Source organism: Phoenix dactylifera, unplaced genomic scaffold (assembly GCF_009389715.1).
Source record: "Phoenix dactylifera cultivar Barhee BC4 unplaced genomic scaffold, palm_55x_up_171113_PBpolish2nd_filt_p 000495F, whole genome shotgun sequence".
Lineage (NCBI taxonomy): Eukaryota > Viridiplantae > Streptophyta > Magnoliopsida > Arecales > Arecaceae > Phoenix > Phoenix dactylifera.
Window position 1 is genome coordinate 76,648 of NW_024067915.1, and position 72,089 is coordinate 148,736.

The window sequence follows — 72,089 nt, forward strand, 5'->3', positions numbered from 1 at the left end:
TGGCGCCACCAATAAGGGCCTTTGGATCATCATCTAGCCTTGATCAATGGTTGAGAATGCTCCCTATTTTTCATGCGTGAGAAGAAATGAAGAGAGGCATGAGTACGGTGGATTTCATGAAGAGATGCTTAGGGAATGGATAAGGATGAAGCGCCATATCATAAGCACTTCATCTTATCCTAACTACTTCTGATATGCCCTCTCATCAAATGACACACCCCTTGATCTCACGCCCCTCTTCATGCATGAATGGATGGCTACAATGCATCCGTACGCCATCTATAAATAGGGAATGCTCCCGGTGTTTTTCAATCATCGGAAATCAATCCAACTCTCTCTCTCTCATATCCCTTCTTTCCTACATTAGTTTCTTTCTTTCTAACATTGCTTCTAGTGTGTCCTAAGCCAAGACAAGGTGGTCTTCCTTAGGACAAAAGAATTAGAAGTGATTTTAGATGGCTAAAGAAAAATAGAAAGGGAGGAAAGCAAGCCATTAGAGTTCTTTAGAGGAATTCTGCATTAAGGATCAAAAGTCTTTGGAGCTAAAGTCTTGATCAAGTTTTCGTGTGGATCACCATTGGAGGACGGACACTTGGACACCTCGTGGAGATTGTACACTTTGGATTAGCGTTTGAGGTATTCTACTAATTTTGCATTTATTTTATATTATTTGATTGTAATCATTAAGGTGATCTAGGCTTAAAAGGGTTTCATGCATAGGGACTTTATTAAGAAAATTTTTAAAATCCCTAGCTTCCGCTGCCCATTATGACATGCTAGAATCCTACAGTGGTATCAGAGCTATCCTTAATTGGTTCAATCAAATAAAATGTCATGATATGAAATTTTTCATATGAAGATATGTTGAAGCATGTTAATTAGTTGCTTATGATTTATACATGCTATGAGATAGCTATGATGCATAATAGCTTATTTTAGATATGTTAAATATATGTTACAATTAAAGAATGTGCTAGAGACTAGTAAGCCCTCAATAAAAATTATATTAAGTCATAGTGTTAGAAAAACTTTGAGCTAACCCATTCTAGAACAATTAATCTAATTGGTGTCTAAGGAAAGCACTAAAGGTGGTTACTTAATTAGGACCTTACTCTTTGAGTAAGGGGAGCCTCCCACCTGCTTACCTGGCCAATTGTTTGATTGTCTATTATGGATAAGCTTAATATTGATATAATACTATTGATAGCCTTCCTTCATGCCTCGATATTATTATGTCAAGATCCATGCTAGTTTGTTGTGCTAACACAAAACTTGCAATGGGGACTGATGTTATACTGTCTTGGTGCATTAAGATGCTTATGGCATATTTTTAATATATTGCCTTGTTGTGCAACCACAAGGGCAATATTATTCGAATATGACTATATGGAAATGAAGGGTTTGACTTAACTAAAATATTATTGTTTGTTGTGCTAACACAAGGCAATAAGTATTTTAAGAGGACAAGATAAAGTTGAGAATTGCATGAGATGCAATTGGAAAGAGTTTCCTACCTTTGAACTCATAAGAGTTTGTTGTGTAAACACAAGGCTTTTTATGATGAATTAGGATCTCAACCCTACTAAGAAAAATTATATTTTCACGTTTATCATAGGAGAGGGCTATGATATTCGATAAAAATAGTAAGAGACAAATTAGATTAAAGTCCTTATCTAGTTGCAAACATGTCATCATGATTGGTCTGCTTATATTAGTTATGTTCTTGCATATGTAGAATTATTAAATGGCTTCTTCACTTTCACTAAGAGGCATCTTAGATGCCAACAAGTTGACCGGACCAAACTATGTGGACTGGTTGAGGAATTTAAAGATAGTACTCACTCAGGAGAAAATTTCCTATATACTTGAAACTCCTGATCTTGGAGATCTAGAGGATGATGCTACAGAAGAGGAGGTTGCCATACATAAGATGTGGAAAAATGACAGTTTGACTGTCAAATATATCATACTTGCCTCTATGAGCAATGAATTATAGAGGCAACATGAAGGCATGGACACTCAATCCATACTTCTCAATTTAAAAGAGTTGTATGGAGAACAAAGCAGGACTGCTAGGTATGAGATATCTAAGCAGTTGTTCCGTGCTAGAATGAATGAAGGAACTCCAGTGCAAAACCATGTTCTTATGGTTATAGACTTAATCACTAGATTAAGTCAATTAGGTTTTGCTATGGATAGTGAGCTCAGTCAGGATTTGATCCTGTAATCACTGCCTGATTCATTCTCTCAGTTTGTTGTGAACTTTCACATGAACAAGCTGAACACCTCCCTGCCCGAGCTGTTAAATATGCTCAAAACAGCTGAAGGCCATATTAAGAAGGATAAAGGTCCACTCCTTCTTATAAATAGCACTTCTAAAAGGAAATCGGGAAATAAGGGTTCTAAGAAACGATTGAACCCCAAGAGTAGCATCAAAAAGAAAAAAGGAAAGAAAAACTCCGGATCAAGTACCTGTTTTCATTGCGGCAAAGCTGGCCACTGGAAAAGGAATTGCAAGAGTTTTCTTGCAAGTATGAAGACCGATGCAAGAGTTGCATCAAAAGGTATGTTTATGTTACATGCCAACTTGTCATTAAGTTCTTCAAATTCAAATTCATGGGTATTGGATACCGGCTGTGGTTTTCACATTTGCAAATCTTTACATGGACTACAGAAAATTAAAATTTTGAAGAAATGTGACTTCGAGCTGTATGGCGCTGGAGGAGAGTCCATCCAGGCTGAAGCTGTTGGAACCTACAACTTGGAGTTACCTTCGGGAGAGCTCCTACAATTAGAAGATTGTTATTATATGCCCAAAATTATTAGAAATGTAATTTCCATTCCTTTGTTGTTAAAGAAAGAATTTGAAATTAATGGAAAGGGCAATGGTTGCTCTATTTATTTTTCTAATAAGCATCTTTGCAATGGCATTATGGAAAATGGTCTTCTTGTTTTATTACTTAATGACAACGTCTTTCATATTAATAAAAGCAATAAAAGAAAGAGAGAGGAAGTAAATAACACCCTTCTTTGGCATTGCCGACTTGGTCACATAAGTGAATCAAGAATCAACAAGTTATACAAAGAAGAGTTCTTTGATCCTTATGATTATGAATCATTAGGAACTTGTGAATCTTGTCTTATGGGTAAAATGACTAAGTCTCCATTCACTGGATATGGAGAAAGGGCAAGTGAGTTATTAGGACTTATACACACAGATGTATGTGGTCCTATGACAACTCCAGCTAGAGGTGGATACTCTTACTTCATCACATTCACTGATGATTTATCAAGGTTTGGATATGTGTATCTTATGAAACATAAATCCGAAGCTTTTGATAAGTTTAAAGAGTATCAAAGTATGGTTGAAAAACAAACCGGAAAGTGTATTAAAATCCTTCGATCTGATCGAGGAGGTGAATACCTTTCTAGTGAGTTTTTAAATCATCTTAAAGAAAAGGGCATTCTCTCTGAATGGACACCTCCGTATACGCCACAATTAAATGGTGTAGCTGAACGGAGGAATCGTACTCTATTAGATATGGTAAGGTCCATGATGTGCTTTACTGATCTTCCTATTTCCTTCTGGGATTTTGCCCTAGAGACTGCTGCACTAATATTAAACAGGGTACCTTCTAAGTCTGTACCTAGCACTCCATATGAGATATGGAGAGGAAAGAAGCCTAATCTTAAGTATCTTAAGATATGGGGTTGTCAAGCTTATGTCAAAAGAAATTTTGGACACAAGCTAAGTGCTAGATCAGATAAATGTATTTTTGTAGGTTATCCTAAAGATAGTATAGGATACATCTTCTATCATCCTACCGAACAAAAAGTTTTTGTAGTTAGGCATGCCATTTTCTTAGAAAAAGAGTTTATCTTAGAAAAGGGCAAGGATAGGAAAATTGAACTTGAAGAAGTTCAAGACCTATAAATAGAAACACAAGAAATTCTTCAACCAGATGTACCCATTGATGAGGTACAACCACAACACACATCTCCTCTCCGAAGGTCAGATAGAGTGCGAAGAGCACCTGAGAGGTATGGGTTCATCATTGAGAATGATGAAGCCCACATTGTTCAGATAATGATCCTCTGACCTATTCGGAAGCTGTCATGAGTAGTGACTCTGACAAATGGCTAGAAGCCATGAAATCCGAAATAGATTCTATGTATACCAACCAAGTATGGACTTTGGTTGATGCACCAGAGGGTGTAAATCCTATTGGTTGCAAATGGGTCTATAAGAAAAAGATTGGAGCAGATGGCCAAGTAGAAACCTACAAGGCTAGATTGGTGGCAAAAGGTTTTAGGCAAAAGCAAGGAATTGACTATGATGAAACTTTTTCACCAGTAGCTATGCTCAAATCTATTCGGATTTTGCTTGCAATAGCTGCATACTATGATTATGAAATCTGGCAGATGGATGTCAAAACCGCCTTCCTTAATGGTTATCTTGAGGAAGAGGCTTACATGACACAGCCAGAAGGATTTGTCTCAAGTAAGAGAGCAAATCAAGTATGCAAGCTTAAGAGATCTATTTATGGATTAAAGCAAGCATCGAGGAGTTGGAACATCCGTTTTGATACAACAGTCAAAGAGTTTGGTTTTATCAAAAATGTGGATGAACCATGTGTGTACAAGAAGACTAGTGGGAGTGCCATTGTCTTCTTAATATTGCATGTAGATGACATACTGATCATTGGAAATGATATTCCAATGTTACAATCGGTCAAAACTTGGCTGTCAAAAAGCTTTTCCATGAAAGACTTGGGAGAAGCATCCTATATACTTGGTATAAAGATCTATAGGGATAGATCTAAAAGGATGCTAGGCTTGTCCCAGTCTAGGTACATAGATAATGTGCTGAAAAGATTCAGCATGGAAGAAAGTAAAAGAGGTTATTTGCCTATGAGTCATGGCATACGTCTCTCTAAGAAGATGTCTCCTAAGACATCTGAAGAGAGGAATAGAATGAATTCTATTCCCTATGCTTCGGCAGTAGGATCGATTATGTATGCTGTGCTATGTACTAGGCCTGATGTTGCTTATGCCTTAGGCATAACAAGTAGATTCCAGGCTGATCCAGGAGAGGATCATTGGATAGCTGTGAAAAATATTCTTAAGTACTTGAGAAGGACTAAAGATATTTTTCTAGTTTATGGAGGATCTGAGTTGAAACTAGAAGAATTTTTTGATTCTAGTTTTCAATCAGACCCAGATGATAGCAAGTCCACTTCTGGGTATGTCTTTACCCTAAATGGTGGTGCAGTGAGCTGGAAGAGTTCCAAACAGCAAACTGTAGCTGACTCAACTACTGAGGCAAAATACATTGCTGTAAGTGAAGCCGCTAAGGAAGCTGTCTGGATGAAGAAGTTCATCTCTGAGTTAAGAGTAGTTCCCGAGATTGCTGGACCAGTCCCAGTTTATTGTGATAACACTGGAGCTGTTGCTCAAGCGAAGGAACCAAGGTCTCATCACAAATCCAAGCACATTCTAAGACGCTTCCATCTTGTTCGAGAGATTGTCGAGAGACAAGACATAGTCATTGAACGAGTAGACACCAAGAATAACCTAGCAGACCCGTTCACTAAAGCTCTACCACAACAGCAGTTCGATCGCCACCTCGATTGTATGGGGATAAAATATAAGAGCGATTGGCTTTAGTGCAAGTGGGAGATTGAAAGAGTAGATGCCCTACAAGCCAATCGCAATATGTATTGCGAAGGGTTTTTCTTTTGATTTGTCCAAATCATGTACATGATATTTAAATATGAATAAAGGCGTTATGTTTTATCATATGCTGTTGATTATATTTATGATAAACTCCTTAGATTAGGGCAATGGTTTTAAGACTATGATGAGATCATACTAGTGAGACTTAAAATCTTAAAATCCTAATCTTAAATATTCCCAGTCATTGGTACATTGAGTCGGGGATCAATGATTACCGGAAAGACTGGCATGTCTTATGTATGCTCGATGCAGAGGATGATTGATCTCACAATCATTTGTGTGGAGACACTACTACAAAGATATGGGTGCTCATTAGAAGAATGAGTTCACTGAATTGACCTACAAAGAGAAATCTTATGAAATTCTTACTTACATGTCAAAAGATGATTCTCTTAGTGGGAGTTGTGCAACTGATCCTTTGACCTGAGATCACCATGGTATCTTGTGCACATGAACCTATGTTTTGGTTTACACTCATTCATGACAATAAGTTATGTACGAGGTCTTCTGGATATGGTGGATTGTGTATGAAGATTATGAGTAGGTCAACAAGGAATTAATCACTTCTAGTAAGAGAAGATAGCATTCTATTTATTCTAATCATATGATAATTCAAGAAGCCTTTGATCAAAGCAGAATGAAAATTAGAAAGAGTTTCTAATATTTCATTATTTGAATTATCATTAAAAGATTGAGAAAAATATGAATATGAAATTGAGTTTGACATATATTCATACTCATATACATATTTGGGATGCAGTTTGATTAAAGGATTGAATTGCATGGTAACTTGCCACTGAAGGGTATTTTTGGTATTTCTACCAAATTCCATATTTTCCGGATAGACATGACACGTTGCTAGACGTCAATCTTATCTTATAGGTTTGATCGAATTAAAGAGTTTAATTCGATCACCAATTAGAAAGGATTCTAATTGTTAAGTTCGGGTTCGCGCAGTTTGGACTTAAATCGATTAGAAGAGTTCTAATCAAGTTGGGTCAACTCGCACTCACACCTATTGCTGGCTAAGTATGGAACCCAATGGGTCACACACAAGAAAACTTATCAAGGGTCTAATTGGATTAGATCATGTTTGCAAGATAAACATCCTAGCAGGTCTTGCAAACCTTAGCTCCTGATTCGAACTGGATTCGAATCTGATTCGAATTGGATTCGAATCTGATTCTTAATTGATCTAATTTGATTAGATCATATTCTAATATGGGTTAGCCAAGAGTTGGCACCTAATTGGCTTGATTTGAGTCTAATTGGATTAGATTTGATAAAACATTTAATTTTGACCGTTGGATCAACATTTGGATGAAGAGAAGGATCAAATGGATGGCGCCATGGATTAGAGCCATTGGATCTTCATCATGGGATGATGGGAGATCATGATCTCGTGATGGACTTGTTATATTGACTTAGTCAACATCAAATGGCGTGAGAAAGAAGGGAATACGGTGAATGTAGAATGGCGCCTCATGAAGAAGCGCCACTTGGATTGGATAAAGATGACACGTCATCTTATCCTAACTACTTTCCCTTCAACCGCATCATTCTCTCTCTCCTTCTTTCTTATGGTGCCACCAATAAGGGCCCTTGGATCATCATCTAGCCTTGATCAATGGTTGAGAATGCTCCCTATTTTTCATGCGTGAGAAGAAATGAAGAGAGGCATGAGTACGGTGGATTTCATGAAGAGATGCTTAGGGAATGGATAAGGATGAAGCGCCATATCATAAGCACTTCATCTTATCCTAACTACTTCTGATATGCCCTCTCATCAAATGACACACCCCTTGATCTCACGCCCCTCTTCATGCATGAATGGATGGCTACAATGCATCCGTACGCCATCTATAAATAGGGAATGCTCCCAGTGTTTTTCAATCATCGGAAATCAATCCAACTCTCTCTCTCTCTCATATCCCTTCTTTCTTACATTAGTTTCTTTCTTTCTAACATTGCTTCTAGTGTATCCTAAGCCAAGAAAAGGTGGTCTTCCTTAGGACAAAAGGATTAGAAGTGATTTTAGAAGGCTAAAGAAAAATAGAAAGGAAGGAAAGCAAGCCATTAGAGTTCTTTAGAAGAATTCTGCATTAAGGATCAAAAGTCTTTGGAGCTAAAGTCTTGATCAAGTTTTCGTGTGGATCACCATTGGAGGGCGGACACTTGGACGCCTCGTGGAGATTGTACACTTTGGATTAGCGTTTGAGGTATTCTACTAATTCTGCATTTATTTTATATTATTTGATTGTAATCATTAAGGTGATCTAGGCTTAAAAGGGTTTCATGCATAGGGACTTTATTAAGAAAATTTTTAAAATCCCTAGCTTCCGCTGCCCATTATGACATGCTAGAATCCTACATTGCGGTCCCACCGATTTATAGGCCACCTCACCTAACAGTTATTGGTGACACATAAATGGATGAGTGTACAACTCTTGTACAATGCTTCTCAAGCATGTTGCAGTGCTACTTGGTCTCTAAGCCATGAAGACCTCACCTAATAGTTATTGGTCCCATTTCTTAGTTAAGTCAGACCCACCGTATAACCGTAGAAATAAAGTCGTCATTGGGTCCTCACCTAACAGTTATTGGTGCCTAACCCCACCTTTACCCTACAACATCTCATGTCTATAGAGAGGTCCAGCCCCCCGATGCAACTTGCCCACTGTATCCAGCCGAGACAAATCAACATCAGAAAGACCTTAGCAGCTCTACTACGGTGGAAGACCTATTGACTTAATATTGGTTATTCATATCTTAGTGTTTGCAACCTTGAGCTCTTCATAAGAGGTAATCAAACAATTGGCCAGGTAAGCAGGTGGGAGGCTTCTCTTACTCAGAGAGTAAGATCCTAATTAAGTAACCACCTTTCATGCTTTCCTAGGCACCAATTAGATCAATTAATCTAATATGACTCGCTCATGTTGGTTCACTCTCGACTTGATTGAGGAGGTTTTAGTTTAGGTCTCATTGGATTTGCTACATCACATGTAAACCTATCTACCCCGCTCTCATTCACATCACATGCAAACGGCACATCGTAGGCAGTTATAATCGCAGCAATGAATAAAGCTAAACTTTAAATAGGTGATGATCATGGATTCTAATTAGGTCATATTACAAGCACATGCACGTCAATCGATCAACTGGTCTTCAACTCTTGAATTGGTTCCAAGCCTCCTTGATTCGATCCTTGACCAACTCTTGATCCAATCGCCATCAACTGCTCAGATCGCCGTTCATCTCATGCACTATCTTCGACTTGATCGTTGACGTACATCACATCACAGAAATACAACCAGATATAAAATAAAAATAATAATAAATTACATCTCCTTTTAGTAGGCACGTAGGCCTCTCAAAACATCAAATAAGATGCATGCAAGCATCTGAAAAATTACATGACATTACAGATCACATCGCAGGTCATTACATTTGATACCAAAAGGGTTTGAATCCTATGATCATCACCACATGCAGCAATTATACTTTTCAGATCTGAAACTTAATTGATTATGTTATGACATAGGTTGCTGATCATGCTAATCATGATTCTAAACTTTATAATCCTATTAACAATGCAATTAGAATCATCAATTTATCACATAAAAATCAGCATGCAAAAATCAGCAACCCTGAAAAATTCTGCATGCAGAAAATTTCAGCATACATATTCTTTTAAATTTCAGATCTATCAAGCCTGTTTATAATTAATTCTAACCTTAATCTACGAAGCCTAAGCTCTGATACCACTGTTGGGGGTCTGCCCATGCCGCAGAAAATTAAAAAAAAAAAATTTCAGATGCAGCGGAAGAGGCATAAGCGGGATCAATCGTTCATCCTATGAACGTTATTCAATAACCGTTCGTAGATAGATTAGAATTAAAGACTTTTAAACTAATTATGAAAATCAGATCTTCACCTTGTACGGGTAGATGATCACCGCAAACTGAAGTTCATAGTTTAGGATGAAGGTTCGCTTGAAGCCGTTCACGCGTCCGGCCTCTACGGGTATCCACACGAAGTAGAGATCCGATCAAAGCTTCCTTGTCTCCCCGGGGTGCTAGCTCCCTTGCAGAGACTTCTTTTAATGGCTGATGTCCTCCCTTTGAATCAACCCTTGATTGTGCTTGGGAGGAGGAAGAAGAAGGATGAAGTTTGAAGAAGAATCAAAGCCCCTGCAGCCTACTTCCTTTTCCCTGCGTTGGAACCAAGGAGGAGGGAAGAAGATGGCCGCCAAGCTTTCTTTTCTTCTCACCTTGCTTGTGGCTGAAAACCAAGGGGAGAAAGGGTGGCCACGAATTGGAGAGGGAGAGGGCTTCAATGATGCCCTAGGTGCCGCCCCCTTCTTCCCCTTTTAAAGCATGTAGGGCTCCTACAAGTTAGGAGCCCTTTGATTTATTTCCAAGAGGGGCGTCGGCCCCTCTTGTTGTGCCGCACCATGCAAGGAGGAGGAGGAGGGGCGTGAGCCCCTCTTCATGTGTTGCCCTAGTCCTCCTCTAAGGAGGATTGGGAGGCCCCTATTTGGTTTAGTCATAATCACATTAGGCTTTAACCAAATCATGAACCATTTGGGTTTAGTCTAGGTAAGTCCTAATTTAATTAGAACTCAAATCAATTATGACTCAATTGAACTCTTCAATCCTAATCCAATTAGGAGTCTTGTTGATTCATTAGATTAATAATTAATTAGGACTTAAGAAATTCTAATCCAATTAGGATTTATTCAATTTTAGTCCTAATCCAATTAAGACTCTAATTTGAATCCGAAGTCCTAACCCAATTAGGACTTCTAGGAATCCTATTCTAAGTAGGAATCCAAATTCAAAATCCTAATTCAATTAGGATTGTAGGAATCCTACTTCAAGTAGGAATCCCAGTCCTACTCCAAGTAGGAATCCCAGTCCTACTCCAAGTAGGACTCCCAGTCCTAATCCAATTAGGACTGCAGGAATCCTACTTCAAGTAGGATTTGTATTTAAGTCCAATTAATTAGTTTCCTTTATTTCTTCTTCTAGTTATTATCAATCGAATTGATTACTCGTGATTCATAATCACTTTTCAACCATCGGATCGGTCAATACCTCTAGTGTGTGTGACCCCATAGGTTCTATTCTGACTGGTAGTGAGATATATTGCAATCTCTATCACAATATCATTGAAAACTCCTTTCAATAGGTTGGAACGGTTCCAACTCAACTCATTAGGGTTTATCGATCATCGAGATATTTCCTGTGAGTCTCACCATCCACCAGTGACACCTAGCAGCATGTAGTGGCCACCCAGCAGAATGGAATGATGAACCTCTAGGTGCAGTTATCGTATGATACAGTCCTACTATCGTGGATCCCTACAGGACGGAGGTCATGGACAACTCGTCAAACTCCTTCGTCTGTCATATGTCAAGATTTATTCGACTTAAGTTCGAGAGTGGAAAACTCTTTCTGCACTGTACAATCTGCCCCGGCCGAGGTCTTACGAACTCAGTCTTATAAATCATATAGGATCTCTCCTTATCTATCAAGATCGATAGATTCCTTATAGGTGCATACCCTACTCCTACAGTGAACCTACTGCAGCCAATCTACACTGCATGGACCCATATGGCTAGAGACCATGTATACGTGCAGTCAAACTACAATAACCTCACTGTGAGTAGCCGAAGCACCGTAGGTCAACGGACTAGTCACACTACTATAACATCAAGCAAGTCACTGACGAGTGGATAGACATCCAAGTGACTTCTTGTCTTGGTCACGCTCAGTACCCTTGTTCTCTAACAAGCACTTGCACAATTGCTCCAGTGTCCCTACACTGTGGACTCAAGACTCGTCCATCAAAGAAAGCAATATGTGCACTAATCTCAATGGATCAATCATTATCCTCGTGATGATCCATCGATCAGGAGCAATTCAGGAATTAATCACCAAAGACAAATGCCTCAAATTCTCAACTCTTGAGAATATGTGTCATCATCTTATTAATTTCTTGGACGATTCATGGACACATAAGAACATGAATGAAAAGAATGCCCAACTTAATTAGGTCAAGTACAAATTTATGTTCCAGAATAAAATAATGCGTCAGCCAAATTGGCTTCTAGGGCATACTTCTAACAACCTCCAAATTGGGGAAAGTCGATCTTAGGCCTCCTTAGCCCTCTTTCATGTAGCCGAGGACTTCTCCCATACTTATCTTCTTGGACTTCCTCCCATTGGCTTCTCCTATGCTCTCCTCTTTTTTCTTCTTCTCTCCACCAACTCTCTTTCTTTTCTTCTCTTCTCTTTTCTTCTCTTTTCTTTTCTTCTTGATCCCTCACTTGGCCCCGCCAAGAGGCGTGCGACCAATGCTCATCTCCATCAACCCTTCTATACACGCTCCTTGTTTTACTCTCCCCTAATCTCCTTTCCAACTTCTCTAGATGGGCATTTACACCGGCTAAGGTAGAGGATACATTTTCAAGGACTCGGTTTTGACTTTCAACGGTTTGGTTTAGGTGTTGAGATTTTCCCTCTAAGGCTTCAAGCCGTGCATTTTCATCCCACATCCTCACTCCAAACCTTCTTTGGCCGTCACCCAAGGGATGATCCGGCCCTCCTCTTTTATATGAAAATGGGTTGTACATTACAATCAAAAGTTTACAACATGAAATTCCTCACAACCCAAGAGAAACGTGTTGTTACTCTACTTGCTCTCTACCCGGTGTAGTTAGAAGGGCACGAGGTACTACCAGTAGCCTCCCTCTTGTGTCGTCCCTCATATACCCTAACACCGAATAGTTGGGTCAAATAGTGCCGGGTACTACCAGTAGCCTCCCCGTTGGCACCATCCCTATGATGAGCAAAAATGAAAACAATCCGTCCTCCTTACAACAAAAATGCTCTCACCTCTTTTTCATGTAAGAAAGATAAATGCAAAAATTTGAGCACTACTTGCATGCAAAATAACTTCTAATATACCCTCCTCTCACAAGCTCAACAATTAAAATGAAGGTAGAAAGAAGTAAACTTCACTTCTAGGCATGCAATGAAAAGTAAAGCACCTAAACACAACCCGATATGTAATCTGAATTTTTTCTTGGGGTTGTAAGCGTTACCTCTTAGGATAGAGATCTTCGATGGAGCTTCTCTAGGAACTTCTTCCGACGAAATATTTCAATGAAAGCACCATTGATGGAGGGCGGCTCTCGGCCCTAAGTCGCCACACCAAATCCTTCGCCTCGTGCTCCTTTCGGATGCCTCAAGATGTACGGATGCGGGCCGAACGGGTAATGCCGGTTGTGTGCCGAGCACTTAGTAACCAAGAAAATCAAGGCAAGGGGCGGGTCTACTGGCTGCAGCTTGGCCCGACCCTTGGCTTGAAGAGAAACAATCATTCATAAGAAGATATGTAGAAGAAAGCTTAAAGGATTGATTCTATTCCCAAATGAAGCTACAAGCAAAATATCCAGAGAAAACTATGATTGGTCTCCCCTAGCCCAAGTCCAAGAGCAAGCACAAGGACCGAATACAATAGGGCAAAGCCCTCCCAAGCCTAAGGCCGAAATACAAAGCAAACTACAATGTTCAATGATGTAAGATCCCTCAAAAGACCCTCATTCCCTCCTATTTATAGTGCTCTCCAAGTGGCCCAAGAGTGGCCAAGGCATAGGGGTCTTCATGGCACATATAGGGCCAAAGGCATGGCCAAGCCTTAGGCATAGGCTGGCAGTTGGGCTGGCCCTTGGCCGGCCCGGCTGTGGCCTTTGCAGGGGGTAGGCAGGCGGCTGGCAGGGCCAGGGCGCGGCTGGGGCGGCTGGCAGGGCGCTTGCTGGTCGGTAGGGGCCAGGCTGGGAGCTGGCTGGGCATCTGGCACGGCAGGACGGCAGGGTGCCTAGGCGCGCGGCAGAGGCACTAGCAGGGCGCAGCACGGGTGCCGAGGCGCGGTAGGGCGGCTGGGCATGCGGCAGGCCGTCTGGGCGTGCGGCAGGGGGCGCTGGCAGGGCGCAGCACGGGCGCCGAGGCGCGGTAGGGCGGCTGGGCATGCGGCAGGCCATCTGGGCGTGCGGCAGGGGGCGCTGCGGCATGGCAGGGGCGATGGCAGGGCGCGGCATGGGCGCCGAGGTGCGGCAGGGCGCAGGCGGCGTGCGCAGGCTGGCGCGGCCTTCGGCGAGGTTCTTTGACCCGAACCTCGCCCGGTGCGCTAGCAGGGGCCTGGCGCGCGTGGCCAGCGGTGGCAGGCCGCAGTCGAGCACGGCAGGCACGGCAGGGTACGGCAGGCGCGGCACGCAGGCGGGCACACGGGCAGAACCTCACCCGGGGCGCTGGGCACGGGCGCGCACGGTCGGGCGGGCATGCACGGGCTGGTTGGTGCGTGGCACTGTAGCAGGCGAGGTTGGTCACGCCGAACCTCGCCTGGTGCACTGTAGCTGGCGAGGTTCTTTGGTTTGAACCTCGCCAGGCCTGTCTCTTCTCCTGGGCGCGCCTGGCACTGTAGCTGGCGAGGTTCTTCACCCAGAACCTCACCCAATGCACTGTAGCTTGCGAGGTTGGCCTGCCCAAGCCAGGCCCTACGGTGGCCGTGGGCGCGTGCTATCTTGGTGTGCGGTCGTCGTGGGTGCCCGGCACAGATGTCAAGCATGTGGGCCCATGGTCTTGCTGATGATGAACCCTCTCTAGGCCAACCTTGGGTATGCGTGCGGTGGGCTCGGCCGAGGTTGGGCATGCTCGGCCAAGGCTTGTCATGTATAGGCACGGTGCACGCGGGCGATGTCGGGCACGCGGCGGGCGTGGACGGCCGCGGATGCATGCGGGCAAGCGCGGGCGTCGTCGTGCGCGCGGCGGGCCGAATGTGGAGGTGCTTGGCCAAGGTTCGGTCAAGTGTGAAGATGCTTGGCCGAGGCTTGGCCAAGACTCGGCCATCCCTCCAAGCAAATAATTGGCTTGATCCTTGATCTTGGTCTTGGTAGGACCCTCCTTCAGTAGCTTCCAAGCCCAGACCTCTACTTGGTGGTGGGATCCAACAGTGGTGTATGAGGGGGGTCCGCAACAGTCCGCTACCGTCGCTCCCGTCGCCATCTATGGCCAGCCGCGGAGAAGAGAAGATGAGCGCTCCAATCCGAGCACCCTCTTGTTGCCAAGGCAATCTCTGTTCTATGAAGGTGATCTCTATTCTACTTCTCTATCATGGATTCTTCTACATCAGAACCCTCATAGAAAAATGTCAACAATCGACGAAACACCCAAAATGGCATCATTGATGAATCAAACAATTTATATTTTCTGTACCACGGAGAAAGTCCAGGTCTTACTCTTGTTTCCTAACTTCTTACTTCTCACAATTATCACTCCTGGAGCAGAGCAATGTATGTTGCACTTTCAGCCAAAAATAAATTGGGTTTCATAGATGGCACAATTGCAAAACCTGCGGTCAATGACCCTTTGTATTATCCTTGGCAAAGATGCAACCATATGATCTTATCCTGAATTTCAAACAGCATTTCTACAGTGATTGCAGGATCTATTTTGTTCTTTGATTCAGCATATCAAGTTTGGAATGAACTTAAAAAAAGATTTGCTAGATCAAGCAATACAAGGGTATATATCTGTGAGCAGCAACTTTCATCTACTAGACGGGATCAAGCACCATTAAGTGTTTATTTTTCAAGGCTCAAAATCCTATGGGATTAGATACAGATGTTTGATACACACTACACGCTCAGCACCAAATTGTGGAGTATTCCATGGGATCAATTAGAAACACTAGAAGAGATGCGTTCTACAATTTCTAATGGGACTAGATGAATGTTATTCAAATATTAGAATCCAAGTGCTGCTGAGGGATCCTTTGCCTTCTCTGGATAATGTGTTCAATTTGATTTTACAAGAAGAATCCCATAAGGAGCTCACAACCAGCATGCACAACTCTGTTAAGTCAGTAGCCATTGTGACAAAATCTAATAGATACAGCACGTCAGTACAGCAGAATGCACAGAACCCAAATAACAAACAAGTCTCATGCAAAAAGAAACGAGGAGGGTGTACCAAATGTGGTTTCCAAAATCACACTGTGAAGACCCGCTGTCAGGTACATGGATATCCCCTAGGGACAGGTTGCACAAACCTAAGCAGCGGTAGAACAAAACTGCTCATCAAGCATCTATGATTGGAGAAATCAACTTAGTTCCTAGTTTGCCTTTCACTTAGGAGCAATGCTAGCAGCTACTAGCATTCCTTCAGTCTCAAAACCACAAATCTCCTACAGCTAATGATAAACTAGCTACAGTCACACACATAGGGACACTGCAATTTAATTCCACCATCATTCTTCAAAATGTTCTTTGTGTGCCCAGTTTTATATTTAATCTAATATCTGCTAGTTAACTGATACATGATTTGAACTGTTGTTTGATAATCTTTACTGAGTTTTATTTCATCCAGGACCTTCAAACATGGAAGACGATTGGGATAGCTAAGGAATTGCAAGGCTTGTTTCATTTCACCCCCGATAATTCCACTCCATTAGTCAGCAAAATCACCCTCAAATTCATTCAGCTTTCAATAAAAATTCTGCATTATGGCATATTAGATTAGGTCATCTTTCAGCTATTAGACAAAATTTGCTACATACATTGAATGATGATACTTCAGTTTATAATGAAGGTACAGTTTGTGAAATTTGTCCTCTTGCAAAACAATCAAGATTACCCTTTACTTCCACTCACAATCTATCTGCCGCATGCTTTGATTTAATACATATAGACCTTTGGGGTCCTTTTTCTATAGCTTCTTTAAATGGATCACATTACTTTGTAACTATTATGGATGATTGTAGTAGATGTAACATGGGTTTACTTAATGAAGTTCAAATCAAAAACCAAAGGCATTATACAATCATTTTGCTATCTTGTTGAAACCTAATTTGACAGAAAAATTAAAATCATCAGAACTGACCAAGGATCAGAATTTGATATAAATTTCTATTTTAAATCCAAAGGAATCATCCACCAAAAGAGTTGTATATACACACCTCAGCAAAATTCTGTAGTTGAAAGGAAACATTTGCACCTCTCAAATGTGGCAAGGGCCTTAAGATTTCAAGCAAATCTTCCATTATTTTGTTAGGGAGATTGCATCCTTACAACAGCATACTTAATCAATAGGATACCAACTCCCCACCTCAAGAATAAAAGCCCTTTTGAAATTCTCTATTCAAAGACCCCATCCTATTATCATTTGAGAACATTTGGGTGCTTGTGTTCTGCAACTACACATCCCCACAATAGATCGAAGTTTGATCACAGAGCACAGAAATATATATTCCTGTTTCAGAACCTTCATCATCTTTTAATCATAATTTTTAGCAATCTCAAGCTAATAATGAGCCTCCAAGAGAATCTTCTGCTGAACCACTCTTAAGGAGATTTACTAGACTCAAAAAAGAATCAAGTTAAACTTGTAAATTCTTTAGCTAATCCTTTCTGTCCTTCATCCAAAGGTAAAGAGATTTCACAAACTCAGCGTAATTTATCTTTAGTTCTTTCTTACAATCACTTATCAGATGCACATCAAAAAAAAATTTTGGCTATCACCTGTGATTTTGAGCCACAAACATTTCAACAAGCCATCAAACACCCACAGTGGAAGGATGCAATGGCTGCTAAATTTGCAGCATTAGAAGAAAATAAGACTTAGACTTTGACATATCTACCTTCAGGAAAAAGACCAATCAGATGCAAATGGATTTACAAAGTTAAGCATAACTCAGATGGTTCTATGGAAAGGTATAAAGCCAGGTTAGTGGCTAAGGGTTCACCCAACAAGAAGGGCATGACTACTTTGAAACTTTTTCTCCTGTAGTCAAAATTAGTATTGTCCGATGTTTATTAGCTTGATCGGCAATCAACCAGTGGCATTTGTTTTAACTGGATATGAATAATACTTTCTTATATGGAGAGCTGCAAGAGAAAGTCTATAGGAAGCTACCTCCTAGATTTGCAACTCAGGGGGAGAACCACTTGTGTAAACTCAAGAAATTACTGTATGGACTCAAGCAAGCCTCAAGACAGTGGAATTCCAAGCTAGCTTGAATTATTAGACAATAGGGTTACATCCAATCTAAATCAGATTATTCTTTATTTGTTAAAAGGTCTGCTGGTTCAATAACTATTATGTTAGTTTACGTTGATGATATTGTCATAGCACGAAATAATCTCACTGAAATAGATGCTTTGAAGTCTCACTTGAAGAGCAAATTTAAGAAGTTAGTTAGCACCCGTTAGTTAGCATTCATCCTTATCCTGAACAGCTAAAGTTAGTTAGCTTGTTTTGCAATTCTGTATTTATCCTTATCCTGCAATTGATGTGTATATATAGTAGCCTTGTAATCATATATCTTATGATATGTTGGGAATCTCCTATGATAATCATCCACGCCTTAGCTTCGGCGCACGATTCGGAAAACAGCCTCAAATTGAGGTGCAATACAGAAGAAAACATTTTTCTTCCTTAAATATTTTGCTTCTTTGATAAATAGTCCTCTCCAATATACCTCCTGGAATTTTCAAGCCCAAAGCAATTTGTGCTAGTTCTTTTGCTGCTTGATTTTCTAATCTAGAAACAAATTTTAGCTGACACTTCTGCAAATTCTTGTATCAACTTTATTGCTTTTATGTAATACTTTATTAATGCTTCGGTGTGGCCCTTGTATTCACCACTTAATTGTTTCAAAATAATTTGGAAATCCCCAATTGTTTTTATCTAGTTCGTTTGCACTTGTACTCACATAATCGGTCTCTGTTTGTATAAAGATATCATTTTCAATTCGGATACAAAGATGATCAGTAAAACTAGTGGCTAATACTTATTCTTTGGCCAATTTCTGAGGCATGTATTGTAGTGTATATCCGAACAATGCAAACATCCATTTGCCAATCCTACCATGCACGATCAGCCTAGTCAACATTAATTATATCAGTTGAGTAGAACACATACTCAAAAATGGGTAAAATATAATAACTTAATTTAGTACAAGGGTAATACAAGACCAAACACAACTTTTTAATCGGCGTATAATGCCCTTGGGCCTCCATTAGAGGCCAACTTAAATGGTACATGGCCTATTCAGATCCTCTCTCACTATTTTGTGCTAAGAGACTACCGTTAGAGTCTTCTGCAATGGACAGATACAACTTTAATGGTGCACGAGGTCTTGGTGGGACCAACACAAGAAAGTCTAGCTAAGTCTTGCTTTATTTCTTTAAAAGTTTGCTGATGCTTTTTGGTCCATATAAACTTATCCTATGCTTTGAGCTTCAACAACGGCGAAAAAGATCGAATATTCTCTGCACAGTAAGCAATAAATCTTTTGAGGAAATTTACCTGCCTGAGAAATTTTTGAAGCCGTTGTTTGTTCTGAGGAGGCTTCATAATGATGATTGCTTGGGCTTTATTTCTGTTGACTTTAATGCCCTTCTAATGAACTAAAAATCCTAAATTGACACTCCAAAAGCGTCCTTCTATAGATTCATATGCAGTTTATGCACTCCTATCCATTGGAATGCTTTTCTTAAACATTCAAGGTGATCAGTAATACTCTAGATCTTCACCACTACATTATCTCTGTAAACCTCCATAAACTGGCCAATCATATCAATATTGCATTCATGGCCTATTAATTTTAATGAGTACAAAATGTTTGAGTATAATACTAATAATTTTGTGTTGTTAGTTAAATTTGTTTTATAGGATCTCAACAAAATTGAAAGATTAGAGAAGTATGGAGAAGCCTAAAAGAATAAATCTCAAGTTGAAAAAGTATTTGAAATATTTTGGGAGCTTGTGTAGTGGATGAGTCAACCCTAGAGAATTATGAGTCAACTCTTACCAAGCACGAGTCGACCTCAGCACAAGTCGAGTTAAACCCAAAATGGCCATAGATAGAAGATAGAAGGCACTGAAAACCAACTCTTTCATAAGTCAACCCCAGACAAACTCAAGTCGACCCTACAGTGACCACAGGAGAAAGATAGAACATAGCAAAATAAGTGCTTTCTTGAGTCGACACCTGAAAAAAAGAGTTGACCCGGAAAGAATACGAGTTGACCCCTGAAGAAGTCGAGTCGACATGTCCGTGTTTGATAACAGTAACGACTAGTTTTTCTGCGAAAATAGAATGACCATATTCACTCTTAACGGTTATTTCAGCCACACCAACAGCTAGAAACAGATCTCCAACAATTTTTCAAGCTATAAAAGCTTCTAAATTGAATTGGAGAATAAGAGAATTAAGAAGATTGAGTCGATAAGGTAAAAGAGAAGGAATATAGGTCAACCACCACTTTTAGAGCTTCATATTAAGTATCAATTTGAGAAATGACTATTCAAAGCCTCCACCCACTTCAAAGAGAGCTTCTAAATATTTAGAGAGAGTTTTAACTTCCAATCATTGAGTTCTACCACCCATCAAGAGCAAACAAGAAAAGAAAAGAAAATGGATGAATTCTATCCACCAAGATCTTAACTGTTAGAGCAGTTAAACTCGATCTATAATGACATATATCCAACCTTTTCAGAGGTTATTTTATATTCTATTTTCTATCTTTATTTTATGGATGAGCTTTGGGAATCTCGTGTGGGGGTTTTTGTGTGGCTAATACTGTGAAAAATTAGCTACTTTTTAAGGTTTAGTTATACTCGAGAAATAGCTAGTTTGAGATCAGTTGCCCTAAAAAATCGACTAAGTTTAGTTGAACTTAAATATCAGCAAGGAGTTCTTAAGTATTAGAACTTAGGGTTGGTCTAGTTGTACTAGCAAAACAGCTTGGTTTTGATTGAGTGTTAGAAAAATTAACTAAATTTAATCATGAGCCTAGAGAACAACTGTGTTGTAATCTTGTTCATTGATTATAGTAAAATTTTTAAGAAGGAGGCCTTGGAAAGTAGACATAGGAGCTAAGTTTGCTTCCGAACCACTATAATTTTTTTTTGTGTATGAGTTGTTTATGCATTTTCTTTTCTTATGCATTTATTTATTACTTATTTCAAGGTGGATACTATCATGTTTTAAGCTCACCATCCAGGTCGGCCACGTGATATGACCGCACACTTTCTAGAGTAGAGCCCTAGAGAATATGCTGGGCCTAAATTTTTCACAACATCAAAAATCTATAAACAAAATTGTTCTCATTTCAAAATAAGAGCAAACTTGTACAAAATTTCAAAATTCATTTAACCTATCGAAAACAAAGATGCTCTATATATTTATCCCTTCTACCGATGATGTCATCCATAGCCAAATACCACGCAACCTGCAACTCTAAAAAAAAAATACAAAAAAAGATTTGAGTTTTTCTAACCCAGTAAGAATCAGGTAAAATAATACCATATCAATACTTGAAAAAAAGCTCATTCAATTAACATGCACATAAAAACTTATTATCATCTTATCAAAAAAACATACACACACGTACACAGATATATGTATGATTTGACCAATTGTTCGACAATAATTTTTATATCATATCATCCATTTTTTTATTAATTTGATTTCGGGGTTTCATATCAATACTTTTCCGAATTTGGACTAACTAAGATCATGACCCAGTCTAAGACAGACAAAATCCTATGCATAAGCCTGCAGAGGCTATCCCATGCATAAGCCCATAGACACCATCCCACATGTAAGCCCGTGGAGGCTATCTCATGATGGGATTAGTCCAAACTGCATCTTATTCTTTTGATTTATAAGTTATAATTGTTAATCAATTTTCATTTACATAATGTATTTCTCTTAATTTTAAAGTTTCTTAGTTACATATCATGTTTTCACTATCTGATATATATACTACCATGCTAGTATATTCGTACTGAAAATTATATAAAATATATCATCATATTCAAATCAAATTTATCAATATAAATCGCATGACGTAAATCCAACTGTGTAAATTAATAACATGTATATATATATATATATATATATATATATTTTCTCCGTCAAAAGAATAAAAACCAAGCACTTCCAGGCCACCAAGAATACCGAAGTCTCTAAACTTGCAAGGCATCCTTTACTGACAGCTTCCTCATCTTCTGGTGTAATCGGGGCAAGGGCGCTACAGGGGAGCCGCCATGGCAGCCGCCAGCTATGCGTGCTGCTTCGCTAAGATGGAACGCCTCCGGCAGGTGCACACCATCGGGCGGCCTATCTTTCCCAAGGCCATTGGCGAGCTCCACGACCACTCTGGCATCGCCCGCCGCCTCCTCTTTGTTGGAAAACCATGCATACTGCAGAAAATTAAAATCACAGCGGAAGATGCATCCGTTCATCGTATGAACGTATTTTAAAACCATTCGTAGATAGATTAAGATTAAATACTTTAGAGGAAAAGATCTGATCTTTACCTTGTGCTGGTAGATGTTCACCGCAATTTGATAATCGTGGTAATATTGAAAGGCTCGCTTGAAGCCGCATACGTTTCTGGCCTCTATAGATATCCACACGAGATGAAGAACCAATCCAAGCATCTGAATCTCTCCGGAGTGCTAGCTCTCTTACAGAGATTGCTTTTGATGGCTGAAACTCTCTTTTTAATAATCAACTCTTTGATTGCTCTCAAAGGAAGAGGAAGAAGAGAGTTAGAGGAAGAGGCCACACCCTTCTTCTATTCTTTCTTGCTTGTGGTGGAAGGAGGAAAGGGAAGAATGCTGCCCACGCCAAGAGGAGAGGGGAGATAGGCCGCACGCCACTAAAAGAAAAAGATTAGAAGGGGGCCGACCCCTTATTCCCTTTTATTTGAACGCCCTAGGCATGGAGCTCCTAAAAATTAGGAGCTCACGCCTAGCTTGCCCCTCCTTTCTTTTGGGCCCACGCATTTCCCAAACCAATTTAAGTTGGAGCGTGCAGCTGATTTAATTTGGATGCATTAAATACTCTTTCAAAGAGGATTAGATGGTCTTAAAAAGTCCTCATCTAATAAGAACTCTTAATTCTTATCCATAAGATCAAATCACTTTTGGGCTGCTTGGAGTAGGTGGAGTCTCCACCTACTCCAAGCAGCCTAAAAGTGAGCTCGCCTCAGGCCCCAGCAGCCCCTGCGTCGACCCCTCCCACGGCACCGGCGTCGCCGACGCCGGGCTCATCTACTTCCACGACCGCCTCCTCGCCATGTCGAAGGACGACCTCCCCTACCACGTCCGCGTCACCCCCTCCGGAGACCTCGAGACCGTCGGACGCTACGACTTCGACGGCCAGGTCCGCTCCGCCATGACCTTCCACCCCAAGCTCGACCCCGTGTCCCGCGAGCTCTTCGCTCTCAGCTATGACGTCATCCAGAAGCCATACCTCAAGTACTTCCGCTTCTCCCCCGCCGGCGACCAGTCACCCGACGTCGATCACCCTCGACCAGCCGACCATGATGCATGACTTCGCCATCACCGAGAATTTCGTCGTGATCCCCGACCAGCAGGTGGTGTTCAAGCTTCAGGAGATGATCCGTGGAGGCTCGCCGGTCGTCTACGACCAGAGCAAGACTTCCCGTTTCGAAATTCTCCCCAAGCACGCCGCCGACGCGTCGGAGATGAAGTGGATCGGCGTCCCAGACTTCTTCCACTTCCACCTCTGGAACGCATGGGAGGAGCCCGGCACCAGCGAGGTCGTCGTCATCGGCTCCTGCATGACGCCGGCCGTCGATGGTGAGACTGTCCTGGAGGACGCGGTCGAGGATTGAAGGATCGGCAGAGACGACGAAGACGAAACCCCAGGGACGGCCCGTCATCTTGTTCCTCATGATCACCGTCTGTAGCACCTCCCCGTACTTGGAGAGTACTCCTTCATCTTCTCCTCCATCGTCTCCCACGATATCCCCCCGATGAACAGCTTCCCCGGATCCGGATCCATCGCTCCCTCTTCTCCGCTCCCTTCTCCTTCTTCGGCCGCGGCCGCCTCACGGACCTACTGCACCCACGAAGGCCCAACGGAGATCGGCACGATGGGCAGTTGGATCGACCTTAGCCAATGCTAATGGCCCTGCCTCTTCAAGCTGGCCCATTAGCCCACAAAATAGCAGGCTATTATACACACTTAAGTTTAAATTAGTTTCACTTAAAGTATTATTGAACTCAATTCACCCTCCCTCGTTGTTATCTTAGGCAATAGTAAGCTAGCACATATCAGTACAAAAAGCTTCACCAGCATAAATATAGATATTATTTATATATAAAATATTTCCTTTGCATCGAGTGAGTTTTCTAATAACAACTTGAATCACCTGAGTCGAAGAATGGATAAGGGAGATATATCCAAATCAGTGAAATATTAGACAAAGTTCCAGATATTTGAAAAATACCGTTCAACAGATCATTATTATTAAAGATGATTCTTTTTCTTTATTTTTCCTTAAGTTTAATATTTCTTTCTTCCAGAAACTTCTGGTAGCAGATAGAAAGGTCTCATGAACATTGGTTTAGAAAACATCCACCAAAATAATCTTAGTAAAATCATCTCATCATGCTGTTATTAGAAAACATCTCAGTGTGGAATCTGATTTATGCCTCAAGATTGTCGAGAGACCACACATCTCATGCACGGACAATGATGTGAGCAAAAAAAACTAGCCATGATGGAGAGAATATTGGCCATCTTGACCTCGGGATGTCCTGAAGTTTTTAATCTCAAATTTGTCTAAGGTGAACAACCTCGATATTCGCCGTGATGTTATTCTGGTCGAATCAACCATGGAGTAATGCCAAGGATCACTAAAGAAGCTGCAATTAGGATCTTGGTAACGATTACGCCAGCTCAACTGTAAATGCACGATTGGCACAATTATTGTCGCGTGCATATCGTGAGGAGTCATTACTATTAAGTTAACGCACGATATCGATTGTTATCGTGCGGTTATTGCATTTTCTAATGATTAAGATAACAGACTCTAACACCATCCAGTATATAGGGGTGACTGGGAGACTCTCAAGTAAGCATACTTGAACTCTCTACTACTTTTATTCTCTCTTTCTCCGACTATTGTTCTAAAATTTCACTGACCTAAGCTTTGGAGGGTCCCCCGCCAAAAACATTCTGGCAAATAGACTTCTTTTTAGGTTGAGCTTGCATCATGTAGAATTGTTTTAACATCTTAAAGTCTTTCCTTGGTTCTAGGCCGACCTGCTTTCCACCTCGGTATCGGCCGACCTCAACCAACTTCTTGCAATGACCGACCTTAGCTCAAATTCTAGCTGCAACAAACCTGTACATAATTTTATGGATTGATTGAGTCCAAGATTTTCTAATAAAAACTAGGGCTAATATTTCAAATATGATATCTATTGACTTCAAAGCTGATGATCCTGGGAGCAAATATATAGATTCATTTGATATATAAGTATTGCATGAAAAACAGCGAATTCATTTTATCTAAACTAACAACAAATGTAAAAGGAAGTCATAAAGGAAAATAACAAGGAGAGGATAGACACAAACACATTTGATTTAATTAGCCTGAATAGAAATAAAAAAGAACTAGGAAAACAAAAATCACACAACATGAGCAACAAAAACTGTTTGAACTGAGTGCGCCCCATCAGACCATGTCACAGATCCAAACCCATATCCCTTGGTTGCATCCGTAACATGAAAAGTGACCTCATAGGAAGCCTTCATCAATCTCCTTGTGAAAACCAACTTCTCAGGTGAGACCTTGACCATGAATCCGCTTGGTGTATCAACAGTGGCAAAGTATGTGGAATTTGCTGGTCCAACATTGGTTACAGTCCTACTGACTGTCCTCCCTGCTTGTTTGCTGTTGAGGCTGGCAATGGATATGGAAGGGTAGTTGAGGTTGGAGATGAGGTCTGGTGAGGGTTTACCCGGGCAGCTGAAATTGGTGCCGGAGAGAGACCTTATGACTTGATCTTTATAGCCATAATGACAGAGGAAATATAAGTAGTCTTCTGTGGTGGTCTCAAAGACTAGGCCTGGGCTCAGGGCTCTTAGTGGGCTTATTTCTCCTGCCCCCATATCAAGAGAACTTGCGTGGGCTCCTGAGTAGTCTGTCAGAGGCTCTCCAAGATTGTTGGTTGTAGTGGCTGCATAGAGTGAGAACAAACGTCTTTTGAGTAAAAGTTTTAGATAGGGGAAAATTCAAAAATTGAGGAAAGTACCTTAATTGTGCCAAGAGTTCGGAAAGAATATGGCAATACTAGGACATGGCTAAAGTATACATGTACACATTTGCCATTAGTAGTAAGAAAAATTAATTTACTTGATTAATTAAGTATACTTGGAGTGTTTCTTGTATAAGATAACAGCTATTTATGAAAAGTTCATGGCGTTCAGAGATTCTTAAATTGGCGGATAATAATTTGTTTATTTGGAAATAGTTATGAAAGCCATTAGCCCAAGCAAAACATCATTTGAAAAAAAAAGTGAGAGAATTGAATAAATATGAATTTTTACAAAAACTATTGTACCAACTTTCATTTGATTTCTTTTGAATTGGATAGACGACGGAAGTGAACACTAAACAACTACCATGATCAATGATTTCAGTCATCAAAATGGTCAAGTGAGCTGCAATTCATTGATTTCGTTGCAATACTAGAAGTTCCTAGCGTAAGAGTCTTACCTGTTGTCATAAGTGCTGATCTTATCATGGAAGGAGACCATCGTGGATGGGCTGACTTTACGAAAGCAGCAGCGCCTGCAACATGAGGGCAAGCCATGGAGGTTCCCGACTTGATGCCAAAGTTTGATGGCTTCTTTCCTGCAGGAATGTCTTCATTGTCGACTGTAGGCATTGATGCTGCAACGATGCCGACTCCAGGAGCCATCAGATCAGGCTGCCAAGCAGAATTCTGGATATTTTAGACAATGCGTGCATGCTTTCATGTCTTTTGGATAGATGGGTAGTTGAGAGTGTGGACCTTGAGAATGGCTTCTGTGAGCCCTCCAGGACCTCTGGCTGAGAAGTATGCGACGACTGGTGCTGGTTTAAACCCCTCAACATCCTCTGCTGGGAGAATGACAGCCGCTGGCTTCCTGCTTTCACCAAATTACGTTGAACACTTTGAGTCATTGGGATCGGGTCTAATTGATGCATCCACTATTTGTTTATAAATTTTGTTAAACAACTATTTGATCATTCCTTCAGCTTACTTGGTAGAGTTTATGTACTTAAGTATCTGAGCTCCGGCATCATTCCCAACTTCTGAGAAAGGGTAACTACCAGAATCAAATGGCACCCCTTTCTCAGCTTCATCAATTAGGATCAGACCCTTAGCTCGAGCCCCTTCAGCCACCAACTTCTTGACTCGTCTCGTCACAGTCGGATCACTGTCGACGCATAGGATTATCTTTCCAGCAGCCTTTTCAGTGTCCAATGATCCGGGATAGCAATTGCTGTCACTCAAAGAGCAGAGGATGAGAATGGACTCACTAGATACATCGCACTGGAGGTTTTAATGCATGATATGCTGGAAAAGATTACACCACCATAACAAAAACTGTTCCACAGTTCAGATTTAAGGATATAAACTGCGATCGAAAATACATCAGTCTTGAGATTACCTTGCTTCTGATACTGGAGTGGACTCTGCCGCTACATCAGCACCGAAGACGAGTGGAAATGATTCAGACCGACTGAGGTTGGAAAAGTTTATGGCAGATCCCTGAGAAGATTGTTGCATGATTAGTAAGATCCTATAGAATACATGTACTGTTTCTTTTATCACTGCAGACTAATTAGATATATTGCTAACAAATTTGCGAGCATATATATGTGTGTGTGTGTGTGTGTGTGTGTGTGGTAGGAAAAATGACCGAAGTAAATGATAAACATTGAGACAAATTCAACAGTTAGTGATTCAGAACTGATAACAAGATCAGGTCAGATAGGATTCTTTCATTTTTTTGTTTTATAGGTGCATGAACAACATATGAATGCTCAAGTGACCAGTGAAAATAAAATGCAGGATTTCTTCAAAACAAATTTACCTTCAGAACAATTCCATTGCCAAGAACAATGTTGGACTGGAAACTTCTGTCGATGCTAGAAGCTGCGACAGTGAGGATCCATGGAGCTGAATTGACCACAGTAAAAGGATCTGGTCCATCATTCCCACCCGAACAAGCAACCAAAATTCCCCACTTATTAGCATGGAAGGCACCAATGGCTATGGGATCACTCAGGAAGTCCGACTGGAATACAGAGCTCATTCCTATTGATATTGAGATTATATCGACTCCATCGTAAATGGCATCATCGATGGCTTTTAGCACAGCAGAGCTGGCACATCCACCCAGCGAGCATGCCTTGTACATCGCAAGCCTACTAGAGGGAGAACCACCCTTGGCTACTCCCTGTGCAAGGCCATAGTAGCTTGCATTCATTACTGTTGAGCCCGCAGCAGTGGATGATGTATGTGTCCCATGGCCTACAGAATCCCTTGGAGATCCAAAGGAAGTTATGCCATGGATGTTGGAGCTGTTGGATGGAGATCGTACTGAATCGGGTGCGTTGTTATAGAATCTTGCACCTATTAGCTTCCTGCCATGGTGGCGAAGTTGAATAAAAGTGAGGATACGAGGATAATACAAAAAGCTACTAATAGATGCTCCTTTCTTAACCTTGATCTTGTTAACTTACCACTAGACCACCAGAAGTTTAGGCTGTTATGAAAGGGGCAAAACTGGCTCTATAATAGAATCTAAGACCACTAAGTTATGTTTTCTTTTCACTGTTTGCAGTTTTTACATTCAAAAGTTCCACCTAGGCATCCAATAGGACTAAGCTGAGTGGAAATGAATGTATAGAGAAGATATCTGTGTTCCTATTTTTTTTTTCTACATTTTGATTTTGTTGTTTTAAACCTTTTAATATTTTTATCTTTAGATGGAAATTCAAAGGAAATAATATTTATCATAGACATATAATAATACTTTTAAGCGTATCCTAATTCAGTTGACTATGACTATGTTTTATTATCTTTCACTAAATATATATCCTAGAATCTTAACAAGTAGTTCATGAGTTTACCTGTTACAGTTGGATTTTTTAAAATCAGATCCTTCCATACAGATTCCCTTCCACCTGGAAGGGATTTTCCCCATTCCTGCATCACTGAAACTAGGTGATTCTGGCCAAATCCCTGAAATGACAATTATAAAGTAAGGTATTAAAAAGAAATATGATAATATGCTACACAATGTGGAGTTGTTTCATTATCTAGTTTGTTAAATTAAACTTATAAATCCATGTTCAAAATTACATCTTAGGAATGCGAGCTCGTCTAGTATCTCGAACTGTCCACTATGAATCAACATTGTTTCAGTTCTTGCATAAGCTAATTGGCAATGGACTTTTGTTAATGCAATTTCCACATGCAAGAACCCTTTTTTGTGAATTAGCCAAAAAATAAAACCATGTGATCCTTGCAAAAATAAATATGATGGCGATGATGATGGATAAGATAACAATGATGATTATAATAATTCTGTTGATGAGGAATAACAATAATACCATGTTTTATCTCTCAGATTTATAAATGGAAGCTAAGGACCAACCATCCTTAGTTCAGCTGGTTGGTATCTCTCTCCACATAGGAGAGGTCTACATTTTCAACCCTAGCCACTGTATTAACTTTTTGTTTTCCATAAAATAAAGAAACAAAGAAAGAAAAGAAAAGGAAAGCTAAAGATAAATAAAAGAGATACCTGTGTCGACAATGCCGATTATAATATCACTTGAAGCTCGCCGTCGCAGTCGCTCGGATCGTAGACCGGATTCCTTTTCTAAGAAATCCCAAGAACGGGTAGTATGGAGTTGAAGAATTCGATCACGAAACACTGATACCACTCCATCATGACCTGCTTTCAAGCACTAAAAGGTCATGCAGAGAAAATGGAGAGGTAGGATGTTGAAATGCTGCAGTTGTCAATATGTCCCAAGATATAGGCAGTTTTAAACCACTGTAATTGAGAGGTAAGTGTGTGCATCTAAAGCATGCAGGGAAGTTAGGAGTTCAAAACATTTATTTCAGTTGAAAGAAGGGAACACCAACCAGATAATAGAGCAGCTTCTTTTTCAGTTAGCATGGCTGTGAATCCCTTGAGTGCATGATGATAACTTTGTATTAGAGATACTCTTTCTTTCTCCTCACTGTTTTGAACAATATAATGAAGAACACCTAAGTCAATTACTTATAGCGGTATCTTGTCCAACATGATTATGGAACATTGCAAATAGAAATAAATAGTAATGTTCATAAGAAAGGTTTTGCTGCCTTGGAATGATGGACGATAGCATTTGCAAGTGAGCTGCTTGTAAGGCTTCTGGATTTGTTTCTTTCAAAATGCTCCCCATGTACACCACATAAGACTGATGGATGAATTCAAAAAGAAAAAAAAGGCGTATATTTAGAACCTTTAAGAACCAACTTACAATAGCCCTAGAATTGACAAAAGCAAACAAAAACTCGGAATTCATTCCTCAGAAAAGATTACCAATGTGAAACAGTCCAAATGTCAAGCATTTTTTTACCGCTGGATAAAAGCATTTTAACCTTAACAAATCACCATAGATTATCCATCACCTCTGCTCAGAGGGGAAAATACTTATATATATTTATTAGCAGGGATGTTTGAAAGATTTCAGATAACTAAAAGAATGAATCTGCCATCCATATTTTATGACTTTAGCCATCGACAAGGGTCTTGTCTCTGGGGAAGCAACCAAATTTTAAGCACAATTGCAACACGATCATATCACATTATGTTTCTCCAACTAACTAAATCAGCAAGAGAGACAAGTGGCAACTTTCAAGATCATGCAGAACAAATTACATTAGCCAATTAACAAAAGTAATTACAAAGCAAGTGTTTAATTAACTCTTTGTACCTCTGGAGCTGGGTTTGATTTAACACGGAGAACAAATGAGGCCAAAACGAAGAAGACGAACTGCCAGTAGATTGCCATAGAAGACAATGAAATCTTAGCTCTAGTCGGTGTTGCAGATTAACATGCCAATGGAAGGACCTGGCGATCTTGGACACATTTGTAGGCAATTTCCTTGGCATACATTTTGTATCTAGGGAATTTGGCTCATGTGCAGCAGCAACAACTTTTTGTAGTTTATGCTCAATATGCTCAGGTACTTGCCTCTCTTTTTCTTTTCATTACATTTCTTTTTTCTAAACTCACATTTTATATGAGTTGGTCTATCATGAGCATCAATAAAAGGTAGAGGGAAGATGTGAGAGAATCAAACAATAGTTGTAGAACAGCCAGATTTGCTGATTAATTTTCTTCCCAAAGATGAATACAGAATTTTCTCTTTTGTAATAGTAACTACCTCAGGTGCATTTTTTAACACTTTGATAAATTCATTATTTAGTGAAATAGTTTATATTGTAGTCTTAAGCTCTCTAAAAGTCTCCAAAAAATCTTTAACAGCCCTCTTTTATTTTAATTAGCACGATCTTGAATCTGGTCAACTAGGATCTTACTATTGGAAACAATATTATGACCAGAATATCTTGATCTGGTGATTGGTCAAGCAATTTGAATGCCTCTAATAAAACTCCTAGCCATTGGTTACGAAAGTCAATGGTCAATGGGGCTTATAGACTGAGAATTTCTTATCATGCTGCTCGATTCACGTAATCTACAACTCCCTCTTGATAAGACCAGGAAAGATCGGTGAATTTTTAATTGATTGTAGGCTGTTGGAAGTGATAATATTAGTAGTATTTACCGTCACTGCTGACAAACAAATATAGTACACCAAAAGAGTGATAATATTATTTAGTGATCTCCATTAACTATGGTTTTCTTCCTATTACAATTGGAATCAACTAATATCAATCATTGTATAAAACCGTAAAAGGTTCATTACATGTGGGCTCCAAGCAACCAACACAGAGATGACAGCTTTTTACTTTACATTCTTGCTTGCTATATGACATATTCTTCAGAGACTTGGTTTACAAGTAGTTCCTTTGGGCAGCAGGGCACTTGCTTCTCAGATGTGCATTGTTGCAACCCAATTATCTCTTTATTTTAATTATTCATGCTTCTGCTTCTTCTTTGGTAGCATGTCCTTTACCTTTCGGTTTCTCCTCTGGGATCAGTGCATAGAACTCACTTTGAAAAAGACAAACTCAGGGACTCACTTGGATCCAGGTTGTGATCAAAGTGAGGGAAGATGAGTAGATGACAAGGTGTCAAGAACACTTATCAATACACACATGATCAAAGGAGGAAAAGTTCCATTCTCTCATCCCTTCCGTGCCTTTGAGAGTTTCATCTCTTTTTCCACTTGGATCTCAAATCCTGTATTCCATCACATGCCATGAAGCTACTGCCTATCATCCCATCCTCATAATTCTAGCAATCATTAGGTCATGCTGAGAAGGTCCACAGCTGACTTAAAACTCAACTAGAAGTTTCTTTTCTTTTGTTACTTGTGTGGCATAGCTTTTGATCCATATGAAGATGAAGAGCAGTCATATTGTTACTAATCATGTTGCATTCGGAAAAAAAAAAAGATTATTATTTTGTGATTTTGAGGCTGGATGTTGATCTTTCTAGGGTATGAATTAATCAGGCTTAAAAACTTTTAAGCACATAGAATTCATTAGAGAATGATCAATCATAGAGGCCTGGTTGAGGCCATGAAGACAATGAAGGATTAGTCTAGTGTTATTTCTCGAAAAAGTCTAGGTTTAGTGGCACAATGAGGAAGTAGGTATGTTTTATTCCTTTCGTAGTGGCCAAGAAGACAAAATAATCTCATGGTGAGCTTTTAAGTGGCCAATTGGCCTGTCCAGTTGTTGCATGTGAGCTTTGAAATCGATCACCAGAAGCAAGGAATTGTTGCATTATGATGACCAGTAAACTTTTCTTATCTAGATATGCATATACCCATTTAAATTTCTAATTAGTAAAACAGGATGATGTCCAAGTGGTAACAAAAGCACAAGTCAATTAGAGAATCATTTGACCAGGGACAAGCTGACCGAGCTCTAAGAACAGCCTAACCTCAATAATAGAGTGGTCGAAGGTCAAGCTTGAGTATAAAGTACAAACAAGAAGAAAAACTAAAAATTCAACTAATTGATTTTGGACCTTGATTAATTGATCAATTCCATGTGCAGCCATCATCAAATAATTGTTAAAATTATTTGATCAAATGATCAAACAGAGATAATAGTGATCATGATCAAACAAGTATATGTTTCAATTTCTACAGGCAAGAAGGTATCAATTAAGCATTGATCAGTAACATGAAATACAATCCTAATTATTTGTACAAGATAATGGTGGGTTAGCGCATTTATCCATGTATAATTGTGATCAAGCTACGAGAAGTGGAAGTCAAAAATGAGAGACAAATTAACGAGCAGACATTCAAAGCAACTGCACAGGTTATAGCAGTAGTTGAAGTATGAACACTAAACAAGTTGATTTGATTGATGCTTGTAATGGCGGCGGTCTGACATCAGTTCCATTTTTTCCTATTTTCTCGATGAAATTTGATGCACTGGATTGACATTATATTTCTTTTTCTTGTTTCTTTTTCCCTTCTCCAATAAAAGGATGGCGGTCAGAAGTTTGTTCATTCTGGTTAGTCAATTGGCCAATGTCAGGCATTTGGGATGTTGAACAATTCCTTCTTCCATGGAAAGTAAGAGGGCTGAAGTTGTTCATTTTTCAATCATTGATAGTTTTTCAAGGCTTGCATCCAACTTGGATATCACCTAGTTTGAGATAAAACTGGATCCAAAAGTCTAGAGCAATGGATCAAATTTAGGTTTTATACCTGGACTCACGCTCTCCAATATCTATGAGATGGCAATGGAGCTGACAGAACTTGAACAGAAGCTTATAGCGAAAAAAAGAAAAAGATGAAATGAAAAGCTGTAGAGAAGAAACTAAAACTCCAGCCTGTTGGAGGCTGTAATGGTTTTAGTCTATGATTAAACAGATATAGCGCTGCACAAGCCAATTCTTTAGTTGCTATAACTTGATGAATTCATCCCCGAAAAGCAATTCACTGTGCTCGTAAACATCATTGCTACTGTCTTAGCTAGGAGTTTTACAGATTGGACCTGAAACTAATCAATATTGGTGGCTGTGGTATAGATATATACGTGTTGCAATGAAAACTTTGTTTCCAAGAAAAGAATAAACACAGAACTCAAAATACCTTGAGATCTGTGGTTCCCGTGATGTTCGATGACAATCGGTGCATTTTCTTTTGTGCCCCCTCACTTTGATCACAAGATGTCAAGATCAAATTAAATATTTTATTATTGCTTGCATTAGCAAGCCATTGAAATCCCATAAAAGAGTGCCCAAAAAAAAAAACCACTTCGAGGTTTTGGGATCCACTTCGAAGTTTTGTTTTTATGGTATTCATGTTCAAGTTTAAATCCCAGCCCTCCAACTCAACAAGGGAAAAAGTTTCATTTGCTATGTTGACCGACTAAACAGAGTTAAAAATTTTAAAGCCGCTGGTTAGTAGTTTCCACTCCCAGCCTCTATCCAAATTATCATTGTTTTATAAATTAGTAATTTCCACTCCCAGCTCATTCTCTCTCTTTTATAAATAAAATGGCGAGTGAAAGAATTATTCGTGAAGGGTATGGATTTTACATGTCATAATATTAGAACCAAAACTCCTAACCAGTATCTTCGTTAACATCCAAGATACCAACCTGATGAGATTTTTAATCTCAACCCCCTATCGCGCCCTGACCCGGGGGCTTGAGTCGGGCATACGAGAGATGGCTGCACATCCATAGAGTTTAACCTCACTGGACATTCAAGGCCTACCTTTTCATTCATACATATTTACGTCATTCGAAACTTAGATAGTGGTGCAAATAATTAATATAATGCAATAGTCCACAATCTCTAATAATAATGAATAAAAATATCCAATAATTTTTTTTTCAAGTAAAGCTAGTCAAATGTCTTCTAGATCCTAAGCTCCTCATTGCTCCTCTTGAGCTCTATCTATTCTATAGTATCTGGAAAAAAAAGAGAGAGAAAAAATGAGCTTTACACGCCCAATAAGTTATCAAAACCTCATGCAGGATCAAGCATGAAATATAATTTTTCCAAATATAAACAATTTAAGAATTTTAAGATGCATTTATCAACATAATTTTTTTAAAAAATATATAATACGTAACAATAAATCATAAACTCTCTTTTAGCCTTCCGTACCTATAGCCATGATCAACTTCATGACGAGGACTGAAAGAGATTAGTCCCTAAATACATAATATGCGATCCATTAGCGTGTGCCAGTGATCCACTTCAATAGCTAAACCTAAAAGAAAATTTACTCTGAGTCACGCAGCTATGATTCACCCCGTGACAAGGCAAAGTGACTAGTCTTGGGCATAAAATACATGAACCATCAGTGTGTACCAGCGATTAGGTCTAACTGGCTAGGCCTGAAAGGACTAGCTCTGCCAGCGATCAGCCTCGATTAGTTAAGCCCGAAAGAAATTAGTTTTTGATATGTAGCCAATGATCAGTCCTATTAGATAGACCCAAATCATAGTCAAATTAGAGAGTTTTCACAATATCCATTACAACCAAATTCTCAAACATAATATAAACATACTTGTTTTCAACAACATAAGCAGCATCAACCAAAATTTCACATCTTATTTCTAGAAATAGAAAATTAATTTCCTTTCAAAAATTTATACAAAATTAAAATCAGAGTAATCATTTCTTTTTCAAAAGCTACAATTATGCAAATACATCATTTTTTTCATAATCATGCTAGGACAAGAATCTATTCTTGAACCATAATTTTTGAATTACTCTTTTTTATGCAAGCATGCATAACATTTATAAATATGCATAATTTTCTAAAATTTCTAATTTTCAAAATTTTAAATATTTTCTTCTCAATTATTGGTTCAAAACTAAGCGATATAAATTCTAGTTTTAACACATAATCCAATCCAAAAATCCTTTCGCTAAGATAATCATAGCTTTCGATATGTGGTGTGATCCCTAAACTTGATAGTCCTCTAGAGTTGAAAGCTCTAATAAAAAAACCAACACCATTAGCCTTCAATCAAAAGAGAGAGAGAGAGAGATTAAAACGACGAGAGTGAAGCTTAGTTTGGGTCTTATCAAGGACCGATCTAGTTGGTCCAGGTCAATCATCAAGGAAAGGACTTGATCTAAACAAATTTTGGATCCAATCTAAAAAGGTAAGATCACATCAAGGGTGTCTTCCTCATTTCCCTTTTACTTTTTATTTTGGCAAAATATGTATGGAAAAATAGAGCTCTTTATATCATCTCCTAGTGAAGATGATTGGAAGGGAAAAGAGAGGTGGCGGTCTGGTGGTGGCATGGCGCAACAACCTATGACGGCAGCAGTCTGAGAATAGGGCCGATTAAAGAGAAACCAAGGTCTAGAGTTGGATTAAAATCGGTGAATAGGGGCTCGGCTTACGGAAGAATGGAAGAGGAGGAGTGAAGGGAGCTCACTAGCGAGTGGCAGAAGTAATGGATCACGGCCAATGGTAGTGGATTTTGATGGGAGAAGAAAGATAGATCTTGGAATAGGGAAAATTGAGAAAAGGAGGGTTTTGAGAGAGAAAAATGGGGTTTTGGGTGGTGGAACTTGGTTAAGGTGGCACGGTGGCCACCAATGATGAGGAAGAAGGGAGAGAGAAGGGGTTTCTAGAGCTCGATGATGGATCATCTGAAGGCAGTGAGAGGTTTAAATCGAGTGGGTTAAGAGAGGAGATATGGTTGGTAGTTCCGAGAATTAGCTTGGCTATTCAATGATTGGGAGTAGCCCCAACAGCCGATGTTTGCTCTATATCAGCCTCGAGGAGTCCAAGCCTGTCACGCCTCCCAGGCCTCATCCCAACAGTACAAATTAGGGCAGAGGATTGTGATTCCCCCATTTTGATATCTATCTATATATATTTTTAAAAAAATTTAGACAGAGTCAGTTGGACCTGCCAACTTTAGTCCAAAATATGCCTAATTTGGGCTAGTTCTCAAACCCTGCAATCAAAATAACGAACAGTTGAAAAAGCAACATGGTACTGAAGCAATACTCAAATCAATAACAATAATTAACAATATATTCAGTTAACTTTTGATTATTATATGGGGAGAGCAAGATAATAACACACTGAGTCATCCAAACAACTTGCCCACAATGTTTGTTCCCTTGCCACCTCTCATGGTTTGGCCATCGCCCCTTTGACGTACTTAGTTCGATGCTGAGGTGGCAGAAGAGGGTGGACTCCAGCATTCTCCTCAGCCTGTATCAAATTATGGGGATGGTGGTAGGAGAAAGCTCAGAGCCAAAGCACATTATTCTGTCAAAATTACTGCATCAAAACTTGTGTCCACAAGGAAGAAGAAGAGCATGATTTTCAATTGTGACTCTCAAGTTGGAGAAGGAGCGGGGAAAATCAAGAACTTCTTAAATACAGTCAGACGCTCGGTTCATTGTGGTTTCTCTTAACTTTATGTTTGCCTTGTGGCGGATGTTATGGCTCTTATGTTCTTCATTCATATCATTCAGTTTGCTAAATTCTCTTTTGCTACTCCCTCTGCTAAGTTATGTTATGTTTCAATTCAATGTTGTGGTATTTTCTATGTTTGGGCTACGCTTTGATTACCAGTGGATGTGCTTCCTCCTCGGATTTATTACCTGTGCTTGGCTTCTAGTTGGTCTTTGTTCTATGGCCCTTATGTCATTGATTTTCTAGAATATCATAGGACTTGGAGATCCAATAAAGAGGAGAATGGTGAAAGACCAACTAGAATCTAAGTTAGACAAACCTTATCTATGTATTCTTGGATCTCTTTCTGGGGGTAAAATAAATGCATGGATCTCTGCATGTATTCTTGGACAACAGAGAAGCCCTAATTTTGGCTAAACTAGACAGGTTCTTGACTTCAACTGAGTCGGATGATTTATGCCTATACTCATACCAGTCAATTCTGATCGCATAAGGTCAAAAGTCTGTTCAGGTTTGATGGAAGTTGGTTGTTGCATGAAGAAATTTCTTGTTAGGACTGTAGGCGCTGCCATCTCACTAAAACCCACAAGTGATAGTGAAGGCTTAACCATGGACTTTAAACTGACCATCCCAAATGCCCCCCCGGCATTCGATTGCGACTTGGTTGCTGATTTGGCCCATACCGGCCTCCGCCGCGGGCGAGCCTTGCTGACTTGGCCCACACCGGCCTCTGCCAACAATCTCCTCCAGCAAGTAAGCCCTGCTGACTTGGCCCACACCGGCCTCCACTAACAATCCCCCCCCCCCCCCCCTGCAAGGGAGCTTTTTTTTTTAATTGCTTATCCTGGGAATCGAACCCGTGCGCTCTTAGGATGGTTGGTTTAAAGACTATGGTTAAGCCTTCACTATCACCTGTGTAGGTTTTAGTGAGATGACAACGCCTATGATCCTAACATTTTTGATGTTGTATCAAGAGCTTGGAACTCACTAAAAAGCTAGTCGACAAGAATCAAATTGACAGCAAGAAGAGATGAAGAAAGGCTATTCACCTACATACGGTGTTTAGATCAGAAGGAAGAATGTGGCCACCTCTCCCCTATTGAAAGAGCTCAGGAAATCTTGCAAACAGGAGATTTATCAAATCTTTAAGGTAGCAAAAATTTATTGGAAGCAAAGGTCTAAAATCAAATGGTTAATAGAGAGAGACAGTAACACCACTTTCTTCTACAAAGCAGCCAATTTTCAGTTTGATTCGATCTCGTGTAGAATAAAACGGAGCTGAAATTATAGAAAGGAGTGACATTAAAAAAGCTTTCTTAGAGTATTTCATGAATATTTTTGATTCACCCTCATCACCACCAATTGACTTTTAGTGGACTTCATCTACTCATCTTCCTCTAGAAGAAATTAAGGATGAAGTCTTTAACTTTAAAAGAGATAAAAATCCAGGCCCAGATGGATTTGCAATGTGCTTCTATCAACATTTCTAGGAGCTTGTTAAAAGGGATCTCTTCTTATTGTTCCAGCAGCTCTATGATGGTGACTTGAATCTTGCAAGAATTAATTATGCTACTCTCTCTCTCATGCCCAAGAAGGAGGCGGCCAAAGCTCCATCAAACTATAGACCTATTAGCCTCATTCATAGTCGTATCAAGATCATTACAAAAGTTCTTGCAAATCGGCTTCAGTCACTCATGAATGACCTTATAGAATTGGTACATATAGTTTATATTAAAGGAAGATTTATCATGGATAATATTTTTTGCACTAATAAAATCTTTCACCATTCAAGAAGGTGATTAAGATGCAGGAGCAAGACTCCGAGTCATCCTAGATGTGCGTCGTATTTAGATCATCGCTTGGGTGTGCCCGAATTACAGTGGGGCTAGTATTTTCAGCACCTAGTTACATTAGATTCTTAATTTGGATTTATAATTTGCTGATTTGTGTTTGATGATTGATCTATGTAATTGAATGTCAAGTGGCAATTAGATGGCATTAAGATCAAAGCATGATGTGGAGACTTTGACTTGGTCAAAATCGGGTTGTCCTAGGAATCCTAAATTCTCTCTATTGTCAAGTAATTAGGAGTTGTCTATTTGATCCATGTGACATTTGGGGAAGAGTCCTAGTTGATTTGGACTCTCTTTCATGCGTCATAAGGAGTTCTAGATTATTTGAAGTTTTATTTATTGAGTCCATGTGCCACTTGAAAGAGGCCTAGCTGATTTGGACTCGTAGTCCATGTGTCTTAAAGAGTCTTTATTATTTGGGAGTCTTAGTTGGTTTAGTAGATTTCGTCAGTTGAGTTCGTTTGTAGATTTTGTCAGTTGATTTTGTTAGTAGATTTCATCAGTTAATTTTGTCAAATGATTGATTTGATTTAAAAAAAGTTCATATTTAGTTGGAGTCCTAAAATTCTGGTTGTAGAAGTCCTTATTTTTCCAACCTCTTACTCTATATAAGAGGAGGTTGAAGAATAACATTCAGAATTAATTTTGGTTTTCAATTGCTCTTGAGATTGAGAGGCGTGATGCTTCTTTTTTCTCCTTTGGTGAGACTCCAAAGGTTTCTTTCTTCCTCGATGAGACGCCAGAAAATCATTAGGTTTAGGATAGAGGTGAGTCTCTTCTATTCAGCCTATAGTTATCATATACTATGCAAACTGCAACACCTTCCATTGATCCTTCTTCCATCCGCCAACCTTCATCATGCAATAGCCCTAATCCTTTGACGTCCTAAACACCACAAAGTTTGTTGCCCAGTAGATACAACCCAAGAGGGGGGGGTGAATTGGGTCTTTTAAGTCTTTTAACCTACTTCTTTAAGTTTTTGATTAATTATGCTAAGTTGTATAGATGCACAGTGAAAGTTAAACTTAGCAACAGTTTGATGTATAGAATGTGACTTGATTGAATATGCTTGCAACTAAAGGATGTGCGGATAAGAATTAAGCAAGCAATTTATCTAAGTAAGTGTGTTAGTTAGACAATGACAAGAGGCATTACAAACACAACAAACATATAGTGGTTCGGTGCACCCCAGCACCTACATCCACTCCCCAAGACCTCTTGGGAATTTTACTATAATCCTACAGATTACAGCCGGTTGTTTTACAAGCTCACAACCCAACTTGTTGTTTTACGAGCGCACAACGAACTCGGTCGGTTTTTCCAGGCTCACCGACTAGAACCACCCCGATTGTTTTCCCGGGATCACAATCGAACCCTTACACACGTTGGTTTTAACTTGGCTCACCAACCAACCTCACACCGTTAGTTTTCCCTTTGGCTCACCAACAAACCTTAACCCCTTGATTCAATCCCTTGATTGAATCAAGTTACAAGATATTAAAACAAGGTTTAAAACAAATCAAAGCTTCTTAAACAAGCAAATATAACAATATAAACAAAATAGTGTAAAGAGAAGCCCTCAACCGAGTTTTGAAGATGAAGGAGCTCGGCTTCTTCTTTACTTGACCCTCTTCTGATTTGGCACGAAGTAGAGGATCACCGAGGCAGCACACGGATGAAGAGAAAGCTTTGTGATTTACTTGGATGCTCTTCTTCTCTCTATTTTGCTTTGAATGGCCCTTTTGTGCTTATGGGAGATTTTCCTTGTAATCTCTTTGAAATCTCTTTCCTAAATGTTCTCTCCCACTTCCATAACTTCTCCCCTGGCTCTCCTCTTGTTTTTATAGCTTTTGATGGCGTGGAAACAAGAATATAGCCGTTAGAGATAAAAATAGAGCCGTTGGACACAGTCTGCACTTCCTGACAATATTACCGTTGGGATCGGAGTCGACTCGCGCGATCAGGAGTCGACTCGTCTGTTGCAGGAGTCGACTCGTGCTTTACTGGAGACGACTCGGCCACTGTTCCAAATTTGAATTATTGTGCATCCTCGACTGGGAGTCGACTCGACTTAACTCGGAGTCGACTCGCCAACATCTGGAGCTGACTTGGCATTTTCGGAGTCGGCTCATCCCATGAATTCAGAGGACATACTTTCTAATTTTCTTCCTCGAGTCGACTCGGATTCTCTTGGAGTCGACTCGGCTCTCAGAGCCCGAAAACTGATCCTCTGCATTTTTGGCTTGTCTGGTCTTGGAGTCGACTCAAACTGTTCCGGAGTCGACTCGGCTCTCAGTTTCCGAAACACAGCCTTCTGCCATTTTGGTGTAGCGCTGCCTTGGAGTCGACTCGGATCTCAGAGTCCGAAAACTGCTCTCTGACTTTTTCCTTGTGTTCCACTGAGAGTCGACTCTCGCTTTCTTTGGAGTCGACCTGCCAACCATTGGAGTCGACTCGCGTTCCACAGGAGTCGACTCGAATCTCAGGGTCGAAAATCGCTCTCTGACTTTTGCCTTGTTTTCCTAGGAGTCGACTCATACTACCCTGGAGTCGACTCGGTGAACATCGGAGTCGACTCGCGCTCTTCAGGAGTCGACTCGTTGACAGGTTCTGAGATGAATCTTTCTGTCCGGCTGTCTGTTGCTCCTTGGAGTCGACTCGGAACTGTAGGAGTCGACTCGAGTGCCTTTCCTTTGAATTTTTCTTAAAACTTGCTCTTCTAAATTGAATCCTTTGAACTTGAATCTTGGGCCAATGAGGTGTGGCTTTCTTCTAACTTTTCTTGAGAGCTTTGGAGGCCTTCTTGAATTCTTCCAACTTGCTATGTTTCTTGCAAAATAAATAATCTTTCTTCTTGCAACACAAATATTAGTATTTATACTTCAAGATTTTGTGATCATCAAAATCAATCTTTAAATCAATCTTTGGGTCATCAGTCTCCCCCTTTTTGATGATGACAAAACTTGGAGTATATGCAATATAAAATATATTGTGTTCTAGAAGTAATGCATAGCTAAGTTGCATGAAGTAAAAACATATATATTTAAGAACATACTTCATGATAATGCTTTAGATTTAATCAGCTTAACACAATCAACATATTTCAATTTAAGCTGATTTGTATTCAATTCAAAACAGAAAGCATTGAGCATATACTTAGATATTTCTCCCCCTTTTTGACAACATCAAAAAAGATAGTGAAACATTAAGCACAAAGATAAGAATACTCAAATATTTCTTTTCCTTATTGTACTCTGATTAATGAGCATAGATCAGAGCCAATTAAGATAATTTCAAAGCAGAACACATCGAATGTGATTTCAAGAAGTTTTCTAATTTGATACTACAGATAGTTTTCTAATCAAGTATAGGTGGAATCTTCCTTAGGTTAATACAAGAAGTACCACAAATGATATTCAAGAAAACACATGAGTGGAGATCTAACCTTTCTTTAATAAGTATGAAAGCTTGTTCATTTAAGACCTTTTGCCCAATCTATTAAGTATTTTATCAACATGAGAGCAATTTAATTGATTTTCAGAGTAAAAGATCAAAACTTATATATTTGAAAGACATATCATCATGTTGGATCATTAATTTTTAATGACTTCAAGGTTCTTTTATGATAATAAGAGCATTGGGGCACAAATACCAAAATATGAATTCATGCAATTTATGATTCATCTCAGAGCTCTTTTAAAGACTTTCTTTTGTTCTTTTAGAAAATAAGCACAATTTGATACATAAAAAATATGAATTGGCACACAATTTAAGTTCTAAAGAGCAAGCCAATTTGGACTCATTAGTGAATTTCAAAATAGATTTTCTAAGAGATACTCAAGAAAATTCAACACGTTATTCTCCCCCTTTTTCATTAAATTAGAGGCTCTTAAGATCAACTATTTGAATTGCAATTTGGTTCATGATTGATGCATAAGACATACTAACCAAGTAACATGTCTCAAGGTGTATCATAAAGATATTCAGATTTAAATTTCAGATGATACATATTGGAGAGTATTAGGATCACTTTTCATTATGCTTTCTTTCTCCTTTAGTTATAGATTTATGCGATTAAATTCTATAAGACCTCTTCTTCTGAAATTTTCTTTCTCTCCCCTCAATTGATCATTCCATTTAAGAATTTAGAATTTGAAGATAATGTTCAATAAAATTATCAATCTCAAAAATATATTTTCTATAAGTTTCAACTTATTTTCATATGACTCATGGTATGAGATAAGACAACCTTTATAGAACTCTTCTCAAGGCATAAACTTATAATTAAAGCAAGTATTGCATTATAAGGAGGTTCATCAAAATCAATCCATAAAAATCAAGGTATGCTTCAAATTGAAGTAACTTTAGGATAAGATATCTAAAGCTCCCCCTCGAAAGATGCATACTTCTTTAATCATTCTTTTCTTTTGTTGAATTTCAGATTTTAATGTTAAACGTGAATAAAGCTGAAATTCTATGATATCGAGAATGTAGAGTAATCTATCATTACTCAAAATTTGTAGCAATTACTCTTTCTAATCCTTCAAGAACAAGTTATGCTTTCTCTTAATCTTAGAGAAAATGTGTAGAAATATTAATCAGAAAATGATTCATTTGAAGCTCAGTTTCTTTCAAAAGCATTCACATTTTCTTTCTTTTAGGATCATTTGAGTGTGCTGAAATATTTCTAGCTTTAAAATCATTCACTCTATATATATTCTGATGGAAGTCTTTAAGAATGTAGGAGAGAAAAAAACATATAGATGATCATTAAGGTATATATATTTATAGAGTTCTATTTCTTAATCATAGTTATTCAGCAATGTATACATGAAACACAATAAATCTTTTTAATATCAAAATAAAATCATATATTTAAAAATATTTGTTTGCAATTAAGATCATTGAAAGGCACATCATTTGGATCAATATTAGTATACTTTAAAGATAAGAAATGATATGTTTCGGATGCGTATCGGAGCAATCAACCAAAGGCATCAAAATAAATTCTGTTTTTCTTACATTAAGATTTTATTTAGTAATCATATGGAGTTTAAACTTTTATACAAAATCAGATTCTGAATTACATAGGATTTTCAATAGAGGCTTTCTAAGTCATAATTTGAGATATGTATCTTTCACATTGTAGCTCATCTTAAATCATTATGATTGAAAACACATATTTCAATAACATTAGAGCACTTTCAGAATCTTTATATTTAATATTGAGTTTCGATACACGATGGAGGATATTTTAACAAGTATTAGGACATTATGTATTAAAATTAGGCAAGTAGAAAGATAGATCAAGATCAATTCATTTTGCCTAAATAGAAATATCCTTCTCTTCTTCTTTTTGCACATCTATTTAACTTTCAAAGATAAACGTGAATGACAAAACTGAAATTTTTTTTTTTTAATATTACCTAAAAAAAATAGTACTTCAAATATTCAATCAAATTATCCAAGCATGGAGCATTACACAATATTGAGAGTCCGTAATTTAAAGCATCATGCCACATGCAAAACATATTACGTGTTAAGTCATGCATTAAAATATTAAGAATAAGCATGTCAAGGATCAAAATCAATTCTTTTTCAAATAAACTCCCCCTGTTTAAATATAATCTTGCATTGATTTCATCCTTAAGGTGTGTTTCCAAGTGATTAAAGCTTGACTTGATGCTTCTTATATACTTTCATTTACTTTGTCATTCATTTTTACTTTCTTATGCTCTATTCTCTATTTGCTCCCTATCCGGTGGAGTTGGAAGGGGCACGAGGTACTACCACTAGCCTCCCTCTTGTGCCGTCCCTAATATGCCCTACACCGAATAGTTGGGTCAAATAGTGCCGGGTACTACCACTAGCCTCCCCATTGGCACCATCCCTATGATGAGCAGTATAGAAAGGTTCAAATGTTCACTTCAAACTTTTCCTGTTTAAGTGTAATTAATTACAAATTTTATCCCTTCCAAAAGTGCTGAAAATATTATGCTTGTTTTTCTTTTCTGTAAGATTGGAGTATTTGCCTTTGCTTAGATTTTACATCTCTTGAATAATATCCATTTTCTTTTCTTTATCTCTCTCTCTTTTAGTTATTCTCAAGTAATTTACATGAAAGAGTAGAATAAAGAAATAATCTTATGTATCATATAGATGTATATCATGCAAACATTTTCATTATGCTCAAGGATTCATAGCTTCTCACAAGTTATTTTAAATCAACATTTTAAGCATATACTTGTGTATTTCATGGTTATGATATAGGCAAAGGAATATTTTAGTTTGAGCAAACCATGAAACAATTTCTAAAAGCATAAGTCAATCAATACATATATAGACATGATATCAAGAAATTAATAATTAAAGACTTTAATCATGCCATAGTAAGATTTAAGTTAATGACTTTGCTCAGCTAATTTATGAGAGAGGTATCTAAAATTACCGAATCATTCTGCATTCTTCAAGTCAAATACCTACTAGATTTCTTATGTGTAACCTTTTGGCTGAAGAAAGTCCTCTCTCTTGTTTGCATGTGAATGTTTATTGTACCTTTTATGGAGGTGTCCTTCAAGTTGAAATCTCTCATTTTCTTGCTCAAGGATCCTGCAAGCTCCTTTTCTTTCTTGAAAGAAAGTTATTAGTTTCTTCAAGATACAAAACATTCATCCACCATATTTTTAACTAGATGACTCAATATAAGATATGACACTAGTTGAATGTTGAGTCACTTTACTCAAGAGATTCCCTAAGTATAAGCAAGCACATATCACTTGAACTAAAGAGATGGTTTCATTAACCAATATGGTTTAAGGACAAGCATGTGAGACAATAGAAAGATTTATCAAGATCAAATCAATTTCTTATTTTCAACATCAATTTAGCTTAGATTCTATTTGCTTAAGATAATTGTCAATAAGGCATGCTAGCTAAGTTTTGATCAAATTGCCTTAAACAATTGTTTCTATCAAAATTCAGATTATGATTCATTTGTTATCAATAAATTATGATTCATTAGAGTTAGATTGAAGTCTTGCACAAGGGCACATAATGATCACACAATCTGGTCTATTAGGTATATGATAAAATGATAATTCTATCATGCTTTTAATGCTTGTTCCAAATTATAAATTGCTTTATCATATTTGTAATGAATGTTTTCAAATAAGGTGGTTATTTTACATAGATTCCTTTTTTAATGAAATAACCACATAGGAGTGTATTCTACACATTCATTTGACAGAATATAAAGCTCATAAAGCAAGCAAATGATAATGGTGATCTTTTACTTCTAATCATGCAAGAATTTCATCAAGATCTATTTCATCTTTTCTTGATTTAGTCTTTTAGTAGTTATCAATTTTTCTTCATTAAGTGCATTTCTAAAGAACTCAATTTGGTTCTAATTATTAACAAGTTTTCATATTGTTATATGTAAAAGATTAACCATATACATATATAATTTGATTTTAGTATTTTGATAATAAATCATTAGTCTCATAAAGAATAAACTGAATTGATATTTCTTCAACTAAAATCTTTTCATTCTATACGCATTGCTTGATGAATGATATCCAAGGATAGAAATATCTTTATCAGATTCGGCATTATTTTCAAAAGACCATATCAGGCATATCATAAGCTACTGAAAAATATGAAAGATATGCAATAGATCATTTTCTATTTTTCAGAAGATCAAATGGAGTTTTCATCAATAATAGACCTAATAAAAACCATATATATGACAAGCAATGATGATAGCTTTTAATAAATGACTATCATACAACATTGCCTTCTTCATTTCTTCAAGGATTCTATTGATCCTATTTTACTTATAGTGTTCTTGGTGCAGAAACAATTGCATTCAATATTATTTTCTGTGCACAACTTAATACAAAATTGGTTTTCAACACTGTGTCATGATACTCTTCACAGTTTGGAAACCTTTTTCATTTGAAACACTTTTACAGGATTTAGCAAATACAGAGAATACTTCAGTTTTATTTGCCAAGAACAAATCCAATGTAAGCTTTTGAAAACTCAGTGATGGAAACAACATCTTTAGATTTAGAAATTGATTCTTGTTTGTTTCCTTAGTTAACATGCATAGCAAACTTTGACCTTTCAGAAGATACTCTAAGTAAGCCAACGCCAAAGTCTTTTGAAATTAAATCCATACTCGCATGAGTTGATATTATATGCCAAAGGTGGTTTCTTTAATCTTGGTATTTATAGTGCAATATTCAAAGGCATACCAAGTACACATTTTCATATCTATGATCAATAAACAATAATGCCATGGATAAAAGCTCTCAATCAAGCATATAGAGAATTCATAGAGTTATTCTTAATAAATTGATTAATCATCTAGCAACTTATCCAACAATAAGTAAAGTATAATATAGAAAGATGGAGAAATTTGAAGTTATTTCTTCTATTTTAATTATTTTTCTTGATTACATTTAAGTTTCATTCTTTAATATATGTCTAGAGCACCCAATGTCCAATTTAACATCTTTTGTTGGAGCCTTGAGTGCTAGACACACCTGCAGAAAATATTTAGATTTTCAACTTAGGAACCCAAGCTCTTTTGGGTCCTTGCAGATTAGCTATTATTGTTTCTTTTGGAACCCATATTTTCTTACTAGTAATAACTTTACCTTTTAATTTAATTGTGTTAGAATGATGGAAAAAGTTGTTATGCCCATTCTTTTCATGTTTGAAATAAGTTATCTTATTTAATGGTTTGCTTGGTGAATTGATAACCTTTTTCTCTAGAGATTTATGGCTAAGTGAAGGAGTCAAGCTAAATTTTGATTTATCAAAATCAGCATGTTGGCTTTCAAACATCATTTTTAATCTTTCAGAGCTTACGGTGAATTTGTTAATAACAGATTTTAATTGATTAATTTCTTTACTTAAGTTTTGATTTTCTTTAATTAAGTTATGATTTTTCTGAATCAATTCTTCTGAAAACGACCTTAAGCTTTCATTTTCAGAAGTTAGATGAAAAGCATTCAAAAGTTCATTATAAGAATATTATTCATGAAATTCATTTGGTGTAAGATTAGATTCAGATTCTACTTTATCTTCTTGTACCATAAGACATAAATTAGTTACCTCTTGTGGTTCATTGTTGCTCCTAACTTTCAAATCCTTGTCTGACTTTCTCTTGGTCAAGGCTTTCTTGCGTTTTACCTCTTTCTTCCTTTCTTCTTGCTTCCTCTTCTTCTTTGTCTTTAGGAAGCTTTTGAATCTTTCTTCCTGATTTAGAGTGTTTCCTGCATGCTCAATGTTAGTCTTGCAATTATCCTCAAGTAAACTAACATGGGGTTCTTCGGAAATATCATAAGTTGCTTCAAGAGTATCCCATATTTGTTTGGCAGATGAACATATACAAATTTGGTTGAAAATATTTTTATTAAATGCACAGTAGAGAAGGTTCATAGCCTTAGCATTTAGTTCAGCTAAATTTTTATCGAACATACTTTCAATTAATTTCGTGGGTGTGTGTAGGCCATTTGTTATGACATTCCATAACTCATAGTTTTGTGATTGAGTAAAAATTTTCATTCTAGCTTTCCATTGAATATAGTTAGATCCATCAAACAGTGGAGGTCTGTTTGTGGAAAGTCCCTCAGCAAGTAATACGTTATGTGGGGTTGTCATGATCTTTGGCTCTAGTCGGTTAAGACTACAAATAATATTTGAGCACCTGCTCTGATACCACTTGTTGCCCAGTAGATACAACCCAAGAGGGGGGGTGAATTGGGTCTTTTAAGTCTTTTAACCTACTTCTTTAAGTTTTTGATTAATTATGCTAAGTTGTATAGATGCACAGTGAAAGTTAAACTTAGCAACAGTTTGATGTATAGAATGTGACTTGATTGAATATGCTTGCAACTAAAGGATGTGCGGATAAGAATTAAGCAAGCAATTTATCTAAGTAAGTGTGTTAGTTAGACAATGACAAGAGGCATTACAAACACAACAAACATATAGTGGTTCGGTGCACCCCAGCACCTACATTCACTCCCCAAGACCTCTTGGAAATTTCACTATAATCCTACAGATTACAGCCGGTTGTTTTACAAGCTCACAACCCAACTTGTTGTTTTACGAGCGCACAACGAACTCGGTCGGTTTTCCCAGGCTCACCGACTAGAACCACCCCGATTGTTTTCTCGGGATCACAATCGAACCCTTACACACGTTGGTTTTAACTCGGCTCACCAACCAACCTCACACCGTTGGTTTTCCCTTTGGCTCACCAACAAACCTTAACCCCTTGATTCAATCCCTTGATTGAATCAAGTTACAAGATATTAAAACAAGGTTTAAAACAAATCAAAGCTTCTTAAACAAGCAAATATAACAATATAAACAAAATAGTGTAAAGAGAAGCCCTCAACCGAGTTTTGAAGATGAAGGAGCTCGGCTTCTTCTTTACTTGACCCTCTTCTGATTTGGCACGAAGTAGAGGATCACCGAGGCAGCACACGGATGAAGAGGAAGCTTTGTGATTCACTTGGATGCTCTTCTTCTCTCTATTTTGCTTTGAATGGCCCTTTTGTGCTTATGGGAGATTTCCCTTGTAATCTCTTTGAAATCTCTTTCCTAAATGTTCTCTCCCACTTCCATAACTTCTCCCCTGGCTCTCCTCTTGTTTTTATAGCTTTTGATGGCGTGGAAACAAGAATATAGCCGTTAGAGATAAAAATAGAGCCGTTGGACACAGTCTGCACTTCCTGACAATATTACCATTGGGATCGGAGTCGACTCGCGCGATCAGGAGTCGACTCGTCTGTTGCAGGAGTCGACTCGTGCTTTACTGGAGACGACTCGGCCACTGTTCCAAATTTGAATTATTGTGCATCCTCGACTGGGAGTCGACTCGACTTAACCCGGAGTCGACTCGCCAACATCTGGAGCTGACTTGGCATTTTCGGAGTCGGCTCATCCCATAAATTCAGAGGACATACTTTCTAATTTTCTTCCTCGAGTCGACTCGGATTCTCTTGGAGTCGACTCGGCTCTCAGAGCCCGAAAACTGATCCTCTGCATTTTTGGCTTGTCTGGTCTTGGAGTCGACTCAAACTGTTCCGGAGTCGACTCGGCTCTCAGTTTCCGAAACACAGCCTTCTGCCATTTTTGTGTAGCGCTACCTTGGAGTCGACTCGGATCTCAGAGTCCGAAAACTGCTCTCTGACTTTTTTCTTGTGTTCCACTGAGAGTCGACTCTCGCTTTCTTTGGAGTCGACCTGCCAACCATTGGAGTCGACTCGCGTTCCACAGGAGTCGACTCGAATCTCAGGGTCGAAAATCGCTCTCTGACTTTTGCCTTGTTTTCCTAGGAGTCGACTCATACTACCCTGGAGTCAACTCGGTGAACATCGGAGTCGACTCGCGCTCTTCAGGAGTCGACTCGTTGACAGGTTCTGAGATGAATCTTTCTGTCCGGCTGTCTGTTGCTCCTTGGAGTCGACTCGAGTGCCTTTCCTTTGAATTTTTCTTAAAACTTGCTCTTCTAAATTGAAGCCTTTGAACTTGAATCTTGGGCCAATGAGGTGTGGCTTTCTTCTAACTTTTCTTGAGAGCTTTGGAGGCCTTCTTGAATTCTTCCAACTTGCTATGTTCCTTGCAAAATAAATAATCTTTCTTCTTGCAACACAAACATTAGTATTTATACTTCAAGATTTTGTGATCATCAAAATCAATCTTTAAATCAATCTTTGGGTCATCAAAGTCTTTTAGGTTTTAGATCTAAATTGCAGGTCTAATCCCTTCCTCCCACCTCCTAATCCAAATTAGCTTTGAGTCCAACCAATTTTAGCCATCATCCACCAAAAATTCAGCAGCACCCACCTTCGTTCTACGTCAATCTATAATGTATAATATTTTTTGTACTAATGAAATCTTTCACCATTCAAGAAGGTGATTAATGATGGGGCCATCTGCAAGTCGGATTTTTCAAAGGCCTTTGACAGGATTGTCCATAAATACCTTTTTAACCTTTTTTCTCACAGGAACTACCCCTCAATATGGATCAGGTGGCTACAAAACATCCTCCTTTCTTGCAAACTTGCAGTAAACATCAATGGTGAGCTTGGTGATTGGATCTTCAAGAAGATCCATCCATAACATTCTATATCTTGTTGTAGGATAAGTTTGTACTCCCTCCAGAGAGCCATGATTGGGTACTAAAATTTTTCAACCGTAAATGAAAAGAATATAAAGCAAAATTGAAAACGGACTTCAAGCACGAGGGTATGACAGAGGAGGAGGTTGCTCGTGTTTCTCCTCTTGATGTATGCCCTCAGCAGTGGAGGGAGCTTGTTTACTACTGATTTTCTGAAAGAGGACATGTCACGTATATTATTTTAATATCTTATATTAACTTCATTACTAATATGGATTGCAAATATACACATTGAATCATATTATGTTGTGTACTTTTATTTTGGCAGATATATTCTAATATTGATAGAGCTGCACGAGCATCTCAAGCAGTTCCTCACACTTCAGGCTCGAAGAGTTATGCGAGACGTAGAAATGAATTCGTAAGTTCTTTTGAAACTATTTGAAACTCTACTAACATATAGCACGTATCATGATATATAGTTTGCCAATATACTTTTCGTATGTATAGATAGAAGAGCATGGAATGAAGCCTGGTGAGGTAGAGTTTTATAAGATGACTCACACCCACCGAGATGGCAGCTTTGTCCGGGATGAATCGAGAGATATAGTTGTATGTAAATATTAATGTGACTGTTTTTTTTGAGAGAGATATAGGAAAGAGCTACAACTCTTATTTCAGAGCGCGTCGAGGAGTCATCATCATCTATGCGGCCAGTCGCGTCGAGGCTCAGGTCTATGCCGAATTGATGGGCCCAGAATGTTATGGTTGAGTGAGAGGTTATGGTGTTGGAGTTAGCCTCACTCAGTTGTCTGCAGTGAGCCGATATACCCAAGATGCCAGACAAGATAGTAGCACTGCAGAGGTTTGTAGTCTGAAGACAGAGATGGCATAGATAAAGCAGTCATATGAGACAAGGATAGAGGAGATGAGGCAGAGTCATAGGACCGATACGGAGGAGTTGAAGCAGAGCCAAGAGTTGAAGATATAATCTTTGCAGGATCAGCTTGACCATATTTCATCTTTTTTGCAGAGATTTGCTCCTCCGGTAAATAACTAAATCTATATGAATATTTTATGTAATTATAATGTATTCTTGTATGAGCGTGATAACTTTCGTATTCTTAGTTTCTAAAGTATTTTTTTTTCTTGTAGATTGCTGATACTTCATCTACTCGTAGAGATAATGATATCGTCGACCCTTGATACGTTGTAGATTGTTTACTTAGAAATTTGATATGTATGTTTTAGTGTATTTTTGAAGTATAATGTAATCAAATATGGTAATATGAACATTTTGAATGAAAAGTTCTTGTTTGTGGCATGCAAATTGTTATCTATATGATTTAGTGTATTTGTTTGTTGGAATCTAATGTATACAGTATTAAAAATTACTTTTACAAAAAAAAATTTAAAAAAAAAATCCCTATTGTTGACACTTTTAAGCGTCGGCAATAGTAAGTGGCACGGAATCTAGCACGCCTTTACCGACGCTTTATAGTGTCGGGCAAGAACGAAGATAAGCTGACGCATTTAAGCGTCGGCCTAGTCTGACACAAACCCACGATTTTAAGCGTCGGTCCAGATTGGCCGACGCCTTTAAGCATCGTGTCACGGCTCCTCGAATCGGGGCTGGACCGGACGCGGATCAAGGTATAAACCAGATCAGGTCGCTGGACGGGTTCGAGGTCTGACGGTGCTCTCTAGAGATTTGGGCAACTTGGAGACCAAATCTGGGCCCTAGGATCACCTAGGGAAACGTGTGCAAGATGTAGGTGGAATACCCAAGAGCATGGGGCCGTGGGCACGTGCTCCAAGGCGTGTATTGTTGAGAATACATGCTGGTTCATCATTAGGAGGAAAGCTGCTGCAACGAGACTGATTCAGCGTTGTGGGCTTATCTCGAAGCATGGACTGAATCCGGAAAATTGGGATGCATGAAAATGTGTGCCACTGATGGAGGAACGTGGCATAAGTCTCCAGAAGGCAAGGGACACGTTTTAACACGTTTTTATAACTGAAAACGTGTATGGTTAGAAGACGTGGCTGAAACGCTGTTTCCACGCGCTTTCACTTTGGGGGACATTTTGGAAACTCAACAGAAGTCCGTTCAAAGTGGAAAAGGTGCCATCTGGAAGGATTCTTCGTCCTGAATCCAACGAATCTAGTTTCATGGTAATCGGAGTTCGTTTGAGGCATGAACTTGGCGGTTTTATCTGATTGCGCAGAATCCTGCGGGAATGGGGGTTTTCCTATCTTATCTAGAATTCATCCTTATCTTGTGCATGGGAAGTTGAGTTCGTGAGGGACTTGTAACTGGAGGTTGCTCCTCTATAAGAGGACCCTCAAAGGGGAGGGATTGGGATCCGGTAGAGCTGGAGAGGCCAAGAGAGCTTATTGTAATCAGTTGAGTGGTTATTCAATAAAGTTCTCTTCCCCTACATTTCTTCTTCTCCTTCGTGGTATTTTCTGGTGTTGTGTTTCGCTGCATTATTGTTGTTAGGCGTGACCTAAGTCATAGAGACTAGGTACCCACGCCAGGAAGGCTGATCGGTTATCTTCGATAGACCGAGCCGCACGTTGTTGGGATTCGCTTTGTAATCCCTTCGTTCGTGTCACTTGGTATCAGAGCCATACCAGAAATGAAGGAGACGACCTCTACGGTAACTTCCATGGTGGGAATGGCGGACGCATCATCCTCGACCATGGATCCCAATCCAGCCTCAGGAGGAGGCACGGCGATGGGTGGAGTGCATCCAGTTGATGAATCTCTGTATGGGTTACGTATTGCATCTCCGGTTATCTCCGCCGACAATCGATTACGGAGGTGCGAGGCCCAAATAGCTGAGGTTGAAGGACGGATGGAGGACCTTGAGGGTAGGGATGCAACCCTCCGAGGTGAGATCGCCGCTCAGCTGAACCAGATTTCCTTCGATATGGAGCGGCGCTATAAGGAAGTGCTGCGGCGTAACGAGGAGTTGGAGATCATGGTGAAGGCTCTCCAAAATCAGGTGGTTGGCCTTTTAAAGGAGAGTACCACCACAGGCGTATCCTCTTCTTCATTGACAATGGAGGTCGCAAGAGAGGCTACGCGCCCCCTGCACAAGCTTGATGTTCCCAAGCCACAAGAGTTCTGCGGACGACGGTCTGCGAAGGAGGTGGATAACTTTCTTTTCGCCGTGGAGCAATACTTGCAGGTTACCGGCGTGAGGGAGGAAGCCATGAAGGTGAGCACGGCGGCCATGTTCTTGAGGGATGTGGCGATGCTTTGGTGGCGACGTCGGGCCGACGATGTGAAGCGAGGGGCTGTCCCAATCACCACTTGGGTACAGTTCCAAACTGAACTTCGAAAGCAATTCTTCCCCGCGTTCGCTAAGGATGATGCTCGAGCACGACTACGGCGGCTCACGCAAAAGGGCGATGTGCGTGAGTATGTGCGAGAGTTCAGCGAATTGTTGTTGGAGGTACCAGACCTCAGCAACGAGGACTCTCTCTTCACTTTTCTTGACGGGCTCAAACCGTGGGCAAAGATGGAGTTGCAGCGAAGAGGAGTCCAGAGTTTGAACGAGGCGATAGCTCAAGCGGAGGCTCTCATCGAGTTCAAGACTCAACCCACAGCTCCCAAAGCCCAAGCATCGAAACAGGGCAAAGGTGGGGGAGCGAAATCAGGTCACAAAGGAGGTACAAAGGGCTCGAATCCGAGCTCCTCGAGTGGAGGGGCTTCCCAAGCGAAGGGCAAAGGGGTGGCGCAAGGTACCAGCACCATCTCATGCTATATTTGCAATGGACCGCACAAGGTGAAGGACTGTCCATTGAGGGGCAAGATAGCATCTATGGCGGTGGAGGAGAAGCAAGAGACCGACCAAAGGATGGGCTCACTCAGTCTCAATGCCCTGAAGGCCAAGGGGCCACGAGGTCTACTCTATGCACCTATCTGCATTGGTGGTCACATCTTCCAGGCACTCATTGATACGGGTGCCACTGACTTCTTCGTGGACCTAGCTACGGCAAAGAGGTTAAATCTGAAGATTGAACAGGATGAACACACGTTCAAGGCGGTCAATTCCGCAGAAGTGGCTACCAGCGGAACGTCGAAGGATGTTGAGATCCAATTCGGCGCATGGACCGGACGGGTGACAGCGGTGGTCGCCCCGATCGACGACTACGAGGTGGTCATCGGCATGTCTTTGCTTACCCAGCTACAAGCCATGATAAAGCCGGATTCAGATGTGGTGGTGGTCCTGAATCCGAGTGGAGCTTGCGTAGTTCCAGGGAAGCGAGTTAAAGGGACTCCGCAGCGAGTCCTATCGGTGATGCAACTTGCTAAGGGGCTGAGAAGGGGACTTCCAACATATATTGCGTCCCTTCAGGAGGAAGAACTACTGGAAGGAGAGGAGATTCCAGCGCCCATCGAGGGTGTTCTCACTGAATTCGGGGATGTGATGCCCCTCGAGTTACCCAAGCAATTGCCGCCAGAAAGAGAAATCGATCATCGGATTGATTTGGTGCATGGAGCACGTCCACCAGCTCAAGCACCATATAGGATGGCCCCACCTGAACTCCAGGAGCTGAGGAGGCAGCTAACGGAGTTGGTGGACAGCGGGTTCATTCGACCTTCGAAGAGTCCATATGGAGCACCGGTACTTTTTCAGAAGAAGCACGATGGTTCGTTGAGACTCTGCATCGACTACAGGGCCCTCAACAAGCTCACGGTGAAGAACAAGTACCCCATTCCTCGGATTGATGATTTGTTCGATCAACTTGGCAAGGCACGATGGATTTCCAAGTTGGATCTTCGCAGCGGGTACTATCAGGTTCGCGTGGCGGAGGAGGACATTGAGAAGACTGCATGTGTGACAAGGTACGGGAGCTTCGAGTACCTTGTCATGCCTTTTGGCCTCACCAACGCACCAGCAACTTTCTGTGCTTTGATGCAGCGTGTACTCCACGACTTCATCGATAAATTCGTGGTAGTATACTTGGATGACATTGTTGTATACAGCCGGACATTGGATGAGCATGTGGCACACCTTAGGCAAGTCTTCTCTACCCTACGGCAGCACCAACTCTTTGTGAAGAAGGAGAAGTGTGTGTTTGCGCAGCAGAGGGTGCCGTTCCTCGGGCACATCATTGGGGATGGAAGGCTCATGATGGATCCCTCAAAAATTTCAGCCATAGCCGAGTGGGAGGTACCTACACGTGTTACACACTTACGCTCTTTTCTTGGCTTGGCAAATTACTATAGGAGGTTCATCACCGGATATTCGAAGTTATGCGCCCCACTGACGGATTTGTTAAAGAAGGATCGTCCATGGCGGTGGTCAAACCAATGTCAGGAGGCATTTGATCGTCTCAAGCAGGCGGTCACGGCGGAGCCGGTCCTCGTGCTACCGGACTTTTCTATTTCTTTTGAAGTCCACACCGACGCATCAGATTTTGCCATTGGAGGGGTGCTCATGCAGGAAGGGCACCCAGTGGCCTACGAAAGTCGGAAGTTGAATGACACCGAGCGCAGGTATACGGTTCATGAAAAGGAAATGACTGCAATTGTGCACTGTCTTCGAACCTGGCGTCATTACCTCCTCGGATCTAAGTTTGTGGTGCGCACGGATAACGTGGCCACAAGCTACTTTCAGACCCAACCAAAACTCACCCCCAAGCAGGCGAGATGGCAGCAGTTTCTGGCTGAATTTGATTTCGACATCGAGTACAAGCCGGGCCGAACAAATTCAGTCCCTGATGCTTTGAGTAGAAAGGCACAGCTGGCTGCAGTCTCTTCCTTTTCCGGACCAGCAAGTAACCTAATGGAGAGGGTCAAGACCGAGATGGAGAAGGATCAATGGGCCACTTCCATGGGTGAACTCATCAAAGACGGCAAGGCGCGCCGTTTCTGGACCGAAGGAGGGCTGATTTTGACACGAGGGCGACGTGTCTATGTGCCTTCAGGTGGAGGGCTGAGGCGCGAGGTGTTGCGAGAACACCATGATTCTATGTGGGCGGGACACCAGGGGGTGCATCGGACCCAAGCTCTCATAGAACATAACTACTATTGGCCGAAGATGCGGGATGACATCGAGGAGTATGTTCGCACTTGTCTACTATGCCAACAAGACAAGGTTGAACATCGACGGCCTGCGGGGTTGTTGGAGCCATTACCTATACCAGAGCGTCCGTGGGAGAGTGTCTCCATGGACTTCATCATAGGACTACCTCTGGCGGATGGGAACAGCTCTATCATGGTAGTGGTGGATCGCTTCTCGAAGTACGGAGTCTTCATTGCAGCACCTACTACTTGCCATGCAGAGGACGTGGCGCGGTTGTTCTTTACATATGTGGTGAAATATTGGGGAATACCGCGGAGTATCGTTTCTGATCGCGATGCTCGCTTCACGGGGAGGTTCTGGACGGAGTTATTTCGGATGCTCGGAACGGAGTTGAAGATGTCCACGGCCTTCCACCCTCAGACCGATGGCCAAACAGAGTGAACCAATGCATTATTGGAGATGTATTTGAGGCACTATGTGAGTGCCAACCAGCGGGATTGGGTGCGACTCTTGGACCAAGCCCAATTCAGCTACAACTTACAGCGATCGGAGTCGACAGGTAAATCACCATTCGAGGTGATTACAGGGCTGCAACCAGACACTCCGGGAAGTATCGCAGCAGACTACATGGGACGTAGTCCGACCGCCTACAGGTTCGTGAGGGATCTGAAGGAGGATACAGATTTGGTTCAGGTCTCCTTGTGGAAGGCGACCAAACGAATGAAGAAGTGGGCTGACATAAAGCGGCGGGCAGCTGAATTTCAGGTTGGTGATCGGGTATTGGTGAAGCTTTATCATCACATGAAATTGAAGTCGGGCTACCACAAAGCACTTGTGAGGAGGTATGAAGGTCCCTTCATCATCACACATCGAATTGGAGAGACAGCATACCGATTGTCGCTGCCTTCCAAGCTGAAAGTGCACCCGGTGTTCCACGTGTCCTTGTTGAAACCATTCAAAGAGGACACAACTGACCCTTCTCGGGCTCGAAGCGGGCGAGCTCCAGTGGCCGTACGAGTTCATTACACCAAGAAGGTTTCTGAAATCAAGGCGGACAGAAAAAAGGGTAACCGTGTGCAATACTTAGTCCGATGGAAAGGATTATCAGATTCAGAAGCAAGCTGGGAATATGGTGACGAACTATGGCAGTTCGAAGACATCATCAATGAGTACCGCCTAGCCTCGTCAGGGGCGACTTCGGCTTAGGTGGGGGAGGGTGTCACGGCTCCTCGAATCGGGGCTGGACCGGACGCGGATCAAGGTATAAACCAGATCAGGTCGCTGGACGGGTTCGAGGTCTGACGGTGCTCTCTAGAGATTTGGGCAACTTGGAGACCAAATCTGGGCCCTAGGATCACCTAGGGAAACGTGTGCAAGATGTAGGTGGAATACCCAAGAGCATGGGGCCGTGGGCACGTGCTCCAAGGCGTGTATTGTTGAGAATACATGCTGGTTCATCATTAGGAGGAAAGCTGCTGCAACGAGACTGATTCAGCGTTGTGGGCTTATCTCGAAGCATGGACTGAATCCGGGAAATTGGGATGCATGGAAATGTGTGCCACTGATGGAGGAACGTGGCATAAGTCTCCAGAAGGCAAGGGACACGTTTTAACACGTTTTTATAACTGAAAACGTGTATGGTTAGAAGACGTGGCTGAAACGCTGTTTCCACGCGCTTTCACTTTGGGGGGCATTTTGGGAACTCTACAGAAGTCCGTTCAAAGTGGAAAAGGTGCCATCTGGAAGCATTCTTCGTCCTGAATCCAACGAATCTAGTTTCATGGTAATCGGAGTTCGTTTGAGGCATGAACTTGGCGGTTTTATCTGATTGCGCAGAATCCTGCGGGAATGGGGGTTTTCCTATCTTATCTAGAATTCATCCTTATCTTGTGCATGGGAAGTTGAGTTCGTGAGGGACTTGTAACTGGAGGTTGCTCCTCTATAAGAGGACCCTCAAAAGGGAGGGATTGGGATCCGGTAGAGCTGGAGAGGCCAAGAGAGCTTATTGTAATCAGTTGAGTGGTTATTCAATAAAGTTCTCTTCCCCTACATTTCTTCTTCTCCTTCGTGGTATTTTCTGGTGTTGTGTTTCGCTGCATTATTGTTGTTAGGCGTGACCTAAGTCATAGAGACTAGGTACCCACGCCAGGAAGGCTGATCGGTTATCTTCGATAGACCGAGCCGCACGTTGTTGGGATTCGCTTTGTAATCCCTTCGTTCGTGTCAATCGGGTAACTCTCAGAAGAACGACGCTTTAAACCATCGGCATACATCCTATTTTGGCCGGCGCTTTCTTTTTGGAAGCGTCGGCATAAACTATGCCCACTCCCACCTGCCCGACGTCTTACCCACGCTTTGGGGGGCGTTGGCAAGAAATGTACCGATGCTTAAAAGCGTCGGTAAAGACTAAAAAAAGCATCGGCATATATCCTTTCTTTTGTAGTGTCTGCAGGCGAGGACTCAGACAGAATGATCCTTCCCCACATTTATTCATTCTTGCCATTGATTCTCTTTATAGAATGCTTCACAATACGACACAACCGAAAATTTTTGTAGGATTAGGAAATTCATGGATATATGCTAGAACAAAAATTCTACAATATGAAGATGATACTCTTGTATTTGCAAGGGCTAAGAAGGAGTACATGGCCGCCTTGAAAATAATTTTATACTGTTTTGAGTTGATCATGGGGCTCTCAATAATTTATCAGAAGAGTTAAATTTCTTCCATTGGTTGTAGACCTTCTATGGAGGAAAATTGTGCTACATGGCTTAATTGCTCTTTGACCATATACAGAGGGTTGAGACTAAATTGGCTACTTGAAAAGGAAAATAGTTGTCTGTTGGGGGTAAATTTGTCTTAATCAATTCTGTACTCTCTTCTCTCCCCCTCTATTATATGTACATTTTCAAGCTCCTTGTGTGGGTAATTAAGAAGATTGATAAGGGCAGAAGGTTGTTCCTTTGGATTGGTTCCTCAAGATTCCATGGATTATAATGTAAGGTGAATTAGAAGACGGTAGGTCCTAGAAAAGATGAAGGAGAATTAAGAGTAAAAGATCTAAGTCAGCTTAACCCTTTTGTGAGACCCAATAGTTCCACATCGGAAAGACTCGTTCCAGAGCTTGGGCATATGAGGCGGGTGTCTCCTAATCCTGCAGACGCGTTTTGGGAGGAAAACAAAATCGGAGAGTGGTGAAGGACGCTTGCGTGAAGCCCCGGAACCGGACAATATCTGGCAGGGGAGCCCCGCGGTCCCTCCTCATGTGGCCCCCACGTGGGCACTAGGTGCCTCACGTGCCCCGCACAGGTGGGGGCGTGATATTTGGTATCAGAGCCGAGGACGGCTCTTGTCCGATGGTGGAAAGGGTGTGAGACTCAATAGTCCCATATCGGAAAGACTCGTTCCAGAGCCTGGGCATATGAGGCGGGTGTCTCCTAATCCTGCAGACGCGTTTTGGGAGGAAAACAAAACCGGAGAGGGGTGAAGGATGCTTGCGTGAAGCCCCGGAACCGGACAATATCTGGCAGGGGAGCCCCGCGGTCCCTCCTCATGTGGCCCCCACGTGGGCACTAGGTGCCTCACGTGCCCCGCACAGGCGGGGGCGTGACACCTTTCCTATTTACAAAATGAGGATTGAGGCTTCTTCTTAACAATGACATGGGTGTTTGGAGAAAGAAAGTGCAATTTGCTTATTTTGGAAAAATGAAGCTTTCAATGAGTTGGAAGCCCACGAGGAGATGATACAATCCTTGGCAAAATGTCATTAATGTCTTTCCTGCTTTTTGGAAAAGAATTCACTTCATGATAGGAAATGGTAAAAGAACTCTTTTTTGGAAGGACAGATGGAATTGTGATGTTCCACACTAGGGTCATTGTCTCTCTGCTATACAAGATTAATCACAGGAAATATGAAACAATTCCAGAATTTTTAATATGAGAGAAAGATCATGGAAAATCATATTGCCTCTACAGCACTCTAGAGAGACTCAGTTGCAATTCAATCAATTATCATCACTACTTGCGCTTGTCATGTTAAACCAAGAAGAAGACCGGCTGGTGTGGAACTTAAATGGAAATGGATGCTTTGCAACTGAATCACTCTACTAATTCTTAAATACTAGAGGAATTATGTGAGACCCTGAAAAGCCCAAGGATTTCGGCCTCACGTGCGGCGCACGTGAGGGCGTGTGATGAGGGGGGCAGCCATCCCGAAGAAGCGGGCTCCCCTATTTTTTTTAGGGCTTCCGTTGAAGCCATTTGAAGAGGAGCCGCTGCCGGCCGAGAGAGAGGGAGAGAGAGAGAGGGAGAGAGGGAGAGAGGGAGAGAGAGAGAGAGAAAGGTGGGTCTTCTTCGGCACGGGTCTTCCTCTTCCTCCATTGCTGTCGGAGAGAAAGAAAGCCACCGGTCTTCGTCGGGGTTGGGGTAAGAGTCGCTCGCCTTCTTCTCCTCCTCTTTTGATGCTTAGCCACGGTGTAGGGTGGTTTGGAGCTGGCCAAGCGCCGGATTTGGGTCCAAAAGGGGGTTTCGGCCCGTAAGCTCGTCGCCACCGCGTGTTCGTCGCCGCCAGCCGCCGGGGGGTGGTCGGGCTTGCTCCGCCACCACCTGCCGCTATCAAGGCCGGCCACCGTGGCCGCCCTTGGGTTCGATCAAGAGGAAAGAGGAGGGGGCGGCAGGGGGTGACAGATCCCCTGTTTCGCCGAAGGAGAAGAAGGGAGTCAGGAGAGAAAAGAAGAAAGAAGAAAGAGAGAAGAAGAAGAAAAAGAAAAGAAAAGAAAAGAAAAGAAAGAAAAAAAAAGAGAAAAGAAAGAGAGAAAGAAAAAAAATAATAAAATAAAAGGAGGGTGATTTACGGGTATGAATCCGGATCCGAACCTGAACCCGGGGTGCTAGACACTTCGGCAGGGTCGGCCCTGGGAGAATGTTAAAACTTAAGTTTTATATATATTGTGATGAATTTTAAAAGAAAATATGATTTTTGGATATTAGGTTCTGCGAGAAATTTGTAAGATTCATTGGATTTGTTGTGGATCGCGTTGAATGTAAGTAATGAACTACCTTTTCTAGACTCTTCATTTATATAATATTATTTTTGCATCGAATAAATTGTTAAGTGAATTTATATGTGATTTATGAATTTTACGAGATGATGATTTGAATGAAAAATAGATATATGAATTGAAACAATATTTTTCGGACTATGTTATATTTACTGTTATTACATCATATATGCATATTTAGATCGGATTATGATATATCTATTTTGTTACAAAAAGAATTTTGATGTGCATTAGATTTGAAACTCTCAGCCTGACTATGTTCTGGACCCTGTCAATTGGGGGTTATGCATTGGCAATTCTGGCCCCACCACATGGTATAAGTGTGGTATTCTGGCCCACTCCGTAGGATATAAGTGCGGTATTCTGGCCCACTCTGCAGGGTATAAGTGCGGTTCAGTTTCTGGCCTAGCCATAGGGTATAAGTGTGGTCGTAGCTAAAGGCTGATGAGATGAATGTGATTTGTTTCGAATCAGATTTATGATTATGTATATAGATATTTTGAAAAATACGAATTTTAATGAATTTGTGCTTGAAAAGGAATTGATTATGTTATTACGTTGATTCATCGTAATTTGTATTTATATTTTATGTTATTATATGAATTGACTAGTTAATGTGTTTATTACTTACTGGGTTGTCTAGCTCATTATACAATTTCTTGTTGTTTTTACAGATTCCGAGAACTAGCCTATCGGGGATTTAAAATGGAAGAGCGACTAGAAGAACTGAAGCACAAGTTATCCTAGATTTAGCTTTATTTAAATTGATGTTTTATCTTTATTATTCCGTTGCATATTTAGAACTGTGAGACTATATAATTTGAGTTAGTCGATGAAATAAGATTGCATTTATTCAGTTAAATTATTTTAGACTTTTATAATTGAGATGTTTGGTTAAGATGCCTTGCATGCTCGTGGAGAGAGTTTCCTACGAGTGTGCGGCGGTTGGCGCGACCCCCGGCTTGCGATCTCAGATCGGGGGCGTGACAACTTTTATGGTATCAGAGCATAATTGGATAAATTATGAGATAAGAAAATCTGACATGACATGAGTGTAGGTGGGTAGACACTAAGGACATTAGGACGTTAGTTTATGATGATTGTAGCAACCATTTTATGTACTTGTAATGAATTGGTAAGCTTATTATTGGCATGCTGCTATCTGATAGACATAGGTCAGGATGCCTCCACGTCGGACGAGAAAGACTACTCGCAGAGCTACTAATAAGGCACCCAACCCGCAAAATGACATCACACCCCAACAAGTTGGTAACACCCCTCAGCAGGAGAGAGTCGTCAATCCTGCTAGTGATACTCAGACACGACAACAAGAACCGGGCCTAGGCCAGGTTATGCAGACCATAGTGGGCCTTATGCAGATGCAACAGCAGTTGCTCCAACAACAAGCGCAGTTGCCCCAGACAACCACAGCAAGGACGAGGGGAACAGTGTGAACAGCGTAGCAGTATAGCTGAATTTAAGAGGCTGGCTCCTCCAGCTTTCAAGGGGACTACAGAGCCATTAGAAGCAAACAATTGGCTTACAGAGATGGAAAAAGCACATCTGACTCAATGGGAACTTCACTAAAAGCGATTTGCTGTCTTGAGATGTCAGGATGATGAAAAGATTTTGTTTGCGTCATACATGATGCAAGGTGAGGTATTTAACTGGTGGCGGATGTTGGAACATAAATATGAGCAGGATAGGAAGCCACTTACTTGGAAAAAATTTCAAGGAGCATTTTATGATAAGTATTTTCCTCGGAGTGTAAGGATGCAAAAAGAGCAAGAGTTTATTCATCTAAAGCAAAGGAATATGATCCGAGCTGGCGAAATTTGTTCCAAAGTTAGTCGAGGATGAGCTAGATCGAGCGCATAAATTTGAGATGGGACTAAAGATTGAAATTAGAAAATAAGTGGTACCTTATGAATTGACTATCTATGCAGCTGTGGTAAATAAGGCTTTGATAATTGAAAGGGAAGTTAATGATGAACGGTTGGAAAGGGAAAGAAATCAAAAGAAGAGGAACATGTCAAATGAATTTCAGGGACAGAGCAATGAAAACATCGAAAGTTCAAACAAGAAATCTACGAGTGACAATCCTAAGCAGATGAATAGCAATAAATGTTCCAGATGTGGTAAGGCTCATGCAGACAAGGATTGCCATTGGAACACCGGTGCCTGTTTTAGATGTGGTAAGATAGGTCATAAAATTGCAAACTGCCCACAAAGAAACGAGATTAGACCTACTCAGACAATGGAAGGAAGCCAGGGGTCAAAGACTTAAGGAAGAAAGTGTTTGCACTTACACAGCAAGATGCACAGGCTTCTGATGTGTTGACGGCAGGTATTAATCTAGTCCCAATATTTATTTCTATTTATTATTTTGCCATGCCCACTGCTCTTTGTTAGACAACTCATTATGCTGCTAGAAAAGACTAAATAGTTACATAACATTTTTTTGATTTATTGTCAAAAGAAGAATATAAACTTTTAAATTTTGAAAGTGTTCACACGGATTAAGACATAATAAGAATGTACCAACAAGTAAGTAATTCTAGAAAAAAAAAATCTAGACTTGACACGGGTATGTTGAGGTTTAAATCAGAGTGTGTAGAGGAAGTGTGGTGAATGGAATTGTTATGACATTGATCAGACAAGACGACTTTAATTTGAAGAGTGTTATGACTTGATTTGAAAGAAATATTCTCTACTCTTGAACCTGCATGTATGAAAATTTCATGGACGAAATTTTTTTTAAGGGAGGAAGGATGTGAGACCCTGAAACTGGGCCCGGTCCATAGACCGGCCCAGCCCAAGGATTTCAGCCTCACGTGCGGCGCACGTGAGGGCGTGTGATGAGGGGGGAGCCATCCCGAAGAAGCGGGCTCCCTTGTTTTTTTTAGGGCTTCCGCTGAAGCCATTTGAAGAGGAGCCGCTGCCGGCCGAGAGAGAGGGAGAGAGAGAGAGAGGGAGAGAGAGAGAAAGGTGGGTCTTCTTCGGCACGGGTCTTCCTCTTCCTCCATTGCCGCCGGAGAGAAAGAAAGCCACCGGTCTTCGTCGGGGTTGGGGTAAGAGTCGCTCGCCTTCTTCTCCTCCTCTTTTGATGCTTAGCCACGGTGTAGGGTGGTTTGGAGCTGGCCAAGCGCCGGATTTGGGTCCAAAAGGGGGTTTCGGCCCGTAAGCTCGTCGCCACCGCGTGTTCGTCGCCACCAGCCGCCGGGGGGTGGTCGAGCTTGCTCCGCCACCACCTGCCGCTGTCAAGGCCGGCCGCTGCGGCCGCCCTTGGGTTCGATCGAGAGGAAAGAGGAGGGGGCGGCAGGGGGTGACGGATCCCCTGTTTCGCCGAAGGATAAGAAGGGAGTCGGGAGAGAAAAAAAGAAAGAAGAAAGAGAAAAGAAGAAAGAAGAAAGAAGAAAAAGAAAAGAAAAGAAAAGAAAAGAAAAAAAGAGAAAAAAAATAATAATAAAATAAAAGGAGGATGATTTACGGGTATGAATCCGGATCCGAACCTGAACCCGGGGTGCTAGACACTTCGGCAGGGTCGGCCCTGGGAAAATGTTAAAACTTAAGTTTTATATATATTGTGATGAATTTTAAAAAAAAATATGATTTTTGGATATTATGTTCTGCGAGAAATTTGTAAGATTCATTAGATTTGTTGTGGATCGCGTTCAATGTAAGTAATGAACTGCCTTTTCTAGACTCTTCATTTATATAATATTATTTTTGCATCGAATAAATTGTTAAGTGAATTTATATGTGATTTATGAATTTTACGAGATGATGATTTGAATGAAAAATAGATATGCGAATTGAAACAATATTTTTCGGATTATTGTTATATTTACTGTTATTACATCATATATGCATATTTAGATCGGATTATGATATATCTATTTTGTTACAAAAAGAATTTTGATGTGCATTAGATTTGAAACTCTCAGCCTGACTATGTTCTGGACCCTGCCAATTGGGGGTTATGCATTGGCAATTCTGGCCCCACCACAGGGTATAAGTGTGGTATTCTGGCCCACTCCGCAGGGTATAAGTGCGGTTCAGTTTCTGGCCCACTCCGCAGGGTATAAGTGCGGTTCAATTTCTGGCCTAGCCACAGGGTATAAGTGTGGTCGTAGCTAAAGGCTGATGAGATGAATGTATTTGTTTCGAATCAGATTTATGATTATGTATATAGATATTTTAAAAAATACGAATTTTAATGAATTTGTGCTTGAAAAGGAATTGATTATATTATTACGTTGATTCATCGTAATTTGTATTTATATTTTATGTTATTATATGAATTGACTAGTTATGGTGTTTATTATTACTGGGCTGTCTAGCTCATTATATAATTTCTTATTGTTTTTACAGATTCCGAGAACTAACCTATCGGGGATTTAAAATGGGAGAGCGACTAGAAGAACTGAAGCACAAGTTATCCTAGATTAGGCTTTTTAAATTGATGTTTTATCTTTATTATTCCGCTGCATATTTAGAACTGTGAGACTATATAATTTGAGTTAGTTGATGGAATAAGATTGCATTTATTCAGTTAAATTATTTTAAACTTTTATAATTGAGATGTTTGGTTAAGATGCCTTGCATGCTCGTGGGGAGAGTTTCCTACGAGTGTGCGGCGGTTGGCGCGACCCTCGGCTCGCGATCTCAGGTCGGGGGCGTGACAAATTAAATGCAGTTTCACAAGCTCTTTATGGAAACTCAATGTACCATTGAAGAGTAAGTATTTTATATGGCTATGCTGGAAGACAAAACTTAATACATGAGATGTGCTTGAAAGGAAACTAGGAAAGAATATTTGTGGATGCCCTCTTTGCCAACAAGCCTTGGAGATGGTAGATCACCTTTCCTCAACTTGATCTCTCTTCTCTTCCATATGAAAAATGGTTTCCGCTTCTCTCAGAGTGCTTCATCCTCAGTCTAGTATTGAATTCCTTTGCCTTGAATGGAGAAGGAGAAATTTTCCAAAATCTCTTCAGCCAGTGGTGGTCATGTTGCTCGCAGCCTTGGCATGGGTATGTTGGTAAGAGAGAAATGCAAGAATATTTTTGAACAAGTACTCCTTATCTGCATCTGTGGCTTTCGAAGGCTTTGCAGCTCTTCAACGATTGGTCATCTCTCTGTGATCAGAAACTTCGTCCTCACATTAGGAAAATGTGGTTAAAAATTAAAAACACTCCATGCCTACTCTTAGGCCATTAATTTCCTCAGTTGCAAGGGTAGAATTTGAGTCTCCAAGATACTGTTTAGATGATCACTCCATCTTCTATTTTGTTCTTGTTAGTTTAGCTTCGGTTGATGTAGACGCATGAAGTACTTGAGCTGCTTCTACTGTCTCAATCCGCAATCGCTAGTTTCATTTAATTGGACTGGAATTCCCAAGCGAATTCACATCCTTCCTCTAGTCTCTAGTTTCATTCAGAGAGATCCACTATAATAAATGAGATATCGAGACCAAAAAATAAATCTTTTCTCCTCTATCACTCCAATTTCTCTCATCTTCTCCTTTTCTTCCTCTCTTTTCCTCTTTCTCTTCCTCCTCTTCCTCTCCTCTTCCTGTTCTCTTCCTCCTCTTCCTCTCTTCTTCTTGTTCTCTTCCTCCTCTCTCTCTTCCTCTCCTTCTCTTTTTCTTCCTCTCTTCTCTCGCACTGCTTAAAGGATGCTTATTGTGGCCCCATTTATAACTCGAGAGAACTCACTTATTCATAATAGAAGTTCAAGAGAGTACCACCTCTCTTTTCAATGTAGCCTGAAGGAATAAAGTCATAAGTAGGTTATGTTTCCTTTTTTCTTACTTGGCAAGAGAAGCTAAAAATCCAACACTCTCTATCTTGGCTTCAATTGCCACTACAATCACGAGATCCTGCAGAAGCCTTCTATCAACCATTTCTCAAACAACACCGCTCGAATCTGCTCATTCTGTCACTTAGAACACCACTCTCTGGGAAAGTCCTCAAGAAAGCTACATCTATCACTATGGTAAAAGCAATCTTGGATGATCATCTCTCTGCATCTGCATCATCCCAAGCATCATGTTTCTACCTTGCTATGCACACCAATGGAACTCCACCTACAATCATATGTTCAACAAGTCAATATATGCTACCACACTTGCCCTTCATCAGGACTATGATATCACATGCCACCTTCAAAATTCTACCTTGCATTGGACACCCATAGCCTCTAGAATCTAGTGCACCAAACGAATTCAATTTCTCACGCATCTTCAGGGCATACCACATCTTACTGAGAGAATACACTACTTCATCAAACATCTCGATCTTCACTGCCCCTATATCATTGATCTGACAAATTGAACCATTGGCCAACTGAACAGTGCCTTGCTTTGGCCCAAAGGAATCAAAATCTCTATTGGAACAAATATGGTAAAAAGTTACCAGAATCTAGAGTCCAAACACCATCAGAAATACCCTTATCTTCTTCGAATATTGTAAGAATGTCTCTTAACATTATTGCTATTAATTAGTATGCTCATAAGTTACTGCTGCATCTGAAGACCCATCAACATTCTTTTGCTTCTGTGTACACTATGGACACACTCATCTAATGTGGCCATAGTTATCATAGTAATAATACTACACATTGCTCTTATCTCTAGACTTGGATCTTGAACATGCATTGCTAGATCCCTTTATTTTTTCAATGAGAAAATGCATGTCCTACATTGTTTCTCTAGTTGTCACACTCTTTAAATCCGGATTTCATATCGACCCAACTAGGAGGTTGGGCTGTTGCTGCAACTATTAGATAAATTGCTTGAGCTAGATTATTTTAGAACACATTTTAATATAAAATATAAAATATATAATATGAGAAAAATATGCATGAGTGTTCATACATTTTTAATTTATAACACTATTAAAATATATAAACCTATAATCTACCCTATTATTTATTTGCAAGATAAATAAAATATAATCAAAGGTCATCTAATTCCCTTAAAGTATCAACAAATTATATATATATTTCTTTAATATATAATACCAAATGATAAATGAATTATATTTCCCGTTTCATTCATTTTCTAACAAAATAAAAAAGGATTTGTTTTTATATATCTAATAATGGAAATGCCATAATTTGGTTAAAATAATTGCATTTATAATATAACATATTAATTTAATTCAACAAGTTTTGTATTTCTACGGTTGTCTTTGTGGTTGAGTGCTTGTAAGCTATAACTATGGTGAACGTTTCAAACCCAATTTAAAGCAAAATTTCCTACCCATATTTTTTTAATATTTTTCTATTTTCCATCCAAAAAATATATGGGCCCCATTTGACTCGCATCTTTTTTTTTCATCTGACCCTGCCCTCGCATTGCATTCTACCTCGTTTCCATTCTAGGAGGTAGGTCTTTAATTCTCTTTTCTTGCTGGCATCACATCTCCATTATTACATGAGGTCTATTATGGCAGTTTTTCAAGGCACTAATTCCCCTCTGTATTTCAAGATTACCTCCCTAAATAAACCTTATTGTTTCCCTAATCGCAATTGTGTCATGATGATTATTTATTATTAATGAGGCCTAAAGAAATCGAGCCTTCAAAAGAAATTTAAGGTTGGTTTGGGCCGGTAGGTGAGGTAAAGTATGAAAACCTAAGTAGTCAAGGTACAATATTTAATATAAAGTAGTATGACCCTTTAAATATTTTCCTGGCTTTTGTCAATCAACATTGGAGAAACACAATGGGACTCATTTTGCATATCTAAGAACATTTATTTAAATTACCAATTGCCTATCATCCTAAATATAAATAAAATACCTCAATATATGATAAAATTTGGTTAAAATATAACCCAAATATAACCGCAAATCACATAGTGTTGCCACAAAGACATTTTCTCGTATTTTCTTATCCTTATACATCTAAGCAGAAGCTATACTCCAGAATATTTTTGTCATTTCACACACTACCTTTATATTTTCCAGCATTTTTTTACCATTCAGTCGTTCTTAGATAGATTATTTATTTTAAAAAAATAAATTTGTCTTATTCTTTAATCTTTAGTTGTCTTAAATATTTTAAAATATCTTTTTGTGAAACGTTTCTTTTAAAAGAGTTGTGCCCTTCGAAAGAGAATGTTAGCTTTCGAAAAGATACAGTATTTTCGAAATATTAAACCACCGTATTTTTTCAGTCTTTTGATAGAGTCTATAACTAATCAAATTTCTCTCTCACTGGTACTATTTTCAAAGAATTTCTTCTATAGACAGAGTTTTTTTATTTTTCAACTTTCAACTTTTTATATTTTTTTATTTTTTCAGGTAACTAAAGGAGTCGAACGGGTCAAGCCTCTCCAACGATTGTACTCGTTAGAGGAGAATCGAACTGAGCCGGATTATTGTACCTTGAGAATAAGATCACTGCAAATCTGCACGTAGGGAGCGAATCAAGTTTTTAGGGCACTAGGGCAGTATATATCACATATCGGCAAGCTCTTTTCAATCTTCTAATTTATTTTAATAAATTATTTTTTTATAAAATAAAGATATAATAGTTTTTAGGTAAAATAATTTCTCTAATACACGTCTGTGTTTCTGTTAACTTTTATGTTGATTTCACAAAGGTAGCGTGCCCCGAGTATGCTCCAGGCTAAAAGAGCACCAGCAAATTATCCAAAAAGATGCAGCCAGGCTGCCAAATTATAGTTTCCATCCTCGCGGTGTTCTCCAGTCCACCGCAGCTTTCCCTTTGGTCAACATTGCGGGGCAAAACAAAAGCCGCTGCCGCCATCCAAATCGCAACACCAGCTTCTTTTCCTTCTCAAATAAAAAACTTCACTTCTTCTACCTCAGCGGCCCCTCCCACCAAAATCCAAACGGTCTTTTTCACACGAAGAAAAATCCATCACCCTTGACTTAAATCTTAGATGAGCTAAAAAATTGGGGTGCATCAGCTAAATACGCGGTCTGTTTGAACGGGTCAGGAGCTCGGAAATTTCCTTCTGCGGGCCAGGATTTGATATCACCCGCACCCATCAAATTTTGAGAGTAGTGATGGATCAGGCTTGACCAGACTCTATTCTTTCTCGCTGCAGTCAAAGAAAGGCTTCTCTGTTTGGTATCTTTTCCCACCTTTCTTATACTTGCTTCTTTGGATTGATGGGTTTGAAGGGGTTTTGTGTGGTCTCTCCGCTCCCATGGGGAATTTCTGTGGGAGGCCTGCCAAATGTGCAAATGCTCCTTTTTCGGTTGGATCAAGTGAGGTCTTTTCTTTTTGTGTGTTTATGTTTATTTTTTGCGTTTGCTTGAATTGGTTTCTGCTTTCGTTTCTGTGTTTTTTTGTATGTACGGGTAGAGAAGATGGATAATTTGAGGTAGGCAGGTGTGTATATGATTTTAAGTCTAAGATATCACACTGAGGCTTGAGCGACTGCAAGTCCTTTTATTAGTTAGTTTTGCTCCTCCTCCATTCTGTGTTGCTTTTATTGTAATTCTCTGTTTAATTATTGCTGTTTTATACCGATTTTCTTTAAAAGAAAAAGGGTGAAATCTTTTTATTTTTGGTCATTTGGTTCTCGAGAAATAGGAGCTGCTCTTAATCTTTTATGCCATGAGGATATTGCTCGATTTGACAGTGGGAGAGCATCTAGATTTAGAGGAAATGGGCTACCTTTTCGTTTGTCTTGTGTGTGCTGTTCTCTTTTTATTTTTCCTTTTTTTGTAAACCAAAGTAGGCTTGCAAGAGCCTATATATAATCC

At 40.0% G+C, this 72,089-nt stretch overlaps 2 protein-coding genes and 1 pseudogene across 2 annotated transcripts in view; 2 read left to right on the top strand and 1 right to left on the bottom strand.

Annotated features, from left to right (window-relative positions):
- The first annotated feature begins 21,854 nt into the window (after positions 1-21,854).
- On the top strand, positions 21,855-24,109 carry LOC103696688 (annotated as a pseudogene).
- Positions 24,110-25,194: 1,085 nt separating this feature from the next.
- On the bottom strand, positions 25,195-30,834 carry LOC103696687 (CO(2)-response secreted protease-like). Its single transcript, XM_008778376.4, has 11 exons — positions 30,617-30,834; positions 30,003-30,097; positions 29,781-29,878; positions 29,434-29,586; positions 28,757-28,868; positions 27,715-28,267; positions 27,289-27,389; positions 26,878-27,120; positions 26,646-26,760; positions 26,348-26,561; positions 25,195-25,808 (listed from the first exon to the last, which is right to left on the bottom strand). The coding sequence occupies exons 1-11, from the start codon at positions 30,692-30,694 to the stop codon at positions 25,258-25,260; spliced, it is 2,313 nt and encodes a 770-aa protein (XP_008776598.2). The 5' UTR covers positions 30,695-30,834; the 3' UTR covers positions 25,195-25,257.
- Positions 30,835-71,458: 40,624 nt separating this feature from the next.
- LOC120106239 (probable serine/threonine-protein kinase PBL3) overlaps positions 71,459-72,089 on the top strand; it is an 8,969-nt gene continuing 8,338 nt past the window's right edge. Inside the window, exon 1 of the mRNA XM_039119182.1 lies at positions 71,459-71,588. Within this exon, the coding sequence (XP_038975110.1) occupies positions 71,528-71,588 (61 nt within the window). The 5' untranslated portion in view covers positions 71,459-71,527. The remainder of the gene's footprint in view (positions 71,589-72,089) is intronic.

Excerpts from the sequence above, each read along its gene's own strand:
- LOC103696687 (XM_008778376.4), bottom strand. The coding sequence starts at position 30,694 with ATGGCAATCTACTGGCAGTTCGTCTTCTTCGTTTTGGCCTCATTTGTT. Across the intron at positions 26,761-26,877 it reads AAGTACATAAACTCTACCAA|GAAGCCAGCGGCTGTCATTC; the intron begins GTAAGCTGAAGG and ends TGGTGAAAGCAG. Across the intron at positions 25,809-26,347 it reads ATCAGCACTTATGACAACAG|CCACTACAACCAACAATCTT; the intron begins GTAAGACTCTTA and ends CACTCTATGCAG.